General features: G+C 55.8%; 4 protein-coding genes across 5 annotated transcripts; 2 read left to right on the forward strand and 2 right to left on the reverse strand.

The window, feature by feature from the left end:
- Window positions 1–463: 463 nt before the first annotated feature.
- ATXN7L2 (ataxin 7 like 2) lies at window positions 464–17,398 on the forward strand. Of its 2 annotated transcripts, none has more exons than XM_054025393.1 (11): window positions 464–596; window positions 5,252–5,323; window positions 6,620–6,724; window positions 8,456–8,660; window positions 9,637–9,950; window positions 11,062–11,144; window positions 11,842–12,086; window positions 12,390–12,582; window positions 12,931–13,052; window positions 14,857–15,703; window positions 17,305–17,398. In XM_054025393.1, the coding sequence occupies exons 1-11, from the start codon at window positions 464–466 to the stop codon at window positions 17,317–17,319; spliced, it is 2,334 nt and encodes a 777-aa protein (XP_053881368.1). In that variant the 3' UTR covers window positions 17,320–17,398. The 2 variants fall into 2 exon arrangements, with proteins under 2 accessions (XP_053881368.1, XP_053881369.1); XM_054025394.1 differs by having other exon boundaries at window positions 5,255–5,323.
- Window positions 17,399–20,441: 3,043 nt separating this feature from the next.
- On the forward strand, window positions 20,442–27,305 carry LOC128835755 (probable transmembrane reductase CYB561D1). The gene is made up of 3 exons (XM_054025395.1): window positions 20,442–20,673; window positions 22,474–22,511; window positions 23,933–27,305. The coding sequence occupies exons 1-3, from the start codon at window positions 20,550–20,552 to the stop codon at window positions 24,434–24,436; spliced, it is 666 nt and encodes a 221-aa protein (XP_053881370.1). The 5' UTR covers window positions 20,442–20,549; the 3' UTR covers window positions 24,437–27,305.
- A 4,221-nt stretch (window positions 27,306–31,526) lies between these two features.
- LOC128835756 (mediator of RNA polymerase II transcription subunit 15-like) lies at window positions 31,527–32,810 on the reverse strand. The gene is made up of 2 exons (XM_054025396.1): window positions 32,649–32,810; window positions 31,527–32,097 (listed from the first exon to the last, which is right to left on the reverse strand). Exons 1-2 carry the CDS (start codon window positions 32,722–32,724, stop codon window positions 31,595–31,597), a joined length of 579 nt encoding a protein of 192 aa, XP_053881371.1. The 5' UTR covers window positions 32,725–32,810; the 3' UTR covers window positions 31,527–31,594.
- Window positions 32,811–47,916: 15,106 nt separating this feature from the next.
- On the reverse strand, window positions 47,917–55,025 carry AMIGO1 (adhesion molecule with Ig like domain 1). The gene has a single exon (XM_054027926.1). It carries the CDS (start codon window positions 54,438–54,440, stop codon window positions 52,932–52,934), a length of 1,509 nt encoding a protein of 502 aa, XP_053883901.1. The 5' UTR covers window positions 54,441–55,025; the 3' UTR covers window positions 47,917–52,931.
- Between the last annotated feature and the right edge of the window lie 13,518 nt (window positions 55,026–68,543).

A 68,543-nucleotide genomic window follows, 5' to 3' on the forward strand; every position in this document is an offset into this window, starting at 1 on the left:
CCAATATTCGGGGCTTTTCCTTATATACGTGCCTGTTTCCCACACCCCATGCCCTGATTTTTCACAGTTGCTATCTGGTCAACCTTAAACAGAAGCCTGGCGTCCGAGCTCCCAGTGCCCCTCCCCTCGAGGGCAGAGCTAGAACCCAGGCATCCAGGCTCCCAGTGCCCCTCCCCCCGAGGGCAGAGAGGGAACCCAGGCGTCCCGGCTCCCAGTGCCCCCCCCCACAGAGGGCATGGAGAGAACCCAGGCGTCCCGGCCCCGAAGCCAGCAACCCCCAGTCTCCGCGGGGTGGCGGCTGTGTGGTGCCCGCAGCTGCGCGCCTGCGCAGAGCCGCCCTCCCCCGTCGGGGCCGTGCCCCCCAGCCCCGGGCGCAGAGGACTACACTTCCCAGGATGCGCGGCGCGCCTGCGCGTGGGCCGCCCCGGGAGGGCGGCGGGGGGCGCGCGCTCCCGCGGCGGTGATGGCGGTGCGTGGACGCGCGGCGGCGGCGGCAGCAATGGCCGCTGTGGATCGGCGGCTGCCGAGCCTCGATGACTTCGCGGGGCAGAGCTGGAGCGCCTGGGTGGAGAGGGCAGGGCCGCCCGCCGAGCCAGGTGAGGGGCCGCGCGCGCCGACCGGCGCCGGGCCGGCGAGGCGGGGGGGCCAGGGCGGGGAGCGGGGCAGCCGCCGCCGCCGTACGGCTCCTCACCCCCGCCCGGCCGCCGGCCCCGAACAAAGGAGCCGCGGGGTCCTAGCGCCGCCTTCGCCTCCTGCGCCGCCGGGTCCTAGCGCCGCGGGATTCCCCCGCATCACCGATCCCCGGGATCCTGAGCACCCTGGATCTCTGAGCTCGCGGGATCCCCCGGATCCCTTATGGGATGCTGAGCACCCCGCAGTCCCCGGACCCCACTGGATCCCTTGTGGATCAACTACAGCCCCCAACACCACCAGGCCCTGCGATCCTGTGTGTGTGTCCAAAGCACCCTGTGATCCCTGACCCCACGGATCACCCATGATCCATGATGTGTGTTCTGAGCACGTATCATTTCCTGACCCCACTGGATCCCCTGCGATCATTAATCCCTTTTGTATGTGCTTAGCACGGTGTGTGAGATCTGTTATGTGCATGCTGTGATCCCCAACCCTGCCGGATCCCCTTTGATCCGTTATGTCCATCCTGGGCACCCCCTGATCCCAGATCTCACAGGATCCCTCAGGATCTCTGAATCTTGATCCACTAAATCCTGCTACGATCCTTGAGAGCCCTGATCCTTTCTCTGGATCCTGACCACATGGATTCCTGATCACACTGGATGCTCTCTGTGATCCCTACTTGCCTGACCTTCTCTGTAGCCCCTGAAAGCAGATTCACCCTGTGATCCCTAAAAACAATGAGGAGTCCAGTGGCACCTTAAAGACTAACAGATTTATTGGGGCATAAACTTTCGTGTGTAAAAAGCCCACTTTTTCAGATGCACGGAGATCCTTCTCACCATTTCCTGCCCAGCAGATCCCACCATGATACTTGTCCTCAGCTCCCTAGCCCCCCGATCCTCTGTGATGCCTGTCCTCCGATTGCCCAGCTGTCCCTTGCACCATAGAATATCAGGGTAGGAAGGGACCTCAGGAGGTCATCTAATAATATAATATAATAATAATATATGGAGCTATACCTATCTCATACAGCGGGAAGGGACCCCGAAAGGTCATTGAGTCCAGCCCCCTGCCTTCACTAGCAGGACCAAGTACTGATTTTGCCCCAGATCCCTAAATGGCCCCCTCAAAGACTGAACTCACAACGCTGGGTTTAGCAGGCCAAGGCTCAAACCACTGAGCTATTCTTCCCCCCCACCTATCACTTGTGACTCCACACCAACCTCAATTCCTCACAAACCCATGCCCTCATGGCTCCTTGCTCCTGATGTCTCCTCTCCCTGCCCTGTCACCCCCTGAACTTTTCATTTGAATCCCTGAATCTGGTCCTCCTCCATCTCATGCACCCTGATTTTTCCCTGACCCCCCACATTATCCCTGACATTTGAACCCCCAACATGGTATGCCCTGAAACTGATCTCCCAGCCCCACCCCAGAGTCTCTCATGGTCCTCTGAGCTGACCCTCCCGGGATCTTCTCCTCCACTGGATTCCCCAGCAGACCTGAACTTGATCATGTTCCCCTTGTACCAGGATCCTGACCTTTGCCCTCCCTGAACCTGGTCCCTGAGCCTTACCAAGCCTGATCTCCTCCTGCCATGCCCCCATCCTGCTCCCACCCCTACTCCCCTCAGCCTGGACCTCTGCACCCTCAACCCCTGCATCCTGCATCTGTTCCACTTGCTCCAGCTACTTCACCATCCCTCTTAGCCCTCTTTCCTCCCATGCTGCTCTTCACTTCCATGTTGCTCTCACCCCTCACTCCCGCCCTCTGCCCTCTTTCCCCAGGGGGATGGAGCTGATAGCTGTCTCTTGAGACTTTTGCCCTTGAAATCCCAGGAATCGTTCAGAAGCATCACCATTTTGGGGGGGGATCATTTGATTTCTCCAACACAGTCTGACGCTGGACTCTGGAAAGGCCCTGGAAGTGGGGGAGCGGAGGCCGGTGGAGCTGTCCCTGGTGACGCTTCTTACACTGTGGAGCGGTGTCCCTTCCCCCTCCATTATCTTTCCCTTGCACTAGATGTAGTTAGAGCATCGTGCTTCCTGATCTACTTAGGGCTCCGGCAGAGTTTGCATAATGACTCCTGTGTTTTCAGGGATTTATAGCTGGGCTGTGAAGCAAATTCCCTTTGCAGACAAGTTCATGCTGTCGGCTAAGTTCTTTGCTTGTAGATTGAAAATGGTACAGCAATGAGAGCTGGAGAAAGCCTTGTTAGTTTTTATCTAATCTCTCCTCCCGCTGGGTGCAGTGCAGGAATCTCCCTGCAGTGGGTTTGTCCTGGCTGGCCTGAACTTACTCACACTGTGGCGTTTAACATCCATGGAACTTTTTGCAAGTTGTTGCTTTATAAATAGATGCAGTTTCCCTTCTCCGAGGCTGTTCGTTGCTGGGAGCCTGTTGGCATTTCCCCCTGAGATTGGGCTATGGATTTGCTCTGGTTGGCTTTAATTTCTAGGATTATTTTCAAATCTATTTTTTAAAAAGCGTCGTCTGGGTTTAGTGCCAGAAAGAAATGACAGTGCCGGGAGAAGGGTGAATGCTTTACTGCCTCATTGATGCCTGCATCAAAACACAGCCCCATCCCGCGAACCGCTGGTTGGTGAGAGTCGGTCTGTGTTTTGAGGTCTGTCTACAGTGGGTGCGTCCTGCGCAGGCGAGTGCAGGCTGTGGTGTCCGGTTATCGGATGCAGAGGGAGCATGGTGGAGTGAAGAAAGCAGGATGTCAGGACTTCTGAACCTGGCTCTGCCGTTGTGTGATCGTGGGCAGATTAGCCTCTTCAGGCCCAGTTTCCCATGGGGCTTACTGAGGTTTCGTTGTGTGGGGATGCCTGGGTGAAACGAGCTAGAGAAGGGCACAGTGGTGGGGAGAGGATTGTGACTCCTGTTGTTTGTGTGTAGTACAGTAGCATGCAGAGGCCCAGAGATGGTCAGGACCCTGTGCGCTGGGGGCTGCCTGGACATACACTAAGAGGCAGTTCTTGCCCTGACGTGCGTACAGCCGACCTAGCCCAGCTAGACAAAGGATGGGAGAATGGAAGAACCGTCTGCCCCATCTAACAGGGGAGAACTGAGGCATGGAGCCATTAAGTGAGTCGCTCAGAATCACACAGGGAGTCTTTGGGGAACAGGGGAGTGACCCAGGTCTCCTGAGTCTCAGTCTGGTGCTTTAGCCACATGACCACCAGTTTTGGAGCTGCAACAACCAGGTGCATCAGCTCCAACATGAGCATCCGCAGTGGATTCTCTTTCTGCCCCTAAAGAATTTAAATTAGCCCCAGCTCCCTCCCCCACCAGAAATTCCCAGCCAGCCCTGTTGCAGGTGGCATTCAGACAGTACCATGGGGCTGATTCGAAGGGATGTTTGGAATCCTGGAGCTGGCGTGTTTGCCCCTTGCACCCCGTTGTGTGTGCTTGGCAGGGTGGGGGCCGTGCTGCTCAAGTGGCTGGTCTGTGGCACAACCCCAAGGTGTTCATGGGGACCGGAATGGGAGGAGGGAGTGGTGGGAAGCTATTCGTGCCCAGGAGACGTGTCCCCTCTTTCTGCTGTTCTACCTCTGATCCTCTCCGCCTTCCTTCCCAGCTGTTGGCCCCTATCCATTTACCTTTCCTTGTGGCTGCTGCCCATTCTTCCCGTCCCTCAGTGCACAGGGGTAGACCTGGGAGTGATAACATGGGTCAGGGTGGGTTCTCCATCACTGGCAATTTGGAAATCAAGACGGGATGGCTCTCTAAGAACTCTGCTGTAGGGGTGGTTTGGGGGCAGGTCTCTGGCCTGCACTATGCCGGGTGTCAGCCTGGATTTTCATATGCTCCCTTCTGACCTTGGAATCTATGAGCTCAAGGAAAGGAAAATGTCCCAACACGTGGAATCTGCTGGATCCCCCCTACCCTCTGCAGATCCACTTGGCTGGGGGATCATGTCCCAGGGGTGGTGGGGGCAGTCCAACAGCTCGGGACTCTTCGAGCAGGTCTGGGCTAAGCCCTGGAGAATGGTGCTGGGGACAAATTAGTGACTCTGATCTCCAGCAGCCCTGGCTGAGCACATTGGCTGCCGAGATGGTCAGCAGGGAAAGAGTGAGCCCTCCGGAAGAGTTCTACCAACCTGGAAAAAGTCGGAATAAGAGTGTCCCCAAAGGGAGCTCTTCTGGAATAGTACTGCCCTTGGAATAACTTCCCCATGTAGACAACCTTGAGTCCTGCAGGATCCACTAGGGCGAGCAGAGAGGTTGTCATGCTTCGCAGGAAAAGGAGCTGTGCTAAAGGCCTTTCACAGACCCAGACAAAGACCCCTTCTCTGCCCAGGGGCCGTATCCTGGTTCCACCCCCACCTGTCATGTGGCAAACAGTCCATTGATGGCGCTGTTTGCATGTCCTGCTTGATTCAGGGAGGCCAAGCGGGAGATTCCCTGAGACCGAGGCCCTGCACCTTGTTAACTGACTGATTCTTAGGGCTCCTCAGTCTGTTGGCAGCTTGGCGACCTGCCATCCTCCCACTTTGCAAACAATTAACACCCCCCCCCATCAGCCTGTAGGGAGCAGGCTCTTTCGGCTTCTGGGTTATGGGGTTTGGGGAAGGGTCCTGACTGTTGCTGATGGGGCTGATTGTCTCTAGCAGGGTCTGAGGTGGAGGAGAGCAGCAAGAACGGAAGCAAGAAAGTGGATGCGATGACACTCATTAAGGAAGGTAAGAGCTCGTCCGGCTTCTTCCAGCTCAGGGAGCTGCCTGGTTCAGTAGTGGGCATGATCTGTTCCTTTGGCCAAGGCTCTTGTTATCTGTGAGAGCCGGGGGTTGGGGGTGGTTAGCACAGGAGCTGTTGTGAATTTGGCATCAGCAGGTAACTTTGTGGCCCTGCTCATGGGTTGAGGCTGTCAGCATCACTTCCCTTCACCTGGGCCGTTCAGACCAGTCCAACGCTGTCCGGCCCTCTCAGAGGAGAGAGCTACTAAATAGCCAACGCAGCAGGATCCGCTCCTGCTCCTAGCTGCACAAACCACGTCCCCTTTGGGTACAAATGGGCTTCACTGCACAGAGCAAACGCAGGGCAGACTTGAGCCCAGGCTGTGCCTCTCTGGCCTCGCGCTCTGTGGAGCTCTGCAGAGCTGGCCTGGAGCCCAAGCACAGAACATGGCTGTTGGGGGCTATGCTCTTCTGGGACCCCCACATCCCTTGCAAGGTTGGTGTAGCTCCAGCATTCCTGGCCTGACTGTTCCCCAGCTTCACCTGGCAGCCCAGGGCCTTGATCTTGCTTGCTGCGAGGGAGGCTCCCGCAGACATTGAAAGCCGGCCCAGTGCTCTATAATCCCCCCTAGCCTCACACCAGGCAGCCCTGCAATCCAAGTGGATGAGCCCCAGAAACCCAGCATACCGTATAGCCCTAAGTTAGTTGCTTTGGCCCAGTTGATCTTGGGGCAGGGGCAACGTGAGGGCCACAGGCTGTCCCCCAGTTTAAGGCTTGAGATGCAGAGGTTTTGGAGCCCCTCGTGAGGCCCTTGTCTCTGGATCGTCTGTGCAGCGCACCCATAAACTGGACACCAAGGTGCCCGTAGCCCCAGCATCCGCACGGGTGGCAGCTGCCCCTCCTCCGTGCCAGCCTTGCTCTGAGGGGCCTTCTCCAGGGCTGAGTGGGGAGGTCAGGCTCCATGACCCATTTGACCTTTGGCTTCTGCTGAAACTGCCTGGAGGGGGTCCCACTCGTGGTGGCGGCAGCTGCTCTGTGTCCACTGAAATCTGAGACCCACCATGCTCATTTCACACAGGCCATGAACAGCCATTGGCTGGCAGCAGCGCTGAGCTGGGCTGGGTTTGAGCTGGAGCCCCTGTAGTCTCCCTTTAGGGAGGGGGGACGTGACTGTCCATTTGCATTGGGTACAAAAGGTGGATTTCCTTAGGCGTGTCTCTTGGCCTGGGCAGCCACAGCCCCACCAGGCCGCAGGGGGCCCTTCGTGGCCTCTCCCTTACTGCTGTCTCTTGCCCTGGCAGACATGTCTATCTTTGGGCACTGCCCAGCCCACGACGAGTTCTACCTGGTGGTGTGTAACCACTGTAGCCAAGTGGTCAAGCCTCAAGCCTTTCAGAAGCACTGCGGTAAGCCGATTGACTGTCTGGGGTGAGGTCAGCAGCCGGGCCCCTTCTGAGGCCAGCCGGGAATGGGGACCCTGGTTCTATTCTCCTCCCCCGCGTTCTCTAGGCACCGACCTCGGAGCGGCTCTGGAATGACGACTCCGCTGGTGTCCCGGCCACAGCCGCTGTGTTCTAGATTGAGCCTGGGGCGCAGGGGTCCAGAGGGAAGGCTCTGCCTCCTCCGTCTGCAGTGGGGAGAGAAATGCTGCAGAGGCAGCAGGGTGGGGCTGTGCAGGAAGCTGCAGGCCACCCAGGTCCCCCACTGGCTGCACTTGGTCTGGTTTTGCAACATTTATGCACCCTTCGTCCTGGCCCCGCAGCCCTAATGCTGCCTGGTGCGGAGGGGCAGCCCTGGGGGGTGAAGGTCTAGGAGAGGAGCCCCCCGCACTCCCTGTTGTGGGGCTGGGCCTGGCTCCCTGCTCTGGGCATCATGACTGGGTGTAGGGGGTTGCAACGCCACACAGGTTTGGCCTGGCCATCATGATGCGGGGTGGCCAGGCCACGCTTGAGTGAGTGGTATTGCGAACTGGTGCATGCCCATGAGAGAGGGGCAGCCGGGCCAAACCTGAGTGACGCTGTGACCCCCGTGCTAGGCTACAATGCCTGTGGCAAGCCAGACCCGGCCCCACGGGACAGGAGCTGCCGCTATGGGGAGAGAGTGGGGCGGGATTGCTCTCTGGAATGTGAGAAATGTATGTTTGCCTAGGGCCTGGTAACGCACTTAGATCCTTCCCATGACTCGCTGGTGGGTCAGGACCCATCATTTGGGAAACGCTTTCTTAGGGGACCTTCAAAAAGCATCCCTGAGTTATGAGCTGGCAGCTTGTTTCCCATCCCAGCCGTCGTCCTCTGCCCCCCCCCCCGCACCTGGCACAATCCCACCCTCTCCTCCACGGCAGGAGCTGCCTGCTGCTGGGAGGCCCCCAGCAATCAGCGGCAGGGCGAGAGAGCGTGGAGGAGCTACCTTCGGCATCCTGGAAAGGATGGGGGGGTGGGAAAGAGCAGCATCGGGAGCCATGTTCCTGGGGTGGGCAGAGCAAGGGATGCCTGGCTGCTCTGTCTGGCCTGGTTGGGTGGCTCCCAGGTTCTGGTGCTGGGCATGGTTCTCCGGGGGCCTGCAGGGAGGTGGAGTGGAGCAGCCTGTTCGGGACAGCTGCCACCGCACTGGGGCGTCGAAGGGTCTGATAGCTGTTGACACATGTTGGACCCGCTGGGGTCTATTGGGCCGGCTCCCAAACACAGGGTTTTGCAAGCAAAGGTGATGTACAAGGCAGATCAGGCTGCTAAAGTGAGGGGGTTGCCTGTTGGGCTGACCACAGGCCCGGGAGCCAGGACTCCTGGGTTCTTAGCCAGCACTGCTGTTCAATTCAGACAAGCTGGCTGGAGATGGGAAAAGCGGCATTGTCCAGGCTCCCAGGCCAGCTGGATGGTTCTGTTAAAATGATCAGCAGTGACATGACTGTTGCTGTTTCAGTTGTCATCATTAGCCTTCAGAGTGAACGACACGCTGAGATGAATGGGGCCGTTCCTGTGGGGCCGGCCTGGCTGCAGACTCAGGCAGCCCTTGGTGCCTTGGGGCATGTTTGCAGCCCCTTTCCCCCGGGGCGTTGGAGAGCAGTGAGGGCTGTCCCCCTCCTTTGATGGGCAGGGCCACTTGTGTGTGTGTCACTGACAGAGCTTCCCCCTCCCCTCCAGAAAGACGTCACGGACCTCTCAGCAAGCTCTACGCCCGGGCGCAGGTATCTGCCAACACCCAGAAGTGCCATGCGGTCAACGGGCAGCCCCCTGCCTGCGGGGGCCATGGCAGCGCCAAGGCCTCACGGGAGAAGTCGCAGAACTCCCGCAGCCGGGCCCAGCATCCGCCCGAGAGGCCAGACAAGGCACAGAAAGACAATCTCTGGTGAGTGGGACGGGGCAAAGGGGGAGCCTGCTCTCACATGGGGGGTGGGGTGGGCTCGACACAGAGGGGTTGAGGGGAGCCTGGCTCCACTCTCATGTGGGTGTGGGGTGAGCCTATGCTCTTCTGATGTGAGAGGGGTTGGGGGGCAGCCCCACTCCGGGGAGGGTGACCCTGCTCTCCTGTGTGGGGAGGAGGAAGGGGGGCGATGGAGAGAGACATGGGGGGAGGGGCAGTAGGGGACTGAGAGCCCCACTCTGATATGGGTGGAGGGGGTTAGGGGGAGCCCCACTGGACTCTGACGTGGGGGGAGGGGCCGCAGGGAAACCCCAGCTGGCTCTGACGTGGGGAGGGGGATGAAGGGGGATGTGCTGGGGAAGGGGGAGCCCCACCCCACTTTGTTGGGCTCGGGAGATGCGCTGCTTCGGCTGTGCGGCAGGGTCTCAATGGAGACCGCGCCTTTGCCCCTGGCTGCCTGGGCCTCAGTGGATGGAGGCATTTCCAGAGCAGGGTGTCGTCTCCCTCTGTGCGTGCCGGGGGTCGCTCGTCTGGACTGTGCTCGGGAGGGATGACAGTCCCAGCCCGATGATCCCCTCAGAGGAGAGGCACAAGGAAATGAGGGCCCTGCACTAGCTCAGCCAGCCCCGGCCCCTGCCAGTGCTTGCACCTCCCATTCAGCCCAGCCACCGTGGCCGGTTGGACTGGCGTCTGTGTGCGACACAGGGGTAGCCCGAGGTACGTAGCAGGCCGGAGCACACGCGACCACAAGGCTGGTGGGCAGCAGGACCAGTCCAGGGGCTCAGAAGGGTAGCCCAGAGTCCAGGTCTCACAAGCCCAGAGCACCTACCCCAGGATGTGGCTCGGGGGCTGGGACCTGGCCCAGACGGGCCTCAGTCACCCTCTGCTGCCGGGGAGGTTTGCAGCTGTCGCTAGCGCATTTCCTGGCTGAGCTCTCGGAGCCTGTCCCTTCTCCTTCCAGTTTGTTTATGCCGGTGGTGAACTTGGAGAAGATTTCCAGCCTTCCCAAGCCGGATGGACACGGCATCAAGGTGCCCCCGAAGGCTGCTGCTGCTGCTTCTGTCCCCGGGCAGCCACCTGCCAGCTCCAAAGAGCCCATGGGGAAGCTGTCCCTGGCAGTGTTGCCCAAAGAGCCGCTTGTGCCAGCCAAGGCAGGAGTCGACTCCGTTGTGCCCGCCGATGGTCTGGACAGGAAACCAGAGAGCACCTCTGCCTCAGGGGAGAAGGAGCCGGGCACCAGCAAACCGCCTCCCAAATCCCACAAGAAGATGGCGCGTGAGTCCTGCTGTTCCTCCTTCGCTGCCCGGTGGGGGTGATGCTGAATCAGGCCAAGGTGACAGCTGGATAGGGCGTTTGGGTGGTGGCGACTCAGCAGCCCTGTGCGATGACACAGCTCTGTGGCTCAGTGCTGGCTGACAGCCGTGATCTCTTAGCGGCTCAATTCAGCCTCTCTCCTTGAGCGGGGAGGTGTGTGTGGGGGTGGGCTCTTCTCTGCCCCATGGCGAGAGCAGGGATCCTGGCATCTCCTTTTCTCTCCTGCCACACACACACCAGCTGAGCCACTCCTTTCCCAGCCCAAGGAGCGCTCCCCTGATTGGAGCCCAGGAAAATTGAGAAGGCCACCAGCCAGATCCTGGGACTCATCTAGTACCTATATAGCCCTAAAGAGCTGCACGCAGCTAGGAGGCTGTCCGCTGGGTCCCATGAGAGAGAGCCTGGGCCAGTGCCTCAAACCTAGAACTGGGAGTCAGGCCATCTGTGTCCTAGTCCCCTGCCACCCACCCACTGTGCAGACTTGGGCAAGTCACTTAAATGCTCAGTGCCTCAGTTTCCCCATCTGGACAATGAGACTAACACTGGAGATTGTGAGGCCGAAGGAGCTGTTCGCAGTGTTCAGAGATCCCGTTGCACGTCTTTGCATCTCCTGCGCTCGCCCAACTCTGCTTTAGTTGTGGTTTGGGACGTTTCAATCCACCCTGGCAAGCCCATGAAAACCTTTCCATTCATGCCCCGTTCAGTAAGCCCCAAACCCCACCTTGCTTTGTAATAACAGATCCTAAGAACTGGGCCTCATTTCTCAGGGGGAAGGTTTTATATAGCACCTGCTGCAGTTGTATCTGAGCTCCGCCCCATGGCAAAGAGCATGAAAGTTGGTGATGACAGCACCCCATTAAATAGAGGCAAGAAGCAAGATTTTCCCTTTTGAAATGGCGAGAACCTCCTGGCACAAAAGCTTGTTCCAACAGTCAACCAAAGCTCCAGGCCAAACGCAGGGATCTTAGGAAGTTTGGCAAAGACTCTAAAGAGCAGGGCGAGCTCGGGATCCAGCCAGGCCCTGTCCATGCTTTCCCCTTGTGCATCTCAGCTCTGTCTTTCTGCCCTGCAGGGAAGGAGTGTGATTTGAACAGGCAGTGTGGAGTTGTGAATCCTGACACCAAAAAGATCTGCACCCGGCTGCTGACCTGCAAGGTACTGTCATGTGTGACCTGCAAGGTACTGTCATGTGTGAGATTGTTTCCTGGTAGAACAGTAGGAGGCAGGGTGAGTGCCTGTCCCCCTACAGCCCAGCTGGAGGTTGAAGGGCTCTGCAGGAGGCTCCAGACTGACATGCCCACTGGGGAAGAGAAGCGTTTGCTGTTGCATGGCTATAAAGTGCCACCTTGTGAAGGTCTAATCCAGTGGTTCTCAAACTATTTACCATTATGGGCCGCACGTGCAGCTCTCTGTTATGTGGGCCACATCCACACAATTTATATACTACCTGTATGGCCCTGAGAATGTCACATGGGCCGCAGCTGTGTGCTGATGGGGAAGCAAGCAGCCCACAGGTCAAGGGTTGAGAGCCACTTGTCTAGCCTGTTGGAGGAGAGGGGGTGGGAGATGTAGTGCTGACTGGCTCTAGGAGGCCCCCATGGACTAGAGACACCGCTTCATCTCACGGCTCAGTGGCATGCATGCAGACAGGGAAACGTGGAGTCTCGGGCCTCTGCTCCAAACACAGGCCTCTCCCCCGGGAGGCCCAGGAGAATCTCCACTAGCTGAATTAGTAAGAGGGTCTGTAGCTCCTGCGAGCTTCTAGGCACTAGGGGGGGTTCCTATGGTGGGTCTGATGGCATCCTATGGTGAGCCGGGGCTGTAATGCTCTCCCCTCCTGCCCTCGTCACAGATTCACTCCGTGCACCAGCGCCGTGAGGTGCAGGGCCGGGCGAAGGACTTTGATGTCTTGGTGGCAGAGCTGAAGGCCAGTTCCAGGAAGGGGGAGTCCCCCAAGGAGAAGAGCCCGGTGAGGAAGGAAGCGCTCCCCGACCGACTCTCCCAGGAAGCCTCCTTCGGGGCGCAGACCTCGTTGGTTCTACCCAGCACTTCCCCTTGCCGCGCAAAGCAGCCCCACTCCCACTGTGCACTTCCCAGGTAACGCAGCAGCAGTGAACCTCGGGTTTGCCTCCAGCAACCATCTGTGTGTGTCAATCCAGGCAGACTCACTCGCCCTAGCGTAGGAGGGGGTGCTGTGCAGGCGCCTCTCTGGGGCTGGCCTCTCCCACCTTCCCCGTGCAGGGATCCTAGCAGAACCAGGCCCCAGTGGGGACTGTCTGCCCTTTCCAGCAGTGCCTCTGGCACATAGATCCCCCCAGCCTAACCCCATCCCTCTGCAGCTTTAACCTGTAGGCCCCCAGAGACGACAGTTCTCACTCCTCTGCCTCTCATTGGGTTCAGGTCCAGGGTTTCCTCAGAGAGCGACCTGGAGGAGCCGTCCACGACCTGTGGCGACAGAGACCCCGGGCTCTACCCCTTCCCTGTGCCCAAGGGCAGTAGCCGGGTATCGAGTGACGAGAGCGAGGACGACATGGCCGAGGAATCCCACAGGCTGGACTGTCATTATGCAACACAGCCACCACGGCCTCAGGCGGTGAGTGCTTGGCATGAGGTGGGGTGAGTCTCTGCCCCTCTCTGTGCAGAGACCAGTGCCCCCTGGTGGCACTGGGGACAATGACCTGTCTAGTGATTCTCAGGCCAGTTTGTCAGCATCCTGCTCCGACAGAGGTGCTTGGATCTCAGAATCCAGCTGGCACCCGTGCAGAGTTGCCACATTTGGGGCGGGGAAGGAGATAGGGGATTGGGGATCCAGCCGACAGTCCGTCCTCTCTGCCATGCTATGGGCTGGGCTCCTGACCCACAGCAGGGTGCTGCTATGTGGTTTACAGGGGTCTCGGCCTCCCTGATGGCTCTCTCCCCTTCCTCTCTTAATCCCAACCAGTTCTGCACCTTCGGAAGCCGCTTGGTCAGCCCTGGGTGTTACGTGTTCAACCGACGGCTGGACCGGTTCTGCTCAGCCCTCAGCTCCATGTTGGAGAGACACCTCAGCTCACACATGTGGAAGTGAGTGTCCTGCTGGGGGAGGCAGCGCCTGGGCCAGGGTGGGGCGGGTGTATCTGCGCCTAGCCCAGGCGGTGGGGGTGGGGTGCCTGGGAATGTGGGAGGAAATCGTTCCCGGCTCACATGTTGAGATAAGAGACTGCCCGAGTGGCACCTGCCCCTGCTCAGCTCCTGTGGGGATTGCCTTCCCCTGTGGTGGGGACAGCTGAGCACTGGGCTAGACAGTTGGCAGTTCCCAGTCCAGCCACTCCCCTCCTCAGCCAGCTTCCAAAGGGTGGGGTGAGCATCAGCACCTCTGCCTCCCATCTTCGGCCTAGAACCGGGGTGGCATTGGGTGCGATTGACCTTCAGTCTTTTGGGAAGCCCATGCAGACGTGTGTGGGCAGAGAAAACGCATGGTAAGATCTCCAGCCGTTCATGGGGGAAGCTCACCCTACATGCATGAGGGGGTGTCGTGACCCCATTATTGTAACCGAGGCAGGCTGCAGAGGAAGCCTTGGGGGACCCCAGGAAGCACTGAGGAGGCAGTTTTCAGGAAGGGAGGTCAGCTGATGTGTCAATCACTTTTGTTCCTTTCAGCCTTGCTAAATTTAGAGGGTGGCTTCTATTTCAGTCTGTACGGTAATGCCTGCCCCTGCCCCCCTTCCCTTCTGCCTGCAGTGGGAGCGGCTGGTGGGGTCCCTCCATGCCCTTCAGAGCATCTGGGGGAGCGAGAGATGATGGCCATTGGGAGCGGAACCCCAAGTAGAGTGGTAGCATGTTAAGAGGTTACAGCAGGCACTGGGGAGCCAGGATACCTGCGTTCTATTTGTAGCTCAGTCACTGACTTACTGAGTAACCTGAGCCAGCCCGTTTACTGCTTTGTGCCTCAGTTTCCCCATCTGTATAACAGGGGTAACATCCCCAGTCTGTTGGGGGAGCCGAGGCTGGGCTAGCGTTCAGAATGTGCTTTGAGATCTCAGCGGCAGGGAATATTAAGAGCAGGATCCTTATAAAGTGCTTTGCCAGGAACGTAAATAATTCCTATTAACATTTATCGCGCTGGTTAACACCTCCCTGGCCTGTTCCTAACCCACACCCCCAAATCCCCACCACCTGCAGTGATGCTAAGTCCCGGCTTCCTCCAGCAGGGGGGGCTGGAGCACAGGGCTTGATGCATGGCCCTGATAGACAGGTGCATGAGAGAGACAGCCGGGGATCAGACGGGGAGGAAAGAGCCCAGGGAGGATGGGGGTCAGAGTAGGGAGGAGATGGTGGGGACTAGAGGAGGAGGCATCTTGGGATTGGAAGGGTGATGGGGCCAGGGGTGAGGTGGGACATGGCCTGGGATCAGATGGGGGAAGCGACAGCCTGGGGTTGGATGGGGAAAGGGCAGGTGGGTGGGGTGTGGGGGAGGCAGCCTGGGATCTGATGGGTGAAGGGGCTGGCAGTTGTTGGAGACAGCCCGGGATTGGATAGGAGAAGGGCAGGTGGATGGGGTGTGGGGGGAGAATGCCTCAGATTGGATGTGGGAGAGGCCAGAGATTGGATGGGGCAGGGCAGGGGGGTGGGGAGTGCTGGGAGACAGCCTGGGATCGGATGTGGGAGGGGGCTGGCAGGCGCTGCAGATCAGATGGGGGAAGGGCAGGAGGTGGGGATGCAGGACATGGTCTGGGAACAGATGGGGGAAGGGCAGGTGGGAGAGATGAGTGGGGGACAGCCGGGATCAGATGGGGGAGAGGCTGGGGGGTGGGATTTGTGGGTGTCGTTTAAATAAGCAGCAGCCTCTCCCCCTACCTTTCTGATTCCGCTTCATTGGCCTCACCAGGAAGATCCCTCCAGCTGCTGACCCCCAGCTGCACCCAGCCCCATCGCCCGCCGGCCCGGGCTCCTCCACATCCAGCACTTCCCAGATCGGCAGCTCCTCGCTGGCGTGCAGCCTTCCCCACGGCGCCCCCGGGAGGACCTCCTTGTCCTGTACAGCAACGGCTGCCAGGGAGAGCCGCGGCCACCTCAGCCTGAGCTACACGGTGGGCTCGCCCCACGCCGCGGCCGCCTGCAGCCAGTCAGACTGCACGGGAGGGAGCCAGTCCATCACCTCCCCGCTCCCGGCCAATACCCCCTCGCCATCCTTCAGCAAGTTGCCTTCCACCAAGGCCAGCAAGTCCTCCAAAGCCAAGGAGCCAGCGGGTGGCGGGGAGCCAGAGGCCTCGGCCCGAAAGCGCAAGCAGCCTCTGGGCGCCGCCACTGGCCCCCCATACAAACGGACCTGCCTCCTGGACCCGGGCAAGGGCAAGGTGGCCAGCTGCCAGGTCCCCCACCCGCCTGCAAAGACCAAACCCTCCCTGGGCTCCCCCTCTGCCGCCTCCCTCAACGGTGCCATCTCACCAGGCTCCAGAGTCAAGCGGGCCGGCCACCTGGACTGCAGGGCTCCCGGCCACCCTCAAGTCAAAGCCTCCCAACTGGAGAACCGGGGCTCCCCCCTGAACGGGCCGAAAGCACTGCAGGCCAACTGCCTCTCGGACGAGGAGGCCAAGAAGCGCAAGAACGCGGCCACCTACTGCAGGCCGGTGAAGGCCAAGCACCCCGCCGCTGCCTCCGACTCAGGCTGCGCTGTGCGGAGGAAGAAGGCCGTTGCCTCTCTGGGCTTCGAGGAGAAGCGGAACGCACTGAAGGTACGTGTTCCCCCCCCCCCCCCACCACCACCACCACTCCCCACCACTGTGCACCCCCACAGCGGGCTGATCTTCCTGCCCTGCCCATCAACAATGCAGTGGGCCTCTGGGTCTCCCCCTGCTGCTCTGTCGTCCCCACCACTCCATAGCAGTTCTTTTCCCAAAGTCCCCCTCCCCATCCTCGTGGCTGCGTCCTGGGGTCTGCAGCGCCTTCCCAGATGGACCCCGTGGTTCATGGGGCCCTTCTGAGCTCTGCGGGGCTGGACCAGGCTGCAGAGGTCTGAGCAGAGCGGACACAGAGAGTAGCTGCCACAGGATGAGAGCCCTTCCCTGGGGCACTGCCTGGCAAGCAGGCTCCTTGAAGCCCAGACAGCTGGCAGCTCATCCCCTGGCCACCAGACAGTACAGGTCCCCAGCATGAGACGGGTTAATAGGATTATGGTTACGTGCAAAGTGGTCTGTATTCCAAGCACTCTTCGGAGGTGTCACATCCCCAGCGGTTGGCGCTGTTGGGAGTTGGCTGGGGGGAGTGCCCACAGCTACTCCCTCCAAGCAGGGGCTCAGGCTGAGGACAGCCAGCAGGACATGCTTTTCCCAGTAGGAGGTGCTGTGGAACTGAGGCAGAGGCCTTGCCTTGCGGGAGCTCACAGCACTGCAGAGAATGGTCCTGGCTGTTGGGAAGGATTGTGGCCTCTCCTAACGGGAGGCATGTAGGTCATGACTGGTGTGGGACGGGTACATGACCAGTACCCCCGGTCTGTGGGGTGAGAACACGGCTGATCAGTTTCTGAACTCTGCCAAGAAACAGTTCTGTTCCCACCTCTGCCCCAGACTCGCTGGGTGAATTGCTTCCCCTCTCTGGGCCTCAGTTTCCCCGTCCATAAAATGGGGAGAATGATCTTGACCTGCTTCTCAGGGGTTGTGAGCTTTGATGTGCTGATCTGCTCTGAAAGGTGAAACATCCCCCCTGTACTCAGCCGACCTGCTTTCTGGCTGTGTGCATCACAGCTGCTGGCTTCTTGGTGTCATTATGTTTCTACTGCTTGTGACTCCCATTAGCCCTGCAGGGTAGAGTCTATTCCTGTTAGACCTGTGGGGCCAGCCCGGCCACCGGAAAGAGTCTGTTCCTTTTTGTGCATTAACAGAATCAGTCAGTGACCTCTGTGAAAACCCACTAGGGGTCACTTAACTTGGCCTGTCGAACCTTTATTACTGATGATGTGCAACAAAGATGCAGCTGGATTCTCAGGTCCCTGGGGAAGTTTGCCGGGGAGGGAATCACCATTTTATGGGAGGAGGCACATTCGCTGGGAAGTTGCTGATCTTAACAAGGGCCACACGATGGCATTTCCAGCAGCACAGGGCATGCTGCACTTCTCTGAAGGGCTCTGGCACTGAGAGCTCTTATTCAGCTATTCAGATGCAAACACAAGAGTGTGCTTTTATTATAAGTAGACGCCAATTAGACACAGCCCTTGGGCTCCTGACAAGTCGCCCTAGTCCCTGAGCCCCTGCGGCGGGGGAACATTGGCCCTCCGCGCTCGTCTGTTCTGCTCCTTTGTTCCGCTGTGCTGACCCCCTGTCCTCTTGTCTCCTTGCAGTCGAAAGCGCATTAACAAGCAAGTGCCTGTGCGATGCAGACGGAGCCATCGGTCCTGAGGACTGGGAGGCCCTGGGTCGGATTCAGAGGCCACTGCTTTTTATAACTTTATATTATTTTTTTTAAAAGAAAAAAAAAAACTCTATAAAAATACCTCAAGACTCTTTTCCTGTTCTGTTGCTGCTAAAAAAACCTGAACGAACAAAATCCCAAGGGGGAAAAAAAAATCCAGACGCAAACCCAATCCACACCTGGGAGGAGGTTTGAAGTGGATGGACTGGACCGAGGAGGCAGCCACACAGCCGGCCTGGGATATTTATAAGAATTATTATTGCTGTTTTTGTTTCTTTTTTAAAAAAAGAAAAATCAGTATTGAAAGGGTGGTTTGGCCTGTGGCGTTCAGCGTGGGGGGGGGGGTGGGAGGGGCAGGCGCCCCCTCCTGGCAGGGCCAGGAAGCGGATTTTCCAGCCAGCTACATGTGGGGGTAAGATCCCTCTGCAGGCCGTGCCCTGGTGTGCATGTCATCGCTCATTGCTGCTAGTGCCCTGACATATGCCTGGTGCATGGGTGGCTCCCCCTGCTGGCAGTGCCCTGACGTGTAGGCACTTCCCTTCTCCCAAAGCTGTGCTTGGTGACGCAAGCGTTTTCGCTGCTCCGGAACGGGGCTTATGTCAGGATCATGCAGTGTTCATGCCGGTCCTTTAGTGCAATGTCTTGGGCTAATTCATGAGGCCTCTGTTTTTCTGATTCCCTCTGGTGTTCATTATGCCTGGCCCGATTTCTATCTCAGTGCCCCGTTCCTGTTCTAACCCTGCTCAGCAACTGGCACCCAGTGAAGTGGTTGTGTGATAGACAGGAATACCCCACCCCGACGGGACAGCCCTGAACCGGCACCCATGTTCTTGTCTAACTCTCCTCCAGCTCATGTCTTCGTTTGTGAAGATTACTACCTTGCACTGTCCTTAGGACCAGAAGGGTGGCTTGAGCCAGTTGTGGTGTGGCTGAGAATCATATCTGCTGCTTGGCCAATGCTGTGCTGGTCCAACCCCCCAAGTCTATTATTATGAATTATTTGTTGTATTGGGCTAATGGCTCAAGGCCCCGATAGGCTGGGCATTGTACAAATCCATGGTTAGAGACAGTCCCTGCCCCAATCTCAACTAGACAAAGGGTGGGAAGAAAAACAGGCACATAGAGAGTAAAAGTGACTTGCCCAAGGTCATCCAGCAGCCAAGTGGCAAAGCTGGGAATAGGCCCAAGGCTCCTGACCCCCAGTCCAGGTCCTTTGTCCAGCTGCCTTTTTTTCCCCTCTTCCAAGAAAGCTGGTTAGTGTTGGATCTGTAACTCGATGATGAGATCCTGGGGAAAGGCTGCAGGGCTGGCATTCCAAGGAGAGCCCAGACAGGCGGTTTGGATAGAGACCCTCTTCAGCTTATAACTCTTCTTTAAACAGGCTGGGACTGGGTGCCTGGCAGTGGCGACTTAGTTGCCTCAGGCTAATGTTTGTACAGCACCTAGCACAATGGTCCATAACTAGGGCTCCTGGGCACTACAGTAATACACGTCTCTGTTTGGCCCAAGCCGCGCCTCCCAGTCTGTCCTGCTGTTTTTAGCCATGTTGTGTCCTGCTGTCTCCCAGCTACTGGAGCCTTCCCCCACTGCCTGCCCTGCCAGCCTTTCACTGACATGTTTAGCTACACACTGCAGTGTGGACGCAGCCTGCTTTTCACTGTAGTGTGTCGCTACACGTCCCCTAGACGCTGCCGACGCTGGTGTGCAGCGTAGACATAGCCTCAATCTGCTCTCCCCAGCCCCAGCTCACAGTTCTCGCTCTCGTTCCCTCTGCGTTCATATCAGGCAGCTTCCTCCTCCAAGCTGCCTGGACCCAGCCAGGGGGGGTCACTGAGAGCACAGGAGACTGGCTCCTGGCTCTCAGTTCGGGCACCCTGGCTGGGCCTTGGCATGACCCACAGCAACCCAGAACTGCACGTGCAGGGAAAGTGCTTGTGAGGCCCAGCCTGGAGTGGACCCAGTGCAGCCAGAATCTTTGGAGAACTGAGCTGCAAAAATCGAAGTCTCAGCTGAGCATGTGCAAACCGCAGTTTTTCAGATGCTCATAACTTGGCCAAATATGGGCAGATTTCTCCAGGGATGGCAAAAGGCACATTTCTAACACCCTGTCAAACTTCAAGTCCCTGTCCCAAAGCAGGGAGGTGCTAGAGCTTTCCAAAAAGAGGCTCAGAATTTTTTAACGTGGGAAAAACAAGGTATTTTTCACTAGCCTTCATCTCAGAAGCAGCTGAACTGTTTTGTCTGAAATCCTCCCTCATCCCCCACAAAAATCAGCTTGGAGCAGACACCCAGCATGGAAAATTTCAGCCCAATTGGTTAAAGTTTGGCAAAGTTATAAGCAACTGAAAATAGCCTTTTATAATGGGAAACGTCCAGCAACCTGAATGGTAGGCAGCGCTGCCAGCCCTGCGCATGAGAACAGCAGTCCTTCTGCTGTGGGAGTGAGGAAAGGCCTGTCTGGAGCAGGCTTGCAGGAAGCAGTCAGTTGATCCTTGCCCAAGAATGGGCAGGCAGGGCAGTGGTTTAGAAAAAGCCCTCAACATCCATTCCTCCAAGTGTCTGTGACCAGATCCCTCTTTGTGGAGTTTCCCCAGCCTCATTCTGCTAGCCATAGGGCAGCAGAGTGTGCCCACAGGACACGGGGCAGCCCAGGAGCCCTGGGTGATGTCCCTGTGTGGGAAGGCTGAATTCATACTGCTGGGGTGTGGGCGTGGGTCTTAAACACCTATGGAGCTGCCCCCTTTGGGGTCCTGGCCTATGTTGGCTGCCAGCCGGCACAGCAGGGAACCGGCCCCAGAGCGATGCCAGCCCAAAGGGGCGATGGGGCTTTGGCCTCCAGGCTGACTGCCCTCCTAGAAGATGGGCTGCGCCCCATGAACCCAAAGGGAGGTGGTCTAGGGTCAAGGCTCTTGGGAGAAAGAGTGGCTCCACCAGTAGGATTTCAGTTCTCCAGATCCTCCCTCCAGCCCCCCTGGATCCCTCTAGCTCCACCCCTCTGGCCCCTCCCTCTTCCCTCTGCCCCCTTTAACCCCGCCCTCTCCCATCCACTCCTCCCTCTCCCCCCCCTCTAGCTCCACCCCTCCCTCTCCCCTCCGGCCACGTCTCACGCCCTCGGCCCCTCCCCACCCCTCGCAGGCTGGTGTCGTTGGGGCGGGGGCCGCCCCCGGTCCTGCCATGCAGGCCGGGTCCCCTGAGTCCCGCGTCTCCCGCTGGCTGCGGCGTGGCACCGGGCTCCTGGCGCACCTGGTGGCGCTGGGCCTCACCCTCTTCCTACTGCTGCTCTCCCGACCCGGCACCAGTAAGTGGGGTGGGGGCTGAGGGGAGAAGGGTTAAGGGGCGGAGGCTGGGGTAGGGGAGGCATGGTTTGGGGAGGGACTTGAGGGGGGCAGGGACTTGAGGAGGTCAGTGGAGGGGCTGGCTGGAGAAAGGGTTAAGGGGGGTAGGGGAGGCTGGTCTGGGGAGGGGGCTGATGGGGGTTTGTGGAGGGGCAGGGATGGAGTGTGGAGCCAGGGGAGGGGAGGCATGAACTGGGCGGGAGGCTGGGTGGGCCCAGGTGAGTGTTGGGGTGAAGCTGGATGGGGGGCGATGGAGGGTGCAGGGGCCAGAGGAGGTGTGGTGGGAGAGGAAGTGATGGGGCTTTAGGGATGCAGTAGGCTGAGGGCGGGGAACGCAGGGCCAGAGTCAGGGGTTCCCTCTTAGTAATTACTGGTAAGTGGGCTACAGAGCAACTGAGCACCCTCTCCCAAGCCTCCACCCTGCTCCCTATAGTACAGTGCCCCCGTGTTGGGGCATTGGGGTCTGCACTGAGTCAGTTCCCAACCCCCTTCCGGACCCCTCTTCCACTGTGGAGAACATCCTCCCTGTCCTGGGTCTCTGAAATGGGGTGTCGTCCTTCCTGGGACTGGCCAGAGCCCTTCCTGTCCCAGCATTACCCATGTGCATGTCTCCTCTCGCCCCTGGGAGAGGGAGCCAGGGGCTGGAGAGCAGGAGCCAGCAGTTTTATTTCTTGCTCTCCACGGTGTTGTCAGTCGCTCCTTTTCACGAAGATGGGTGACACTGGCTTTTAAAGTGCGGAGGGACCTAGCGGAGAGTGGGAGGAGAAAGAGGAAGTGTGAAATTATGGACCACTTAGTTTTTCAGCATCTATGAAGTTTCCCAGCATGTCAGTTTCAGCATTCCCTGTGTTTGGGTCAACTCTCTGCTGTTAGAAAAGGGCCATGCAGGGCCGGCTCCAGGCACCAGCCCACCAAGCATGTGCTTGGGGCGGCGCCTGGAGGGGGGCGGCGCGGCGGGGCGGGGCGCTCCTGCCCGAGAGCGGGGCCGCGACTGGGCTCGCCGCCCTCCCCGCGGCGCTCCGGCCACCGGGGGTTCCCCGCCCTGCTCCCGGCACTCTGGCCGCCGGGGAGAGTGGAGAGCCCCAGCTGGGCTCTCCGCCCTCCTCCCGGCGCTCTGGCTGCCGGGGGCTCTCCGCCCTCCTCCCGGCGCTCTGGCCGCCGGGGAGAGCAGAGCCGTGGAGGGCTCGCCGCCCTCCCCTGCCGCGCTGGCGGGGGGGGGCGGCGGGTGGCTTTTTTGCCTAGGGTGGCAAAAAAGCCAGAGCCGGCCCTGGGTCCATGTGGGGGGGGGGGTGGGGAGGGCAGGAGAAGTTGAGTGTGAAATGGGATGTATCTGGGAAAAGCTGCAGTGCAAAGACTCTGGTCAATGTAACATTGTTTAAAAGGCTGCACTCATCTTGGCTTCCGCTCAGTTTGAACACGCAGTCGTTTTTAAGAACCACTGATTAATTCTGAGAAGGGATATTCTCTCCAAGGATAGAAATAAACATTGCCAAGGGTGGGGGTGGGGGTGGGGAGAAAGGGACTGAAATGCTGTATTCCACAGGCCTTCCCAAATCCATCAGGAAAACAGGATTCAGACCAGAGCACCAGATAGTTCAGTGCACCCTCCATGCTTGATTGTCCCCATCAGGCTCCACAGCCAGGGGAGAGGAAATGTAATGGTGATAAGAAGTGCTCCGGTACAGAATGGGTGAATGAAGCATCATTTCCTGTTTAGTGCTAAGTGTTGCCCCAACCCGAAGTGTTGACTCTTTCCTTTCCAGGTCTGTTTTCTTGGCACCCTGTCTTTATGTCTATAGCGGTAAGTTTATTTTTTTTTTCTGTTTATCTACTAGAAATGTCCCCGGGTTTATAGCTGCTTTGGTTTGCTTTTGGAGACGTTAGCAGGTAGCTCTGGCTTCCCTCCCCTGGGGTCCCACTCGTGCAGATGGAGCCACCCTTAGCAGCATGCACTCATTTGTCCTTGTCGGATTCAGCCCATGATCCATTGCAGCAAGTGCTATCTTCCTGAGTACTTGCGTGTCCTAGCTGGCTCCCATTCACTCCCGAGGTCTGGTTTCCAGTGTTTCAGTCGGTGGATGTGGTGGTTGGAGAGAAGCGCAGACTTTAGAGCATTTGATCTGGTGTCAACAATGAATTTATTCCCCACATCTTTAAAGTAGGTGCTCTCCTGATTGGCAAGATGCCCCCAAACAGTAGTTCTTAGCCCTGCGCAAATGGCTGATTCCAGATGTGGTTCAGTGTCAGTTTGGAGTGAAAGCTGCTGTGCCAATGGCTGAGAGCGAGGGTTCAGGGGTGAAGGGATCTCGTTTGGAGCAGAGTGGGAAGCTTGTGAACATCAGTAAGAGAAGTGTATCTGGGAATTCTGAATGTACAGTGGGAGGCAAGATCCTCTTACACTGCCAGGAGTTAAAGATGGTTTCCACTATATATGAAATAGATGAGAATTATTTATTTTGACTGGAAAATTGTAACTGGTGGCCAGTTTATCAAACACATTTACACTAGTTTAAAAGCATAGCTAAATGAAAACAACGAAAAGGCAAATTCTAACCCCCGAGAAAACCCTCTTCCCATGACAGGCCTTAGGGAATAGCTGGATCCTGCAACATGCCCTGAAGGTTTAAAAATAATAATAAAAAGTGGGACACGTATTCGAGCCTGGAATGCCCTGCTTCTGACCTTTATCTCCCCCCACCCCGCAGAATAGAAACATGGGGGCTGCAGGAGCGTATCCCACCTGAGCTCCACTGGAGTGGGAGGAAGGTCTCGAAAGTCCCCAGGAATATGCAATAGGGGGCTTTTTAGATTCAAAACAACCCCTGGAAAGAGGCTGGAGGTGGGTGTAGCGTCCGCATGTGACATGCTAACGCTGCGTCAGCGTCGACCTGCCCTGCAAAGCCCTGACGCTGATGATGGGAGCAGGAGTGTGCATGATTTGCTAGGATTGAACTAACTCACAGGGACAAGGCCAAGTTTCCCAGTCCCCCCTTATGTACGCTGAGCCCTCTCGTCACTGGTGGTGGCGATCTCATGACTCTACCCACGGTAGTGGCTCATGGCTGGAAGTGTGAACTTTTCCTTCTACCCCTAAAGGCCCCTTGTGCTCTTCTGTCTCTGGGCTAACGTGCTGTCCCACTCAGGGTCCTTGGCCAGTGTTCCTGCTGGGCAGGGTGGGGGGCAGCCGGGCCTTGTGTTGCTAATGGTCTCCTGTGTCCCCAGTTCTGCCTCTGCCTACCCGAAGCCATCCTGCTCTTCTCGCCCGAGAACTCGCCGTTCTGCCTTTGCTCCCGCCAGGTGAAAGTGTGGCTGCACTGGACCGCGCAGACGCTAGTGGTTGTGGCTGCCACGCTGGGCCTGGCCTTCATCATCTCCAGCAAGAATCGGAGCGAGCACCCGCACTTGGTTTCCTGGCATAGCCTCCTGGGAGTCCTGACTCTGGCTGCCACCTGCGGGCAGGCTCTGTGCGGGCTTAGCCTGCGCTTCCCCCAGCTGCTGAGGATCTCCTCTGTGGCACGGCTGAGGCTGTACCATGTCACATGTGGCCTGGTTGTGTGTCTGCTGGCCACCTTCACTGTAGTCCTCGGGATTTGCTCTGACTGGTTCCAAGCACAGATCAAAGGGGTAGCTTGGTATTTCTGCCTGGCACTGCCCTTCTACCCTACCCTGTTGATCATGAACCAGACCACGGGCGTTCACTTACCGAAGAAAAGGGTGCGTGTCTGAACTCCGGCCTCCCCTTCTCCTTGTGCCTCTTCCCACCCCAGGTCTGAGCTCCCACCTGCCCATCCCCCTCTCTTCTCCCCCCGACCGCCCCCCCCCGGTCTGAATTCCAGCCTGCCCACCCCCCCGGGTCTGAGCTCCTGCCTGCCCTTCTGCCTTCGTTCCACAGTGCACGGGTGCATTGTGGCTAGTCCCTTCACTCCCTGTACTAATGAGCATTTCCCCTTGTGTTTTGAGCAGAGCTGCCCTGTGGGCGTAGGTCCTGAGCTGGCGGATCACAGCTAAGATACACTTAATGTCTTTTTGTTCAGGTTTTGGACCCAGGGCTCGATTTCAAGCTCCTGGCTCACACTGGAGTCCCTGCCCCTTAGCACTGCAGCTCAGCTGGTCCTGCCCCTGGATGAGTTCCTTTGCTTTTGGGTGCAAAGCCCTGGCCCATCTTTGCAGGCAGAACTCCACTGGCCATCTCTGCTTGTTGTTCAACCCCTAGGGCTGCTGGGATTGTAAATGAGGCAGAAGAGCTCCTGGGTGCAATAGGTCCCAGGTTCTCTTCAAACTGGATTAATTATTGTTCCTAATGTTACTCTGGGCTTCCCGTTGCCCTCTCCCCCTGTGATGCCCCCCAGCCCTGTCCCATGCAGGACCTCACAGAGCCCCAGGCTTTTCCTAGGCAGGAGGGTTGGATTTTGTGATAGTTGGGCCCCCCCCCCCAAGGGCCCAGCAGGCTGAGGGAGCAGTTGGAAGGATATGGGGCCTTTTGCCTGGATTCTCGCCAATGTGGGGTGTGAAATGGGCCTGTGTGAAATGAGTTGGTGGTCTAGCTATGCCTGATGTATGCGGGTAAGCACCTAGATCCTATGGTGAGGGTAGCACCATAGACAGGTGGCATTGGGTGTGGAAACTTGCACTATTGCTGCCCAGGCTGTACCCATCCAGTGGGTAAGCAAAGGTCTTGGCTCTGCATGGTCTCTTTGACAAACACTGAGTTAACTTTAGCCAAGGATGGGGTGGGGGGATCCTGGGGAGGTGGTTGCTTGGCACCCTCCACGTCCTGTGAAGCCCCCTCAGAGAAGCGGCTGTTTCAAAGGCCAGTTGCAGCACTTGACTTCTGCTCTTGATTGTCCCCTGCTGCAGTGGCAGGTCTGTATCTGCGTGTCACTTTGGGGCAGAGGCCATGGGTTAGCTCAGCGGGTTATAATGGGAAAGAACCAAGTTTGCAGTGTCCCTGGGGTTTTCATGGGCTGGGGATGGCTTTGCAGGTGTAGCCCAGGGGTAGGTTTACTAGCTGTGGGGGCTTCGTAACTCGCAATGACTTGGGCTTTGGACCTGGGCTCCACTGAAAATTTAGGTCAGCATAGTTCCAGAGCTTGCGAGCGCCATGGCTGTGCTGACCGCACCCCCGATGTTGACACAGCTGGGGTGACAGAAGCAGTTTTTCATCAGGCTAGCTACCATCACTGGGGTAGGTGGTGTTCCTATGCCAATGGAAAAGCCCCTTCCGTCTGCAGGCTGCATTGACACTGCGGGTGTGTGCTGGCATTGCTGCGGTGATGGAGCTGTGTTGCTATAGTCCCCATAGTGTAGACGTAGCCTTAGTCAGCAGCAAAGCTCCTAGGTCCATGTTTGGGGTGGGAGCTGATGGACTCACACTGTTCCCATGTTTAACCATTTCAATGGCAGGACTTGCGGCTGGCGTCTGTCTCCAGTATCTCAGGGAAAGTGTCCCACTGGCTTGCATTGCATTTTCCTTTTGGGGGTGCTGCCTGTTCACCCTCTTCCCTTTCCTCCGCTGCTGTCTCACCGGCATCCAAGGAACCTGCACAGCTCTGGGGAGAGGCCCCTGTTTGGACGGAGTGCTTGGTTAAATCACACATTTAGCCCCTTCTTTCGTGAATAGTTGTTGGGGTGGGGCAGTTGTGGAGGGGGTGAAGGACCACAGCAGAGAACAGGAGCCTGAGGTGCTAACTAGCTGGCACTGCACCAACAGAATGTCCAATGTCATGCCCCCCACACCTCCCTGTATGCATCACCAGTGGAGTTTTCACTTGGGACCCTCAGCACCGCAGCCCTGGCTAAAGAGTAGCTCTGCTAGGCTGCTATCCTTCCTGAGGATCAGCTACTATGCTAGTGTGGGGACACATGCAATGAGCAGACTATCACTGCATGGGTGGGGGTGGCAGCAGGGGCAAGGCAGATGTGCTAGCGGGGTGGAGACCCATGGAAGGGCTGTGATACCCTTTGATGGCTCTTGCTGTGAACGTGCTGCTGAAACCCTTGTGCCGTCTTCTGCTCAGTCCCACTCGACTGGAAAATGAAAAAGCGTGCAGATTCTTTTGTGCACTCAGGGTTTGGTTGCCAGCTATCCTTCCCCTCCCCGAGGACTCACTCCTCTTTCTGAAACTCCACCTGCAGTGTCACTCTGGATTAACCTTGTGAAGCTGGCAGGAGCAATCCTTGCACTTCCCAAGCTCAGGACATTCCTCCTTTTAGCTGCTTTCTGAGTGGTTCTGGCTTGTTTAACCCAACTGAATCCCCTCTCTCTGTTGTGTTATGGGTCCAAAAAGCTGGGCCAAGTCCCTGCCCTGTGGGCTAAAGGCATTGGCTTTGCCTGCCGCTTGGCGGTGGGAATGTCTTCCATCTCAGGGAACTAATGAAGTACAATTCAACATTGAAGCCTCATCTGGAGTACTGTGTCCAGTTTTGGGCCCCACACTACAAGAAGGATGTGAAAAAATTGGAAAGAGTCCAGCGGAGGGCAACAAAAATGATTAGGGGGCTGGAACACATGACTTATAAGGAGAGGCTGAGGGAACTGGGGTTATTTAGTCTGCAGAAGAGAAGAATGAGGGGGAATTTGATAGCTGCTTTCAACTACCTGAAAGGGGGTTCCAAAGAGGATGGATCTAGACTGTTCTCAGTGGTACCAGATGACAGAACAAGGAGTAATGGTCTCAAGTTGTAGTGGGGGAGGTTTATGTTGGATATTAGGAAAAACTTTTTCACTAGGAGGGTGGTGAAGCACTGGAATGCTAGGGAACCTAGGGAAGTGGTGGAATCTCCTTCCGTAGAGGTTTTTAACGTTAGGCTTGACAACGCCCTGGCTGGGATGATTTAGTGGGGGTTGGTCCTGCTTTGAGCAGAGGGTTGGACTAGATGACCTCCTGAGGTCCCTTCCAACCCTGATATTCTATGATTCAATCCTGAATGCTGACAGCCACGTTCCTTTCTGGTTATATGGAGCCTTCCACATGCTGGGTGCTTCCCGGTGTGACATGGGACAGCCATGCCCACCCCACCCCGTGAACTCAGGCTTTGGGTGCTGGGGACGTGAAACGTGTATGTACAGCTGCACTCCAGCTGAGAGCCAGTGGAAGGAACTTGCCACTGCATGGGAGCTGGAGAACCCGACCCGGCTGTCTCCCTGCAGCATTGCCGACCAAACCAGTCAGAATCTGGACTGGGCTTTTCCTTAGTGCAAGGCCACGCACCAGGATTGTGCCCTACATGTCTGTAGCACCTCGCACAATGCGGCGCTTACCTCGGGGAGGGCCTCTGGGCACTATACAAATACCGAACTGTCCCTGCTTTGTGTTGGAATGGAAACCTGTATAAAGCTGCTGCTTTCTCAGGGTATGTCTACACTACGAAATTAGTTCGAATTTATAGAAGCCGGTTTTATTGAAATCGGTTGTATACAGCCGATTGTGTATGTCCACACAATAAAATGCTCTAGGTGCTCTAGTCGGCAGACCGCGTCCACAGTACGAGGCTAGCGTCGACTTCCGGAGCATTGCACTATGGGTAGCTATCCCACAGCTATCCCACAGTTCCCGCAGTCTCCGCCGCCCCTTGGAATTCTGGGTTGAGATCCCAATGCCCGGATGATGCAAAACAGTGTCGCGGGCGGTTCTGGGTACATGTCGTCAGGCCCCTCCCTCCCCCGTCACAGCAACGGCAGACAATAGATTCGCGCCTTTTTATCTGGGTTACCTGGGTTACCTGTGCAGACAACATGGAGCCCGCTCAGCACAGCTGAGCTCACCGTCACCATATATCCTCTTGGTGCCGGCAGACGTGGGACTGCATTGCTACACAGCAGCAGCTGCTAACTGCCTTTTGGCGGTAGACGGTGCAGTAGACTGGTAGCCTTCATCGGCGATCTGGGTGCTGGCAGCCGTGGGGCTTGCCTTTTGGCAGTAAATGGTGTATTATGACTGTTAGCCGGCCTATTACAAGTCGGGTCATCGCACATTAGCAGAGTCTTCCCTGAGCAGCAGCTCGTGCAATAGGCCTGAAGACCATCGTCATACACCGCCCCGTATTTGCTGCCAAGCACCCAGAAAGATGCCGAGGGCTATCAGTCACGCTGCACCGTCGTCTTAAGATGTAAAAAATAGATTTTCTCTGTATTCATTTGCTTCCCCCTCCGTCCGTCAAATCAACGGCCTGCTAAACCCAGGGTTTTCAGTTTAATCTTTGGGGGGGACCAGTCTGTGACAGTTGTTTGTGTCTCTCCCTGATGCACAGCCACCGTTCTTTATTTTAATTCCCTGTGCCTGTACGCCATGTCGTCACTCGGCCCCCCTCCCTCCTTCCCCTAGGCCGTCAGATACTACGTTTGCGCCACAGCTCGAGCCGCGAAGCGGTTCACGCCTTTTCTTTGAATTCTGGGTTGAGATCCCAATGCCCGGATGATGCAAAACAGTGTCGCGGGCGGTTCTGGGTACATGTCGTCAGGCCCCTCCCTCCCCCGTCACAGCAACGGCAGACAATAGATTCGCGCCTTTTTACCTGGGTTACCTGGGTTACCTGTGCAGACAACATGGAGCCCGCTCAGCACAGCTGAGCTCACCGTCACCATATGTCCTCTGGGTGCCGGCAGACGTGGGACTGCATTGCTACACAGCAGCAGCTGCTAACTGCCTTTTGGCAGTAGACGGTGTAGCATGAGTGATAGCCGTGGGGCTGGCAGCCGTAGGGCTGCATTGCACCAGCCCCTTCCAGGCGATGGTATATTATGACTGGTACCCGTCGTCGTCGTACTGGAGTGGCTGTCAATCATGGCCACCTGGGCAGACATGCTACTGTCTCGATGATGACGGTTACCAGTCATAATGTACTATTTTCTGCCAATTGCCCAATATTGTCTGCTAAGCACCCAGAAGAGGCCGAGGGCGATGCTGGGTGCTGGCGGACGTGGGGCTGGCAGACATGGGGCTGCATTGCTACACAGCAGCAGCCCCTTGCCTTTTGGCAGATGATGGTATATTATGATTGGTACCCATCATCATCATACTGGTATGGCTGTCACTCATGCTGCAGCGTCGGCTGCCACCTTAAGATGTAAAAAATAGATTTATTCTGTGTTCATTTGCTTCCCCTTCCTCCGTGAAATCAATGGCCTGCTAAGCCCAGGGTTTCCAGTTTAATCTTTGGGGGGACCATTCTGTGTGACAGTTGTTTGTGTTTCTCCCTGTTCCTGTACCTGTACGCCATGTCGTCACTTGGCCCTCCCTCCCTCCCTCCCTCCCTCCCGCCCTCCTTCTCCTGGTCCATCAGATACTACTTTCGCGCCTTTTTTCTGACCAGGCGCCATAGCTAGCACTGGGATCATGGAGCCCGCTCAGATCACCGCGGCAATTATGAGCACTATGAACACCACGCGCATTGTCCTGGAGTATATGCAGAGCCAGAACATGCCAAGGCGAAACCCGGACCAGGCGAGGAGGCGATTGCAGCACGGCGACGAGAGTGATGAGGAAATTGACATGGCCATAGACCTCTCACAAGGCACAGGCCCCAGCAATGTGGAAATCATGGTGTCACTGGGGCAGGTTGATACCGTGGAACGCCGATTCTGGGCCCGGGAAACAAGCACAGACTGGTGGGATCGCATCGTGCTGCAGGTATGGGACGATTCCCAGTGGCTGCGAAACTTTCGCATGCGTAAGGCCACTTTCATGGAACTTTGTGACTTGCTTTCCCCTGCCCTGAAGCGCCAGAATACCAAGATGAGAGCAGCCCTCACAGTTGAGAAGCGAGTGGCGATAGCCCTGTGGAAGCTTGCAACGCCAGACAGCTACCGGTCAGTCGGGAATCAATTTGGAGTGGGCAAATCTACGGTGGGGGCTGCTGTGATCCAATTTGCCAGGGCAATGAAAGACCTGGTGATAGCAAGGGTAGTGACTCTGGGCAACGTGCAGTCAATAGTGGATGGTTTTGCTGAAATGGGATTCCCAAACTGTGGCGGGGCCATAGACGGAACCCATATCCCTATCTTGTCACCGGAGCACCAAGCCACCGACTACGTAAACCGCAAGGGGTACTTTTCAATGCTGCTGCAAGCCCTGGTGGATCACAAGGGACGTTTCACCAACATCAACGTGGGATGGCCGGGAAAGGTACATGATGCTCGCGTCTTCAGGAACTCTGCTCTGTTTCGAAAGCTGGAGGAAGGGACTTTCTTCCCGGACCAGAAAGTGACCATTGGGGATGTTGAAATGCCTATCGTGATCCTTGGGGACCCAGCCTACCCCTTAATGCCATGGCTCATGAAGCCGTACACAGGCAGCCTGGACAGGAGTCAGGACCTGTTCAACTACAGGCTGAGCAAGTGCCGAATGGTGGTGGAATGTGCATTTGGACGTTTAAAAGCGCGCTGGCGCAGCTTACTGACTCGCTCAGACCTCAGCGAAAAGAATATCCCTGTTGTTATTGCTGCTTGCTGTGCGCTCCACAATATCTGTGAGAGTAAGGGGGAGACCTTTATGGCGGGGTGGGAGGTTGAGGCAACTCGCCTGGCCGCTGATTACGCGCAGCCAGACACCAGGGCGGTTAGAGGAGCACAGCAGGGCGCGGTGCGCATCAGAGAAGCTTTGAAAACGAGTTTTGTGACTGGCCAGGCTACTGTGTGAAACTTCTGTTTGTTTCTCCTTGATGAACCCTCCAACCCCCCCCCCCGACCCGGTTCACTCTACTTCCCTGTAAACCAACCACCCCACCCCACCCTCCCCTCCCCCTTGCAGAGGCAATAAAGTCATTGTTTTTTCACATTCATGCATTCTTTATTAGTTCCTTACAGAGGTAGGGGGATAATTGCCAAGGTAGCCTGGGATGGGTGGGGGAGGAGGGATGGAAAAGGACACACTGCATTTTAAAACTTTAACTCTTATTGAAGGCCAGCCTTCTGATGCTTTGGCGATCATCTGGGGTGGAGTGACTGGGTGGACGGAGGCCCCCCCACCGTGTTCTTGGGCGTCTGGGTGAGGAGGCTATGGAACTTGGGGAGGAGGGCTGTTGGTTACACAGGGGCTGTAGCGGCGGTCTCTGCTCCTGCTGCCTTTCCTGCAACTCAACCATACGCTCGAGCATATCACTTTGATGCTCCAGCAGACGGAGCATTGCCTCTTGCCGTCTGTCTGCAAGCTGACGCCACCTATCGTCTTCAGCCCGCCACTTGCTCTGTTCTTCCCGCGATTCAGCCCGCCACCTCTCCTCTCGTTCATATTGGGCTTTTCTCATCTCCGTCATTGACTGCCTCCACGCATTCTGCTGTGCTCTATCAGCCTGGGCGGACATCTGCAGCTCCGTGAACATCTCGTCCCTCGTCTTACGTTTTCTCTTTCTAATGTTCACGAGCCTCTGCGAAGGAGAAACATTTGCAGCTGGTGGAGGAGAAGGGAGAGGTGGTTATAAAAGACACATTTTAGGGAACAATGGGTACACTCTTTCATTACAAGGTCGCATATTTCGGCTTGCAGGCAGCCATCGTAGGCCACAGTGTTTTGGCTTTTTTAACCTTCTTAACATGCGGGAAAGGTTGCAAACAGCAGCGCATTTCCCATATCAAGGATGAATTGGGTTGTCCATTTAAAATGGGGTTTCAATGTAAAAGGAGGGGGCTGCGGTTTCCCGGTTAACATGCGGCACAAACACAAGTAAACCACCCCCCCCACACACACACACACGATTCTCTGGGATGATCACTTCACCCCTCCCCCCCACCGCGTGGTTAACAGCGGGGAACATTTCTGGTCAGAAGAGCAGGAACGGGCGCCTCTGAATGTCCCCCTTAATAAAATCACCCCATTTCAACCAGGAGAGCTTTCTGGAGATGTCCCTGGAGGATTTCCGCCCCATCCCCATACACGTTAACAGACTTGCTTGCTTGCTTTTTTTTTGTAATGTTTACAAATATTTACAAAGTTACACTCACCAGAGGTCTCCTGTGTGCCCTGAGGGTCTTGGGTGAGTTTGGGGGTTACTGGTTCCAGGTCCAGGGTCACAAACATATCCTGGCTGTTGGGGAAACCGGTTTCTCCGCTTCCTTGCTGCTGTGAGCTACCTACAGTACCTCCATCGTCATCTTCCTCGTTCCCCGAACCGTCTTCCCTGTGTGTTTCTCCAGTGAGAGAGTCATAGCACACGGTTGGGGTAGTGGTGGCTGCACCCCCTAGGATCGCATGCAGCTCCGCGTAGTAGCGGCAAGTTTGCGGCTCTGCCCCGGACCTTCCGTTTGCTTCTCTGGCTTTGTGGTAGGCTTGCCTTAGCTCCTTAATTTTCACGCGGCACTGCTGTGTGTCCCTGTTATGGCCTCGGTCCTTCATGGCCTTGGAGATCTTTTCTAATACTTTTCCATTTCTTTTACTGCTACGGAGTTCAGCTATCACTGCTTCATCTCCCCATATGGCGAGCAGATCTCGTACCTCCCGTTCGGTCCATGCTGGAGCTCTTTTGCGATCCTGGGAGGACTCCATGACGGTTACCTGTGCTGATGAGCTCTGCGTGGTCACCTGTGCTCTCCACGCTGGGCAAACAGGAAATGAAATTCAAACCTTCGCGGGTCTTTTCCTGTCTACCTGGTCAGTGCATCTGAGTTGAGAGCGCTGTCCAGAGCGGTCACAATGAAGCACTGTGGGATAGCTCCCGGAGGCCAATAACATCGAATTCCGTCCACACTACCCCAATTCCGACCCGCAAAGGCCGGTTTTATCGCTAATCCCCTCGTCGGAGGTGGTGTAAAGAAACCGGTTTAAAGGGCCCTTTAATTCGAAAGAAAGGGCCTCGTTGTGTGGACGTGTCCAGGCTTAATTCGGTTTAACGCTGCTAAAGTCGACCTAAACCCGTAGTGTAGACCAGGCCTCAGAGAGAACTTCTTAGGAGAGCTGCAGCCCAGGACCTTGTTCTCTGCCAAACAGTTTCCATCAGCAGCTGCTGTTCGCAGAGATGGGCCAGGTACGGTTGGGGTTTGTACAGTAGCCCATTGTCTGGCACACCATGCTGGCATGCAGCAAGCATCACCGTATCTGACTCCATAGACCTCATTATGGCACATCTTGTTATAGATCATAGCAGGAGTGGAAATAAACCAGAAGCACTGTAGCCTGAGGGAGAGCAGACAGATGAGCGGCTGCGTTGGACTGAAGGTTGCTAGGGCAGACGGATTGGGAGGGGTGCAGATGGAGCGAAGGCTCTCTGGGCCTCTCTGATCACATCCCACACCTGCTGGGTTTTGCTGTTCAAACTTTGATTCCAGCTTGCTGAGCAAGCCAGCATTCTGCCCTTGTGATTGCCAGCTTCGGGGGGAGGGGGTGACGCTGGGGATGGGTAAGAGAAAATAGTCCATCTAATTAGACGTGTCTAAAAGGCACACAGAGAAGTTCGTCAGCAGCATGGGGTGGGAGGGAGAGACAGAGCAGGATTTGGATTCTGTTTGAAACACAATAACTCCAGTGGAAGAGGGTCAAGGTAAACTAGGGCACAAATGGTTCATTTTCCATTATCTCAGTCTCCAGGTTACTTTAGATCATGCTGTGGCAGAGGGCTCTTCACCCTTCTATTGCTGTCATTGTCTGTCCTCTGCATTTCAAATAGCATTGTAACGGGTAAGAAGTGTTTGGCATCTATATGGCTGGTGCATTTGTGTGCGCTCTTAGCCTGTGTTGTATGTTGAAAACGCAGCCCTGCAGTAATTGGGGCCCAGTCATGGAATGTAATTCTTGTGTGTAACAATGAAACCTCAGTCAATCCCAACCATGCCCAATGTGTGCTCTGTTTGTGGTGTATGCAGATGGCATGTGGCATTGCTGGCAGGGTGGTACTGGAGTGCCATGACACTGCCTGTGAGGCACTGAGGGCTCGTGGTGCTGTGAGCTTGAAGCTCAGCCATTTGTGTGTGTTATCTGGGATGGGACATGTAGGATGAGACAAGATAGTGGCTGAAGCTGAAGCCGAGGCCTAAAAGTCAAATCTGGCTCCTTTCCCCATTCTGCTGTTGACACGTGACCATGGACAAACACGTCACCCCTCTGTGCCAGAGTTTCCCATCTGTAAAATGTGGGGAACACTTCCCTGACTCGCAAGGCTGATGGGGGCTAACTGAACTGCCTAAGCCCTGGGCGACCTGAACACTAGTGGGGGTGGGCTCGAGACAGGCAGAGTGTTGGCAGGAAGTGATCTGCCCTCATTCATTTCTCCAGGGCAGGAGTGCCCAGGCACCATGCAGCTGCTGCAGAGCCAGTGGGTCTGAGTGAAGAGTGAGCAGCACTGCACCTTGTATGGCACCTGGCATCAGAGGCTCTCAAGCATGTCACAGCCACTAATCACTTATTTCTCATACCCCCCCCCCCCCCCCCGGGTTATTTTTATTGCCATTTTACAGCAGGGCAAATTGAGATACAGAAAAGGAACAACACTTGCCCAAGATCCTACAGCTAACCCAGATCTCCTGATTTCAATCCTGCTGCTCAAATGACTGGGCCGGGCCTGAGATGGAAGGGAAGAGAAGGCCCAGCGGGTGGCACTGAGGATCTAGAATGGCCGTGTGGAGGTGTCTGCCCATGCCCCCTCTGATGGGCACCAGGATGGCAGGGAGAAGAGGAAAATCAGCTTCTGCCCCGCCCGTGAAGCGGGGGAAAGCTAGTGGGTCCCAGGGGATGGCTAAGACAACATGGTGACCAGATGGGCTGTTTCTAATACTTACATGGTCCCTATTGCTGGAGTGTGAGCACCTCACACTGCACAACTCCCTGTGAGGTGGGCAGTCCTGTTACTCCCATCGTTTCTTTGTGCTTTTGCACAGATAGGGACGTAAGTGACTTGCCCAAGTTTGCCCTGGCCGTCTGCAGCAGGGCAGGGAATTGAACCTGGGATCTCTTAAAATGTCAGGCTCTGCACTACCCTGGCCCCTCCGTCCTTGCATCACAGGGGCTTGATACATTATCACAGTCTCGTCCTTACGCCACAGCAAAGCCCTGTGCCTCCGGCACTTCGCCGGCCAGTGATCCGTGCTGGTGAGCTGGGGGTTCCGAAGGCGGCCCGGCCTGCACGCGCCTGGGATGGAGGCCCAGCTGCCCCGAGGAAGTGCGGCGTCGCTGTCAGCCGCACGGACCAGGGCCGGGGAGCTTGGTGTGATGTTTGCCCGCACGGGGGAGCTGTTTGCAAAGGCTTCCTGGAGGGAGAGCCGCCAGAGCTCGCCTGGGTATTTCGCGGCTCGGCCATTGCAAGCTCGTCAGTCTCGCCCCTGAAGCCTCCTGCTCCAGTTGCCGGGAGCGGCTGCTGGGTCTGGAACAGGGTGGGCGAAAGCTGATGTATTCCTGCGCGGCGGCAGCTCCGCTAAGATAGCTGGAGGGAAACCCAGGGCTGCAGTTCTGCCAAGCTCGCCTCTCCTTCCCCCACACCATGGGCCCCTTTCTCCCCCACCCGAGAGCACCAGCTCCGGCTCCTGACGCTCAGGGCTGGCACCCAAGGGCTCTGCCTGTGTCGCTGTCACGGGGCCGGGCCCATCAGGAGCTTGGAAGTTGGCCTTACAGATGTTGGGGGTGGGGTGGGGAAGTGATTAAATAATTCATAAAACAAAGTCAGCCAGAGGTCACCCTAACGGCAGCATCCAGCCAGCCAAGGAGGGAAGATGAGGATTAGCTGAGGGACCCATGTCCCCTCTCTCCAACTGTCGACCCTCCTGTACTGTCCGATCTGGTTTCCCAGGGCCTTGCTTGTGTGGCTGCTCTGGTTGTTGGGGGATGAAAATTGTGCCATGCTGGGACTAGCTATGTTTGACCTTAGGCCAGTGCCAGATTCCCCCCCACTAGACCCAGGGATTGGTAACAGATACAAAGGTCGACATACCCCCGGGGGTAGTGGGGAAGGACAAGATGGTATGATTGTGAAGTCCCGTATCTTGCAACAAGCCAAGGCTAGTAATGCTTCACTGGCCGGTATGTCTGCTTTAGGCCTAGAATGCATTGCCCAAGCACTGGTCCTGGATCACTCCTGAGAAAACATCCCTCCCTGGGGTGCAACTCAGCCTCTCTCCCTGCCCCCAGCACATTGGGATCAATTGATCTATGGGACTGATCTGGGCCATGGTACTGTAATGTCTGAGTAGTAACAATCATTACTATATTGACCCTTGCAGACCCCTGTGGGATGGGGAAGTTTTGTTATTCCCAGGGTCTCTCTCACCTCCTTCCCCTCCTCTCATAGTTAAATTGTCAAAGTCAGTCCTGCAGAGTCCCGGGTGTTAGTGCTGGCAGTTCCCCCGGCCGGGCAGCATGGGGTGGTGCCCCCCTTTGCCCCTCCCCCCCTCCCACAGTGTGCCTGCCGTTTGGCCGCTGAGCCCAGCAGACTGAGGTTTGGCCCCAAACGCCAGCTTTGACAGACATGCAGACAATGGAGTTTGGCAGGGCCTATCAGGCAAGTGAACAGCGCTGCTTGGCCTGCTCTTTTCAGCTCTCAGGGAAAGTGCTGCCCCTCGGGACCACGCAGCATTTGATCTCTGGCTCCCTCTTTCACTCAGCAGCCCGAGACATGGCCTGGCTCATCTCCTGCGGGGCGCTGGGATTTGCTCCTGTTGTTAGAAGGCTCCGAGTCGCTTTCATCCCCTGCATAGAGTATACAGGAGCACCGACCGCACTCCTACTCAAAACAGCGCCTCTGATCCCATCCTCCTTGCGACTTGAGTTCTGGGCCCAGGCCTCTAGTGGTGGAATCCCTCTGCTGTTCCATTGTAAGGAGCCCATTGCCCTCCAGCCCCTGCCCAGCCCCACGGAGTCTCCCTGGAGTCCAGAGAGGGGATGCCCCCCTTCACGCTGTTGCTGTGCCACTGAGTTAAGCCCTCTCTAGTGACTGCTCATGCAGAGGGTAACATGCTTGTTTCAACTCCCCCTTCTTCATGCAGCCTCCAGAGAGGTGATCTTGGGGGCTGTGAGGCAGTGATGGAAGCTCCTCTGTTTGACCCATTACAATGGGTGTTACAGCTGTGTCTCGTGGTCCCGACCGGGAACAGGGCCACCTTGTGCTAGATCCGTTACAAATGCATAGGAAGAGGAGGAATGGAGGCACTAAACAGAGCAGACGGAAGGGGAGAGAAAGGGATACACCATACAAGCAGGAGTTGGAGCCCTGGGATTCAGTGACTTGCCCAAGATCACCCAGGGTGTGGACCCAGCCCAACCCATCTAGTGCCTTAACAGCCAGACCCATGTCCTTTTATACCCCATCTGATCTTCACCCAGTGCTGTGAAATGGCCCTGTTTGCACTTTTCCTGGAACATGTCAGCTGGCCCCGCCTCCACTGCTAGCTGCCCTGCCAAGTGCCCTCTAGTGCTCCGGACTCCTCCAGAATACACCAGGCCTTTTAGTCAGTCTCCCCTGCACTGAGGGGTTTTGGGGGTTGTACGTCGCAGGCTCAGCCCATGATCCAGCCTTGCGCTGTTTCTCAGCCTGGCTGTTGGAACATCATCTAGCATGCCTGTCCCCATTTCTCCCAGGCAGAGCTTTGCTGGGGTCCAGCTGCCATCTCGGGTGTCTGTCTTGCCCTGAGGTTACCTGCCTCCCAGCCAGCGTCTGGACACGCAGCAGCTGGAGCAGCCCTGGGCACTGCTGCCTCCCATGGCAGCCACAAAGACTCTGCTCGCAGTCCCACATCATTCTGTAATTGGAGTGTTTGGGGGAGCCCGGGGTGCGGGAGTGAAAGGGAATGAGGTCAGGAGCAGCCTTTTCCCCAGGGTGGGCTGGAGCGAGTTCCCTTCTTTGGCCAGGGAGCCAGTTTTATTAGGAACCTGGTAGCAGAAATATGGACTAGTGCACGTGTGTGTGCCCAGGGGTCTCTGTGCAGGGGTACCTATGTGTGTGGCATAGGTGCATATGTGCAGGGGTGGTGGTGCACGAGTGTATATGTGCAGAGTCTTGTGAGTGGTGTATATATGCTGGAGTGTGAGGGAAAGTGTACGTGGAGGTGCCTCCATACAGATGGACCCAGGCAGGTGCACGTGATGTGGGAGAGAGGGTGCACAGCTGGATCTGTCAGGATTCTGAGCAGTCTGGCATGGTTTACATAAAATAGAGAGGACCCCCAGGCTGCCCTAAATTATGCCATGACCCAGGGTGATGGTGCCCCTGCCATGACCCATATCAGTCCCCAGACTACCCTGGAACCAGGAAGGCACTTTTGCCCTCCCAGCCCCATGGCTGCAAGAAGCAAAGGCTAGGACTGTAAGGCCCCTCATTCAGCCCACCACATTCCATGTTTCCAGTGGGGTCCCACAGGGATCAGTTCTTGGCCCTTCACTAGTCAACATTTTTATCAGTACCTGGAAGAAAACATAAAACCACCACTGGTAAAGTTTGCAGATGACACAAAGATTGGGGGCGTTGTAAATAATGAAGTGGACAGGGCACTGTGACAGAGCAACCTGGATCGCTTGGGAACAACCTAACAATGTGTTTTAATATGGCTAAATGTAAGTGTCTCCACCTGGGCACAAAGAACATAGGCCACACTTACAGGATGGGGGGCTCGATCCTGGGAAACGGTGACACTGAAAAAGATTTGGGGGTCATGGTTGATAATCAGCTGAACATGACACTGTGGCCAAAAGGGTTAATGTGATTGTGGGATGTAAAAATGGGGGAATTTTTAGTAGGGGAGGAGAGATTATTTTGGGAGAATAAAGAGGTTATTTTACCTCTGTATTTGGCACTGGTGTGACTGCTGCTGGAATCCCGTGTCCAGGTCTGGTGTCCCGAATTCAAGAAGAGAGGGGTCAGAGAAGAGCCATGGGAATGATGAAAGGATTAGAAAACCTGCCTTAGAGTGATAGACTCCAGGAGCACAATCTATTTAGCTTAACAAAGAGAAGGTAATAAATATTTTAAAAAGGCTTCTTCAGTCCAGCAGAGAAAGGTATGGCAGGATCCAATGGTTGGAAGTTAAAGCTAGAGAAATTCAGAGTGGGGATAGGTGTAAATTTTTAACAGGGAGGGTGATTAACCATTGGAACAACTGACCAAGGGTCATGGTGGATGCTCCATTACTGACCATTTGTAAATCAAGACAGGATGTTTTTCTCAAGCTCTGCTCTAGAAATGATTCTGGGGCAGTTCTCTGCCCTGTGTAATACAGCGGGTCAGACTAGATGATCCCAACGGTTGCTTCTGGCCTTGGAATCTATGAATCAGCTTTGATCACTCAGCGCAGACGCTGAATCTGGGCTGATCAGTTTCACCTCCGCATTCTTGCTGGGTGCTCATCCCCGGGGGGTGAGGGGGGATGTTTACATCGGTTTCTCCCCTAGAGCGAGCTGGTGCACAGATGTCTTTGTGTTGGGTTTTGCAAACCGTTCTCTTTTCTATTTATCTCCCTCCCCCACACCCCACATCTAAGTGTGGCACCTGCACCTAGCTGACAGCATCCTTTCAAGTTTCCCATCCAGGAGGAGCATTTGAAACCCCAGCAAGGATGAAGGTGGTGTTGCTGCCAGATGATGTTATGTCTGTGACAGCTCTGGCGTGCTGCGCACTTCAGGCTGGGAGCAGCGGCTGGTTGATGTACAGGCAGAACAGGAGCAGAAGTAGGTTGGGGGGGGAAGCTCCAGACAAGTTTCCTAGGAAACAAGACAATGGGCCAGGGACTTGGTCACCAAAGGGGAGAGTGGCATGGAGTGCTGGGAGGGGAATTCCTAACAGAGGAAACTTCCAGGGTTCTCCCTCCCTGCATCCCTTTCTCTCTCAGGCTGCAGCAGCTGGTGTCTGCTTCTCAGCTTGGGAGGGCGTCTGGATATTCTGAGAACAGAACTGCCCCAGGAGCTCCAGCACAGAGCCAGATGCCAGCTTGCAGGTCCAGCCAGATGATTAGAGTGTGTGGAGGGGATCTTTGGACAGGAGAAATGTGGTAGCTTCCGTAGGGGAAGCAGTAGCGAGAGGAGCCTGTGCTAGCTGCCGCGGTGCCATCGAGGTGGCCTGGCTTCTCTTCGCGTTATATCGTCACCGGGGGAAATTCTGCAGCCCCTGATGCTGGAGGACCTTTGGGGGTGGGGTTGCTGTATTCCAGAGCTCATGTGAGCAGAGGCTGCATGGGGGTTAAGGTCTGGTGCTGCAGGGAGCTCAAGCTGTTTGCACACCTGCTGCACTAGTGTTCAGAGCACAAGGCAGAGGATGGAAGGGAGGGGTGAGGTTGAGGAGCCATGGAACAGGCCTTCCCTTAGGCCTCGCTCTGCCGTAGGGCAGGCGCAGCTTGGCAGCCACACGTCTGCAGTTCATTAACGTGGGGCCAGGGTCTCTAGTAATCCCCATGTGGGGTGGGGTATCTTGCCTGGTGCTGATCCACTCAGCATCCCATCGCTGCCCCGAGCAGGCTCAGACCTCCAGCCGGAAGTGCCTTGTGAACGGGAGGCTTTGGGGGTGATGCGCTGCCGTGTAGTTAATCATGATTCTGAGGCAAACCACATCCTGTTTGGGGCAGCTCTGCCGGGTGCACGATTAGGCCAGAGAAGCATTGGGAGGAGGGTGCATTCAGCACAGGTCCTGAGCGATGTAACTTCTCCTGGGCTCAAATTCAGTGCAGTTAGGGCTCCTTGCTGGCATGGCAGCGCCTTGAGCCACTTCTGTGCTGGGGGGCAAAGTGGACGAGATGGCAAGGGCACAATCCAACTCTGCAGGAGTCAGCTTTGCAGGCAGGACAGGCTGGCTTTGACAGCCTGCTAACCAGAATAATTCTGTGTGCGTGCACATCTGCCCCCAGCCTCCGGCTGTCTCTGCCATGGCTTGGTCCTGCCTCATGGGTGGGTGCCTGCTACAACAGGTCAGCATCTCATGCCAGGCATTTGGGCTGCAACCCTACTAGCCTGCCCCTGCACGGTCACAGGCATCCTCTCGCTTGGCTCCTTCCCCACTGTATCTGGGCTCCCAAATCCACCCCACCCATACTGCCAAAGCCTTCTCCAGGCCTTTGCCACCTCCCGCTTGGACTACTGCAGCTTCCTCTTCTCCCTTCACATGCCCGTCCTGCCCTGCCACTCCCACCATATCACATCACCAGCCCTGGGCCTCACCTGTACCTTCTTCCATGTCAGCTCCAGCTCCTCACCCTAGCCTCCCAGGCTCTCCGTGGCATCCTCCCCTGCCCAGGTGCCTCCTTCAGCTTCTCCCTGCATGCCCTTCTCTGCCCCTGCTCCCCCTTGCACTCTGCAGTTGGTTTCCCACCTCCCACTTAAGCCTGGAACAGCTCCTCTTCTGATGTGTGCCTAGAGGCTTCAACTCCTCTGCACTCCTTCCTCTGGCCTTGCCTTCTGCTAACCTGCCCCGGGGCCACCTATCCCACGTGGGTGCCTGACCCCAGCAGGGTCACTGAATACACAGGCCACCATTTCTAAGCCGTGGGGCCCAAGCCAGGGGACCTGTCTCTCTGTGGTGCTGGGCACTCCCAGATCCAGCCAAAATCAGTGGGAGGCGGGGTTGCCTACCTTGAGGCCCCAGGTGTGGGGAAGGTTGCGATTTGAGGCAGAACCCGTGCAAAGCACAGTGGTCTGGGTCCATCTGAAAGCCAGAGGATGCCAGATATGGCGAGGTCCCCTGAAATGCTGGAGAAGGGAGAGCACTGAGCTACTGGGCTCCTTCTGGCTCTGTGTGTCTGCGTGCGCATGCGCTGGGGGGGTGGGGAGGGCAGCGATCCTAGTCCTGTGTGCCTGGCTCCGAAGTCATTCGTGGGGCCCAGGTAACATCATCGCAAGAGACTTTGCAGGTGCAGTGACTTTGTGACACCTCTGGCAGGGGGAAGCCCCATGCCTGTGGCTCATTTTAGCCCTAGGCCCTGCAGGAGGGCAGGCTGCTTAGCCAGGGCTGCTCCCTCTCCCCAGCTGCTGTTTCGGAAGCAATCATGACTGTGACAGAGAGAAAAAGAATCCACCCCTAAAACCCGGCACAGAAGAGTACCTATTGCCCCTTTCTGACCACAGGCCTTGGGGGAGGGAAGATGCTTTTTAGTTCCCAAGAGGAAGGGAAATGGGAACCTCTGCAGAGTCTACCGGGCCTGCAGGAGCAGCAGCAGCATAAAAACCCTTGCCCAGAGAGGATAAATTAGGCATTAATATCATTGCTAAAAGGTATTATCCCCTTCATATGGGGCTGGCGCAAAGCCCTTCTAATACCTGCCAGAGCTGAGTGGATTTCTGCAACAGGGATACAATGCTGCCTACCTATTCATCCACTCCACAGAGCAGCTCACACAGGGCCCTTAGCTCGCCAGGGTGCCCCGAGATCAGCACTGCTGCTGCCCAGGATTTGGTTGGCACTCTGGAGAGAGAGTCTCAGAACCTTCCCATGAGCAGTAGCAAGGAAAGGGAGGTCTGTGCTCCTCTAGAGCAGCTGTATCACTGTGCTGCACCCAAGCCACCGAGCAGCATTGGCCCTATGGGCCCCAGATCCTGCAGCTCCCATGCCACCAAGCTGCAATGCACCAGACCTGGAAATGGGTGCAAGGAGGGGTGCAAACCCAGCGTTGGTCTCCAAAGGTAGAACTGTTACCTGGCTTGAGTGCTGACTGTATTAGCAGGCAGGGCACAGACAGTGATTCCAGCAGCCATGGGATGGGAATGCTGCTCATTGGAGAGCTCCATCTTTGGGGCATTGCCTTTGTCATTCTGTTTGTGCCCCCGCAGGCTCCTGGGTGCTATAATGGCTATAATAGTGTTCGGCTGCCAGGGCCAGGAGGAAGGAGCCCAATGTGTCTAGTATGCGTCTCTCAGCAACGTCTCTCTCTTTGCTTGAAGGGTCTCTGGAGAAGCCTGATAATGTATTAACTCCAGGGGCTTGGTGAAAGGGATGCTAACTGTGGAGCTGCCCAAGGGAGAGCTGCTTTCATAGCACAGGCTCTGCTTTAACACAGGAGGGAGTGGCAGATAGCAGATGTTGTGTAATGATTAGAGCAGAAGGACTGGGGATTAGGAACCCTGGGTTCTACTCCCAGCCCTGGAAGGAGAATGGGGCCAAGAGATTGGGAGTGAGGTCTACTGGGTTTTATTCCTGGCTTTTCCACCGCCGCTCTGTGAGAAATTGGCCATTTCATGTCCAGGTCCCTTAATGCTCCTGTCTATTAAATAGGGATAATACGACTTCCCTCTCCTGCCCGAGAGCTGTGAGGAGCAATCGTGGCTAGCCAAGTCAGAGGCTAGAGATGTGAAAAATGTGATTGCATATGGGCTGGATGATTTGGAAGATTCCTGGGACTCCTCTCTGAGCCACAGCCAGACAGGGGGCTCATTTTTAAATCTGGAAGCCTGTGTACCACAGCGGTGGGCAAGACTAGCTCAGGGCACTCAGGTGGATGTGGCTGATGCGCTGCCTTTCTCCAAGGTCAGCTCCACCTTTCTCCAAGGCTCACCTGGGGAGGGGGAGGGGATGTGAGGGGTTCCTCCTTAGTAAATTACAGGGAATTGGCAGGGGCTGAACTTGCTCTTTTCAGAGGGTGAACGTGCCCAGGTGTGACGGTCCCCCATGTGGGTGTGCATTCTCTTCCCAGCCCCCCACTGCTGGCTTTCCCCTGCAGCTGCTGTTCCTGCCAGTTCCAAGCAGCTCTAGGGTGACCATATTTCCCCAAGGGAAAATAGGGCACCATGTGGAGCTGTCCCGAGCCCTCTCCGCATGCAGGGTTGGCCTGAGTTGCTCACCCAAGTCCCGCCCCCCCCCCAAAGGGCTGGCAGAGTTTTTCGTCCGAGCCCTGCCTCCCCCACTGCACAGAGCTGGCATTGCCACTAACTCCCCACCCCCTGCATGTTCCTCTGCATCCCACTTTTTTTGGCAAAACTGGGCATTTGTCCTGTTTGCTCTTACCAACTGATCAACTTGGTAAGAACAAATGAGATAAATGCCCATTTTGGCAAAAAAGTCGTGACGGCCAGGACAGGGTTTAAAAAGCAGCTGGCACCGTCTGTTCTTCTCTGGGAAGCATCATTTTTATGACTGAGCTGGTGGAGAGACCCACCCTGTCCCCTAACAGATCAGGGTTCACACCTAGAGTGGGCAGCCTCACAGTCACGTGCACACACAGAGACTGAGGGCCAGGGGTCAGCGCTGGACACCTCACTACTAGAAAACCGTCAGCACATAGGGGAAAAATTCAGAGAAGAGCCAAAGAAATGAGTAGAGGGCTGGAGGGGTTTTCTCACTGTGAGAATGGAAGGAGCTAAACAGATCTAGCTTGGCTAAGAGCTTGATTTGCCATCAGTTCCCATTAGCTTCCACTGGAGTTGTGAGCACGCTGCATCTCTGCAAATCAGGCCCTGGGGGAGACATGATAGCATGCTGCAGGTATTTGCATGGGCTAAACATCAAGGAAGCAGAGGCACATGGGGGAATTGCTAGGAGGGCCTGGAGGAAATGAAGAAAGCAGAGTATTACAAGAAATCTCTTAATGGTGGATAGCCATTAGGCTGTGGAATAGCCTCCCAAAGTGGCAGGGATGGAAGCCAGGTCTCAGAGCTCCCCTCGTGCACAGACCCACAAACAAATGCTGGTGTCCAGTGCAGTGGTCACTGAGGTCACATCCAGGGGAACAAGCTGGCCCAGCACTACCGGAATGGCCACAGAGCCATCATTAGCTGCGGTGTACAGAGGGGTCTGGCAGAGAGCATGTGTCCCAGCAGGCTGCAGTGTTTTCTCCATACACAGTGCTCCCGTCAGTCGGCACCAGTGACTCCATCGCCTTTGACATTTCTTGGCATTAATGACTAGAAAAGATTTTACCTTCCAGCACCATACGCTGTCTCCTGAGCCGCTGGCGTCTCCCAGCCACGAGCACGAGCCGCCCTTTGAATGGGCCGAGCTGCTGTCAGCTCAGATCAATCACTCCTGTCAGCGCAGTGGGAAAGGGGAACATTTACCCTGACGGGCCTATTGGCACCTTTGTGATGAATGCACAGCCCTCTCAGAAACGTGCAGACAGAAGCAGCGGGGTCCTTCCATGCATCACACTCCCAGCCCCCACCCAGTCATGTCTAGCCCTCCGGCAGGCATAGCTCTCAGTCTGTATGATGCAGTCATCAGTTTTGCTGCATTAGCCTTTCGCTTTTAAAGGTTCAAGTTAAATTCTGCAAGCCTACGGCCAAATTCTGCTTTGGCTTCCATCTAGGCCAGCCCTTATGCACCAGATCTTCTGGGCCAGCAGAGCTGCACTTTGTACAGGGGTGTGTGTGTGTATAAGGTACCTTTACACACGGTAGGACAGGAAGGTGGGATTGCAGAACCACCGTGCTTGTTCTGTGCCTCTCTCTTGGGCATCTGCCAGTAGCCAACGAGGCTGGGGTGTGCATGGCTTGGGGTGTGTGAGGTGTTTGCAGGGTTGATGTTTGTGCAGTGTGCATGTGGTGAGTGTTTGGGACCTGTGTGTGGTGTGTGTGTGTCAGCCGACCCTGCTCCTTACTCTGGTGAGACCATGTTTGAAGAGAGGCAAGTACCACAATAAATCCTGTGGCCTGAAGCCTCAGAGAGCCGAGTGCTCACTATTGACCCCTGTTGGTGAGTAGTAGTAGAGCAGTCCCAAATGACCCACACACTCCAGCTGGGCAGGGGCGCTGTGGGGGAGGGAGCTTTCTGTCAGCCTCTAGTGGAGAGCAGCGGGAATGGACTGAATGGGCCCAGCCTTGCTGGCATTTTAGTTATGTGGCAATTTGGGGTGTTTTGGTGGAAATCCAGGTACGTTGTGAGTTTGAGGGCAATAGAATGCAACTGACACTGCTGGGAGATGTGAGGACAAGAGAGCAGCAGCAAGCGTGCCTGGAGTCACCCTGCCCAGGACTGCAGTATGGGCAGAGAGCTAAAGGGAGAGAGACAGTGGGGCAGTGTGCAGAGTGCCTGTCTCGGGGGAGGACTGCATCGAGGGCTGGAGACATGGATTCTTTTCTAGAGAGCTGAGCTGAGATGCGAGACAGCAGCTGGTGCAATGCTGAGGTGGCTCTGGCTGTACAGAAAGCAGCAGCCTCCCTGCCCAAATCACCCCATCCAGGTCAGGAGACAGCGCCCCCAGAGCAGCCCAGGCTGCATCAGCCTGCTAGCATCCTTGGACTTCTCCAGGGCAGCTAATGGTGAGCAGGGAGCTGGGGAAACACATCAGCCAGTCACAGCGGCCAGAGGAGTAAGGGTGAGACTCTTGTTAAAGGGTGGGGGAGGCTTACCTGCTAGAGTTTGTTAATTGCTGGTTTTCCCAAGTTCAGCCAGTTGTCCCCTACTCCCCACCCCCATAAAGTTCTATTTGTTTTAGACCCCTGGACTCAGCGCTTGCAGGCAGGGAAGCATTGCCCATCAAGGACTCCCAGGGGGGTATAGACAGTCTCCCAGGTTTCTGGGTGGGGGCTGAAGTCAGTGCTATTTAAGTCTTTAAAAGGAACCCCTAGAAAATAGAACCCGGTCCTTTTTGCTCCAGACAGCACCTGGCAGAAGGGTTAAAACTGCTAAACGGTTTGCTCCCCTTCCCAGTGAATCCTTTCAGCCCACGGGCCTTTGGCACCAGGTCAGACCTTTAATGGTTGGTTACCCTGTGTCACTGACACCAGGGGTCTATCATGGAGTTTGTATCCTCCACACCAGCCCCCAGCAGTGCCAGATCACCAAATGCCATGTTAGACCGCCACATCTACACCTAGCCATGCTGTCACTGAATGACTGTTGTGACTGCTTCCCACTGGGGCTGGGTCACATTCCCCCTCAATAACCCCACAGCACTGTCCTCTGGCGGCTTCCCAGCATGGCTTACTCACCGCAGCTTACCCTGCCCGAGATGGCCAACGCTCCCAACATTGATGGCCAACTTGGACATTGATCTCTCCCATTGTTCATTCCCCACTGGGAACACGTGGGTGCTGCGGAAACCCTAGTGCCTGCCAAGGTGAGCTAGAGAGCCACCTACAGCAGCGCATGCCTGTACCAGCTGGAGTCCTGCTGCTGCTGGCCTTCCTCCCTCCCAGCCGCAGCCTTGTCTACAGTGGGATGCCCCAAAGCAGCCCTGCTGGGAACCATGACCTGACCTGGGGCACCTAACCCCAGGCCCTGTTCCATCAAGGCGCCACCTTTATTCTAGAGCTGCCCTGATGGCTGAAGTCCCCACCATAGCCCTGTCTAGGTGAGCATGTCCGTTGTCTCAGGCCTCTCTCCACCTCCTGGAAACATCCTGTCATTACTCACCAGGCCAGTGAAAAACCAGACGAGCCTGCGAATGCAGAACCTTAAAACATGTTTATTTTCGCCTATGTCTATGCGTCAGAGCACAGCCTACCAGAGAGAGCTGCAGCCCGTGTGCACTGCGGGCCTGGCGGCTCTGGCTGAAATGGAGAACAGAATGCACATCCCGTGCAGGGCAGAATAACATTCATGGGGCCTGCAAGCCCACAGAGTGGGGCAGGAGTGGCCAGGCTCTGCCTGGAGCTGTCTGGCCCTAGCCTGGTGGGAGCAGAGCAGCCACCTCTGACCTAGCCTGGAGGCTCCCCAGACACAGCGGTTAACTGGGACACCTCCCTCTGCGCACTCACAGACATAGACACACAGACACACACTTCCCCCCCCCACCCCGTGGAACCAGAGCTTCTCCTGCCCCCTCTCTGCTCTCCCTTAACCCTCCTGGGGGCTCCTGTCCACTGCCAGGGACCCCTTTAGGGTACAGGCTCTCTGTTCAGCATGCTGGGCCCCCGCCCTGCCCTGTGGGTTTCCCTCTCCAGCTTCCTTCCTCTGAGCGGTGACCCAGCATCACCACTCCGTTCCTGGCTGCCCCCAAGCCCCTGTTCCTGGTATCAAGCGGTGTATTGAGGCAGAGCTGCGAGGATGCTTGGGGGAGGGGTGCCCCTCCATCAATACCCTCACAGGGTGGACCCCTGGACATGGGGAAGGGGTGTCCTGCCTCTCTAGCATCAGCTGTCGGGCACTAGCAGAGAGAGGCATCCAGATCAGGGGCCTGATCCTTCATGGTGTTGGGCGATGGAGTTGAAGGTGCTCAGCACCTTCTAGAATCTGCCCATTGATTAGTAAGTGCAAGGGTGGCCAGTCTTGCATGCCGTGATCTCAGTCCTGTCTTTTTGGGGGCTATATCTCCTGGGATGTGGCAGGGATGGGGGGAGGAGAGCTCTCCCATGCTCTTGGTGGGCTTCATTTGCCTGTTTCCAGTAGGATCCTGTCAGCCTTCCCTGTGTGGCAGACACAGGCCGGGGGGTTGCCCAGACCTGTTCCCCAGGCCCCTCTTTCTGTGCAGGTAGTTGTGCGGCCAGTGGGTGAATCTTCCAGCCACTTGTTTATTTACAATGGGAAAGAGAGTGGGGGGCTTCCCCTTCTGCCTGCGCAGGACTAAAGGGAGGAAAGGCCTTAGGAACGATTGATGATGCACAGTGTCATCCGGTGCCATGAAAGCAGGCAAGGCTCTAGCTGCTCACCAAGGGGCTACTGAGGTTGGAGCTCAGGCTATGGGGACACAATCTTCTGGTCAGATGCAACAGACACTGGCTGGCTTGGGGGTGGGGAATAGGCTCTTGGGCCTTTTCCCTCTCTGGGGCACTGGCTCTGATCTGGTGGACTGGCCAGCTCAGGGGGAGGGGAATAGGATACAGGGCACTGGAGATCTGACTGCCCAGAGCAGTCCTTTCTTCCCTTCTGCATCCTTCTGCATGGCCCTGTCAAGGCACACAGCCATGGTGAGGAGCTCAGAGCAGGCTGCACCATCAAGCATCTAGGGTTTGCCTATCGGGCCCTGCTGGGGCTCACCAATGGCTCCCTAATGCACATTCTAGTAAGGCAACATCCCCCCGCATCCCCTCGCAAGGCCACAGCACACAGCCTGTGGGACAGCCCAGCACACAAGCTGGCGCACGGAACCCAGGGCTCCCGCTCTCTGCTTCTGCCCCTGCCTTTCTGTTCCCGGGAGCAGCACCACAGGGAGCTTTTCAGTTCTCTAACCCTGCTGTCCCTGGCGTCTCCCAACTGGGCAGTGGCACAGCCCCTACATGGGGGTCTCTCCATGGGGCTGAGTTGTGTCCTGGCCCATGGGTAGGGCTCTCAGCAAGTCAGGGGGCAGTGCAAGACACGAGCCCAGCCAGCAGCCTCACTCGCCCTGCAGCCCTGAACTGCTCTCTCGGGCAGTCTGGCTCTTGAAGGGGCTGCTGGAGAGCTAGGCATAGCTCTTCCTGGCAGCTCTGGCCATAGGTCTGGACAGTGGGCTGTGCTCCCCGGGCCTTAGGGGATCTCATCCCCTTTGCTTCCTGTCACATGCAGAGGCGCCCACAGCTTCTGGCAGGCAAGCTGGGAGGGGAGCAGCAGTGTTTGGAGGCTGGGTCTTTGAATGGGGTGTGTGTGTGTGTGTGTGTGAGTGAGAATGTGCACACACACGTACACCCCCATGCATACTTGTGTGTGCTCTCAAGCACACACATGCATCCATACACACACAGGTATGCAACACCCCCATGCACACTTGTGCACTCATCCACACGGAGACATGCACACACCCCTAGCAAGGTACCCATGTGCTCAGTCTCACTCCCCATCTCTGACCTCTCCCAGACACGAGCCGGCAGAGTCACTCGGCCCCCTTCGAGCTCCACGCTCACAATAGCCCCATGCACACAGCACAGCTGCTCGGCCCTGTGTGCCAAGCCACACACCAGCCCACAGGTCCGCCCGCTGAGCACGTGAACTGGGCTGGATGCCCTTGCACAGATGCGATTGTACGGGGGGAGAGGGGGGAGGGGGAAAGCTGTGTGCGACAGCGTACGCGTGTCACTCCAGGGAGGGCCAGGCAGACATGGGAACCAGTGTGTGGAGGGCACTGACCTCCCCTGAGTCAGGTCTCCCTGTTCCCTCCCCCCGTTCCTGCAGCTGCCTCAGCCTGCCCGGGGCGCTCCCTGCCTAGCACCCAGGTGGCTGTGGTATTCGGGGAGCTCACAATGAGGCTGCAAGATAGCAGGGCTTTTGGGGGGGATGCGGAGGGGAAGTGACTGCACGGGTGGGGGGGGGAGGGGCAGCTAGGCAGCCTTGTGGTTCCACAGGTGCCAGGATTGAATCTCAGTCGCACAAAACCAGCCCATCAGGGCCAAATCGCCCCTTCCTCCTCCCCCCTCCCCTCCCGGCACAATCCCTTTCACACATACCCTCCCCTTGCTCTGCCCCCTCCCCCCGAGCTCCCTGCTGTGTGGCTTGCAGGCTGGTCTCACCTGGATCGCATGCTTCTCTTGGAGGACTCATGCTTCACAATAACATGCCAGGAAAAGCATTTAGATGAGTCCCAGAGCTGAGCCCCGTTCTCGGGCTGATGAGTGTGATGGAGGAGATGGTGCCTCGTGCTCCTTCTGCTTGTGCCAGCCATCACCTTGGGCCCCTCGCAGGCTCGGACAACCCCCAGGGCGATGCCAGCTGGGGCAGTGAAGAAGATATCTAGGGCTCCAGGGAGAGTCCACTGCAATGTACCATGGAGCTCGCCACTCTTTGCTGATGATGCTATTCATGGCCAGAGAGATCAGTGCAGGCTTCCCTCTACCCCAATCTCTCTGGGCTGCTCTTGCCCACCTTTGTTCACCCCCTGCTCCCTGAAGCTAAGAGAGCCACTAGTAGAACGGACGGCTTGAGAACCAGCTGTAGGCTGGGTGGGATCCCCACAAGGTAACATCCAGACAGCCATGGGCATCTGATTAGCTCCCCCTACCTTCATGTCCAGCAGCACCCTCCCTCTGGGACCCCCCCTCGTCTGAGGGAAAGGGGGAATGCTATCTCCTCTACGGATAGCGCCTGCTTAACGCAGAGTCCTCTAGCTGTACCTGGTGCACAGACCAAACCCTACCTCCAGCTGGCCTGTGCTGGGTGAGTTTGTTGCTAGCAGGCTCAGAGCTGGGATGTCCATGTCAAGACCACATCTCTGTCCCCCTCATATGGGGGCAGGCAAAGGGACCACTGCAAGGGGACAGTCTGCTCTTCTGCCCCCACTGGGGAGGGCCCAGACTCTCCCAGGTGACAGGAAAAGGGAAAAGGAAATATAGGATGGAATCAATTTGTAGCTGGGCAGAGAGAAAAGCCACCTGGATCATGGGGGTGGGGGAGGCTTAAGGGGGGGGGGGATGTAGAAGGAGCAGGAGCATATTTTGGGGGCCCCACCCCCCATGTCTGCTCGGAAGTGCTGCTATGTCTGATCACAGTTCCCAACCCCCCTTCCCTGCAGGGATCCTGTGCTCTGCCTGCTGCCTTCAGCAGACCCCATTACCAGCTCCCCTTCCTAACATCCCTGGAGCACGCAGCCCCTTGGCTCGCTGGGACAGCCCACACGAGCGCCGTACAGAACGGGTAGAGGCGCAGTGCCTCCCTGGCAGCCACGGCACAGCCTGCCAAGGGGTTGCTGATGTTCTGCAATGCGAATAGCTGTCCCGGAAACCCAGCTTGTGCCTTGATGTATCATTGTAATTAGGAATGGGAATCTGATCATTAGGCTGTCAGCCAGAGAGCTCACTGGGGGACCAGCTGGTGTTGATCATGCCCCACTGTGTCCTAAGTTCCCGCTTTCATCCTGATGGAGCTGAAAATCTTTGGGTTGCCTTAGTTCTAAAAGGGGGTATCTAGCAAGAGGCTGTTTGGTAGCAGAAGAGAGACCCCCTGCTCCCACACGCTGGTCCCCAACGGATGTCAAGGCTTTCAGTGGCCAAGCTATAAAGCAGAAGGTGACCTTCAAATGGCGGATACAGGCCAAGGTTGTGGTGCTGGGACACCTCAGAGATGAGCATGGTTTCGTGCCAAGGTAGTCAGAAACAGACCTGGGATGTCCCTTGAACAGTAAGGAAGGATTGCCCCAGCATTGCAGCATGGGCTCTTTCAGCAGCAACCCCCTGCCCCACCTTCTCAGCTCTGCGGGGCACTGGCGCCATATCCCTGCTGCATGTTTCATTTCTTGGTGGGACTCTGCAAAGCTCTGGCTGGAGTTCCTCGTCAAGGGCTGGGGGCGGCTGCAGGGAGTGGACTGCCGGGCTCTGCTTGCCGCTTGGGCTCTGCTGATGGGAGGACAATGTTCATTGGGGTGCTGGCAAGATCAGTGCTGCACAGCGGGAGGCAGCGCCTGGCAGCAGCGTTGTGCCATGTGCATGGAGACCCATCACCCCACTGCTGGGCCCAGCCCCTGCCCCGCTGGCCAGCTGCACTCTAGGGGAGGGTCACTACCTGTCCTTGTCCACTCGCTCTCCAACATTCCCACCTCTCCGCGTCTTCCGTACACCTACACTACGATGGGCGTGTCCGAGAAGACAGAGCTGACAGAGTCCGGGTCTGACATTTTCCTGGGGGCCTTCTGGGCCCTTCTGGCCGCCTGCTCTGGCGTGCTGTTGGGTTTGACCTTACCGTTCTGGCCTTGCATGGGGCCGGAAGCCGCGAGGTGTCTGAGGCTTCCCTTGCGAACGGCCACCTCGGGGTTGTGGTTGGGCGTGGTGCTGAGCATGGAGGAGTTGATGCTGTCCTCTGGTTGGGCGGCCAGCTTCTCGTTGCCACGGCAGCAGCAGCGGCACGGTGTCAGGTACAGGTAGATGAGCACCAGAATGACGCTGAGGATGCAGCCCACCAGTGTGGTGTAGGCAGTGTTCAGCGTGTCGTGAGTTCCGTGCTGGGTGAAGTTGTGGACCATCACGTCCACATAGAGGGTCTCATTGAAGGCCTGGCTGACTGCATAGCAGGTGTACGTGCCCATGTCCTCCACCCGGATGAGGCGGATCTGCAGGCTGCCATTGCCCAGCACTGTCATGGTGCTGTTGGCGGTCTCCTCCGGGAAGCGCCTGTTGTTTGGGGTCACCCACTCCCTGGTGGTCGCCCCCCGGACCTTGGTGTCGCAATCGATGGTCACCGTGTCCCCCAGGTAGGCCTCCAGCATCTGCTCCTTGAACTCGCTGCAGTTGAGGGAGTCCTGGCTGTTGAGGGTGAAGATGCTGACACTGCGCTTGGCCAGGGGCAGGCTGCACACCAGCTCCTCCCGGAAGTCCACCACCGAGCTGAGCTGGCGTGCGTGCCAGTGCGTGAAGAGCTCGTACAGCCCGCAGTCACAGCTCAGCGGGTTGCTGTGGAGGTAGAGGCCGTTTTTCATCCAGGCAGGGAGGCCTTTCAGGGCCGCGACTGGCAGGCCCTTGATTTTGTTGGCAGAAAGGTCCAGCAGGGCTAGGTCGGGCAGCTTGGCCCGGTCCTTCACCAGCTCCATGGGGAAGCGGGAGATTTGGTTCTGGCTCAGGTAGAGTTTCTGCAGCCTGGCCATGTCATCGAAAGCGCTGCGGTCCATCTGGGCAATCTGGTTGTTGTAGAGCAGCAGCACCTCCAGCTCCTGCAGCTGGCTGAAGAGGAACTCCTCCAGCGCCTTGATGCTGTTGGAGGAGAGGTCCAGGTACCGCAGGTGCGGGACGTGGCAGAAGGCCTCGGTGGAGATGAATCCCAGGGCGTTGTGGTTGAGCAGCAGGGAGTGGAGGTGGGGGAGGCGGGCGGGGGTCCAGTCCGCCCGCAGGCGGGTCAGGTTGTTGTGGCTGAGGTCCAGGATGGCTGTGAAGCGAGGCAGCTTAGTGGGGATGATTCCGAGGCCCAGCTTGGAGCAGCTGATGATGTTGCTAGCACACACGCATTTTGGGGGGCAGTTCAGGACCGACCCCCCTTCCCGGGCAAGGTCACAACCCAGCAGCAAGAGGACCAGGAGCCAGACTCTCCCGCAGCTCAGCCCCAGGCGTTGACCAGGCGCTAAGTACCAAAGCCACATGGTAACGCTCAGCGAGGCAGGGCCAGGTGCCAGGCGCAGAGAGCCGCAGGGCCGGGAACCATTGGTGCAGCGGCGATGCTGGTGCTGGCTCGGAGGCTGCTAGGATTTGGTGCAGCGAGCGAGGAAAGCTTGGCACGCTGCTGGAATATTAATCACCCGAGTCATGCTCGCATCCACCTGCTCTTTGCCATGGGCTGCCCGGCTGCAGCGCGCCCGGAATCACCGCTGCGGTTGGGGGATCGGGCCGGGCGGGAGCTAAGCCTGGCCCTGCGGAGTCCGTCTCTTCCCGCCTCGCTGCTCTGCGCCGAGCCCCGGGCCGGGCAGGCGGCGCCACCGCTCCCTCTACTAGCAGGACGGGTGTTGGCCGGGCCGCGGGTCCCCCAAGTCCGGGGAGAGGCCCCCGCGGTGCTCAGCCCATCCTCGCGTCTCCCGGGACCGGGGCCGAGCGAGCCCCCCGCGCCGCCCTGCGAGGGCAGCCCCCGGCCTGCTCCTCGGACGGCGCCGCGCAGCGGGGGAAGGAGCCTGGGGCGCAGCGAGCGCGGGGAGCGCCGGCCCCGGATGCTGGGGGGAGGCTGTCACCGCGCGGGGGGCTGGCTGGCCGGGGGGCCGGACCAGCGCTGCCCGTCCCGAGCCGCGCTCATCGCCACCCGCCGCAGCCGGGAGCGGGGCCGGGCTCCTCGCGCAGCGGCCGGCCGGGAAGCCCTGGGAGGGAGCGAGCCAGGGAAGCCCCGACGCTGCAGCAACCCTGGCTCGGACCCGGCTGGAGGGGGGCTGGGGGCTGCTCCTGGATGCTCCGCGCCCGCCTGGCTTCGCAAAGGTTCCGGTTCTCGGATCCTCCTCCGCCTTGACGGGCACAGGCGCCTTATTAGCATTATTATGATTGTATTATTCGGGGGGGCGGTGCGAACCAGTCACCAGCCGCTCCCGGCGCACCGCGGCCAGGCATTGGCTGGGGCTGCGCCGCACTAGCCCAATGAATCGTCGCTGGCTTTTAACCTGTGACGTGCTGGCTGCCAGCAGGGACATCCAACCCCGCTGCTGCAGGAGCAATGGGCGGCGGGGGGGAAATAGGGCCAGGCCCGGGCTGTGATCTCCTTGCGGGACGGAGGCTGCTCAGCACGCTGCTGAATCAGGCCCCTCTATAGTTTATAATTAGAAGAGTATTCAAAAGGGAAATCACAGTGCAAACTCTGGGCTGGCTCCTGGACATGCAGTGCTTACAGCCCCGGAGGGTGGGTGGCCTCCTGTGTTGGAGGGAAATAAGGGAAAACCACACGAAAAATAAGGGACAACACCATGTCCCTTCGCAGAGCATGAATTTTTCTCTCACTTGTACATATCTACTGCCCTCGAGACAGTACACATTGCCATTGTCACCAGCGTCAACCTAATGTACTTACCAGTCTGAATACATTTCATGCATCTTAAAAATAAGAGATGCGTGGTCACCCAACTGCCAGCGACAGGCCGCATTGTGCCCAGGGATAAGCATTCACAATGCCAGATACTATTGATTGAGCCAGATCTTATTCTTTAGTCTAACGCGCTGGCAGATTCACAGCACCTTCCCGTCTAGATTAGACATGGCACAATAGCACATGGAGAGCAGGAGAACAAGGGGAAGATGGTGGGAAAGGGTGGGGAGGGGGTGGGCACCAGGTAAGGAGATGGGTCAGAGGGGTGTGTGCATGCGTCTAGATGGGATTGTAATCGAGCTAATGGAGAATTCCCCACTGGAGAAAAAATTGCAACAGAAAATGGCTTTTCGGATTAAAAACATTTTCACAAAAATGTCCATTTTGGAAAAAAAGATAATTTTTATCCAAAACCTGAAATATTTCTATTTTAAACCAAAATATTTTAGTTTTTTTAAAAAGTCAGAAAAATATCAAATAATTTTATTGACTAAAACAAATATATTTTTGGTTTGGTTGAAATTTCTCCTGGGAAAAACAATCCAGCCCTAGTTCTGAAACTTTTGTTTGCTTATGTAGCTTTAAGTGCAAACGGGGGGAGGGGGAGGTTCCTGGTAGCAGGGCTCCATTATGCTGGTACTAGAAGGCTGGCCCAGACTGAGGGGTAGGCATTATAGGGTTTATTCCCATTGTAGATCCCACATGGGCAGTAGGACCCCAATGCCCGGGAACAGCACCAATTTTTCAGGGCCGGGTTCACATCACCCTCTTCCCCCTGCAGTGTCTGTGCATCCAAAATGGACATAGTCCCCTCCCCCCCCCCCCCCCCCGCATATTTTACCCTCTTTTGAAGCATCAGTTATTGCAATAGGCAAGATACTGGATGAGGCCAGTCTGCATATGGAGGAGACTAGATGGACCATTGGTCTGACTCCTTACAGCAGGAGGCAGGATAGTGGCATAGCTAGCCCAGTGCTGTGTGCAGACCCAGAGAGCTCAAAAAGCCTGTAAACATTTGGGTTCTTACAAGTCCCAACCCTTAGAATACTTTGAGGTTTGCCTTTGTGTTATCTCCGGTGCCTTTGTGGTGGTCTCCTGCCCCTTGGGGCCTCGTGTAGCCCAGTGTGTGTGCTCTGCAGTTTGCTCTGCAGGCTGGAGGGGAGACAGACATGCAATATTCACTTCTTTTCTACTACCCAAAGGCAAGCCATGGAAGCAGCCAACTTTTCATCTTAGTTGTGGTTTCCAAAGTTACTTTTAACTGAGACATCAAGGAAATTGCTAAAGGTCATAAATTATTAGTGCCTTTAAATTTTCATGTCACTTATGGGACTGGATCTTTCCCAACACAGATGCCCACAAACACAGCATTAATCCTCTCTCCCTCTCAGCAGAGAGCTCGGGAAGAATGGCTACAAATCATGGGTGAGTCAATGGAGACATGTTGGGCTAAACTCTCTCAGGGACAGCAGTGGAAACCCCTTTGACTTTGATGAGCAGTTGAGGGCACAATCTGACCCATTGAATCCAGATAGAATTGGATGGAGCAGAATGATATAAATATCTGTGCAAGGCTCAGGGGTGGCTGAACAGGGTCAGAGAAAACAAGAACCAGCCCGAATCTTCAGCCAAGGCCAAGTCTTTCTTTGACATTCTGAAAAGTCTGGTCTGGTCTTCTTGGGTGGATGCAAATTCGCATGTGAAACTGGGCTGGCTATCTAGTCCAGTATCCTGCCTCCTGCCATACTGGATCATAAATCCAATGTTTGTAGTTCATTCTGTGACACTCTGTACCTCGGGGGAACGCCCAGCACTCCCATGTTCATCCTTGTAAAATGATTATGTGGTATCCAATGCAAAGTTTGTCATGTGTCTTTGGAAGGCTCATGATCATTGTTGTTATAGTGATGCTATAGTAATTGTTGCAGTAACGTTATAGGTTATAATTTCATGTATATAGTTATGAGGCTGAAAATGTATCCTCATGGCTTAAAATAAACCCAGGCAAAAACTCTCCAAAAGCAGAGAGGCAGTTCACACCTCATCAGGATAGGTATGGGACAAACCCAGCCCAGCCTCACAGGAACAAAGGACGTTGGCCTAGGCAGCAACAAAAGAATCTGTTAGACTCTCGAGTGAGTCACCGCCCTTCCTTTGGTCAGTTTGGGACTGCAATGAGGTAATGCTTACCTGACTCTGAAGTGGGGGGGCAAAGCCAAGAGGGAAGAAAGGACATGATAAAAGGGAGAGATGTTTGCCATGCTCTTCCTCTCTCTTCCACCTACATCTACAGACATCACCACCACCAAGCGACTGAATCGCTGATCAAAGTGGAGAGCCTGGCTGAAAAGCAACCAGCCAGCCTGTGGTGAGAAGCATCCAAGTTTGTAAAGACACTGAAAGTGTTAAGATCAGCTTAGAATGCGTTTTGTTTTTATTTTATTTGACCAAATCTGACTTGTTATGCTTTGGCTTATAATCACTTAAAATCTATCTTTATAGTTAATAAATCTGTTTGTTTATTCTACCGGAAGCAGTGCGTTTGGTTTGAAGCGTGTCAGAGATGCCATTTGGGATAACAAGCCTGGTACATATCAATTTCTTTATTAAATTGACGAACTCATATAAGCTTGCAGTGTTCAGCGGGCATAACTGGACACTGCAAGATGGAGGTTCCTAGGGTTGTGTCTGGGACCGGAGATATTGGCTAGTGTCATTCGGCTGCACAATCCAAGGAGCAGCTTAAATGCCAGAGGCTGTGTGTGAACAGCCCAGGAGTGGGGGTTCTCACAGCAGAGCAGGGTAAGGCTGGCTCCCAGAGTCAAGGATTGGAGTGACCTAGCAAATCACCAGTCCGGATAACACCAGAGGGGAACGTCACACATGCCCCCTCTGCAGGTCAGAGAGTGACTGAGGTTTGTGCATGCTTGGAGAAGGAACCAGGGCTGCCCAGAGGATTCAGGGGGCCTGGGGCAAAGCAATTTCGGGGCCCCCTTCCATAAAAAAAAGTTGCAATACTATAGAATATTATATTCTCGTGGGGGCCACTGTGGGGCCTGGGGCAAATTGCCCCACTTGGCCCCCTCCCCCGGCAGCCCTGGAAGGGACATTGCAGGGAATTGTGACAATTATTATTTATCATTTGTATTACCAGAGTACCTTGAAGCACAGACACGGAGGAAGAGACGGTCCCTGCCCCGAAGAGTTTACGTCAACTATCCCATTTCACAGGTGCATGGGAGTGTGTGTGGGGGGAGAATGCTTTGTCCAAGGTGACATGTGGAGCATGTGGCAGAAACTAAATAGAACGCAGGACTCCTGACTCTCTTTCTGCTCTCTAAGCATCACAGGTGCTTCAGTAGTATTATTACCATTACACAGATGGGGAAACAGATACAGATTTAGGAAGTGACCTACCGAAGGTCACAGAGAGTTAGAATTGGGAATAGACCACGCGTTTCCTGACTCTTAATCCTGAGCACTAACCAGTGGCCCATGCTCCCTCTCACCCAGCTGGGAATTCACATGCACTCCAACTTGGCTCTATCTGAATCTCTGTCTATGTCTATGCTACATGGGTTCCCTTCACTATGTCATTCATCAGCTTTCTTTTCTCTCTTTGAAACCAATGCAAAAATGACAATAACAGTGATTATTTTGTAAATTATTTTAATGCGCAAAAGCCAGGAATTGCAAAGTTACTGGACCAAATTCTACTGTCACTTACCCTAGTGTAAAGCTAGAGTAACACCTTTGACATCCGAGTAAATGAATGAATGTGAGATTGTCACAGCAACGGTAACTCTGCCACACTGTGCAATAGATAAATGGGTGGATGTGGGGGGAGAGGGAGAGGGATGGATGGATGGATGGATCTTGAGACACAGGAAAGGGCTGGTGTTCAGAAGGCAGGTGCTCAGCACTGTCTGAAAACCAGGCCCCTTAAGGCATCTCAAGTTGGGCATCCAAAAATTGATGCCCCCCAAATCACTAGTTACTTGGACAATCTTGGCTGAGATATCCCAATTGGGGGGAGGGGTGTGCTGAGAGATGCCTGGTGTGACCATGAGCCTCTAATACCTTAACTTCTGTGCATTTAAATGCTAACTCCGAACGTCACTGTACCCTGGTCCCTTGGGGAGGGGGCAGAGCCAGGGTGGGAAGAGGTGTAACAAGGGCGGGGGCGGAATGGGGCACAGCCTTGGGGTGGAGTGGGGGTGGAGCACCCCCAGAGAAAAGGAAAAGTTGGTGCCTATGGAGGGTCATGACGATCTATATAATAATTATCCTTGCCCTAGTGACCCCTGGGCTCCCAAAGATGTGATAAGGAGGCATTGGCATGTATCTGTGGCAGGCTTCTTCCCAGAATGGCAGTCTACGCAAATTTTTGATGTCCTTGGAAGACTTTAGCTCCAGAATGTCTGATTAAGGAATTAAAAGAGACCGAATCATGCAGGGCTGACAGCAAGAGATGGCAATTGGCTGACCCAGGACTGGCTAAAGCTGTTAAGTAGATAAATGCAAGTGTGTGCTGCCCAGTGCGGTGATGGTGCATGCAGTGAAATAATCCTCTTAAATGAGCACCAACTGATGGATAATTGAAGTGGATACCCTGCTAAAGAGCATGGAGAGTTGAACCACATTAAAAATAATTGCTGAAGCCTGGCTTGTGTGTGCTCCCAGTTCAGCCTTGCAATCCTCCTGGCTCTAATGACTGGAAGGTCGCACCAGCACTTGCAGTAGCAGGCAGTGTGCTAACAAGCAAACCAGGGGCAGCTGCGGACGTGTGCCATGAACAGAGAGCCCTCACCCTGACCCTGGGGCTCAAACTGAATCAGGCTCTGCCCCTGCCCCATCTTCCAAGCCACACTTCTCCTAAGGTGGAACCAAGAGGTCTAGTTCTGATCTCACTAACACCAACTGTACACTGGTGTCACCCAGTGGGTGACCCTCATTTACACCAGGGGATGAGAGGAGAAGACCACCCAGTGGAATTGCAGGGGGCCTTGTATCATGAGGGGCCTGGCACATGACTGGGGACTGTGAAATAGCACAAGGATGGCCCAATGAGTAGGGTACTAGACTGGTACATGGTGGATGTGAGTTCAAGTTACAACTCTGCCATAGGCTTACTGTGTTACCTTGGACAATACTCTTAGCTTCTCTTGCCTCAGTTTCCATCTGTACAATGAGACTAACAGCCCAGCCCTGCCCCACAGGGGTATGTGAGGATATATATATTCAGGACTGTGAAATGCTCAGACACTGTAAGTGTCACAGTGGGGTTCTGGGCAGACAGACCTAGTAGCCAGAGGCCGTGGTCGTGAGACAGGAGTCAGCTGGGTCAGGGTACCAGGAGGTCAGAAATAGGAGACAAACTGGAGGTGAGAACAACAAATCAGATGCCAGGAAATTGGGCATGGGGCACACACTCCAGAACAGTGTGGACAGCTTCCTGTTCCTGCTGTTGGCTTAAGTAGGGCTAGTAGGCCAATCATCTGCTCTGGGACTCCACCAATAGGACTGCAGGGGCGGAGCCTCAAACAGGAGCTGGGCTTCAGGTGTTCCAGGTATGCAGGCTATCAGATGGAGGGTTGGAGCACGGCTGCTCCTATAAACCCTGCAGACCCAGGTTTGCGACTGGTGGGTCACATAGGTACAGACTCCATGGGTGCTCCAGGGCTGGAGCACCCATGTCAAAAAAATAGTGGGTGCTCAACACCCACCAGACACAGCTGTTTGGTGCCGCCACCAATCAGCTGTTTGGTGGCTTGGGGGAGGATGGAGAGCAACGAATGGTGGGCAGGCAGGGGCCTTGGGGAGGGGGCAGAGCAGGGGCAGGAAGAAGTGGGGTCTTGGGGAGGGGTGGAGGGGGGGCAGGGCTTTGGGATGGAGTGGGGATGGAGAACCCTCAGGGAAAAGGGAAAGTTTGTGCCTATGGTGAGTCACCTAATAGAGAGAGGAGTTACTCCTGATTTACAGCAGGATCAATACAAGAAGAATCAGGCCAGTAGAGTTCCTCCTGAGAGAGGAGCTGCTTTTGACTCAGTGTATCAGCCTGCCCTCTGGATACTGGTACCTCAGTATGGAGTGCCTTAGGACTCAGTGTGCCTAGTGAAGAAACTGTATCGTGGTATGCTGAGCGGAGTCAGCGTCCACAGCTTCCAGACTGGTTTTCAGTAGAATCAGGAGTACGCCGGGGTGCATTTTCTCACCTTCATTATTGAATGTTCTAATAGACTAACCAGTGAGAAAGCTGATGGAGGCCAAAGTAGGTGGTGTGAAATATAAAGATTCATCAAATTTAGAGGATCTCAAACATGCGGATGATTTTGCCTCACTGGGAGAGCCACTGACAAACTACAGCTAATGCTGGATGAGCTGTGAAAAACTGTAGAATCTCTGTAACTTAAGATCAATGGTGATAAAATGCAAGCTATGCACGCCTGCTGTAAAATGGGACAGAACAACCTGCCAGCACTGCATGCAGATATCAAAGGCATTGAATGGTGAATAGTTTTATCTGTTTGGCTAGTTGGTGGACAGCAGGAGGTTTGTCGGATCAGTCTTGCATCAGTAGCATTTCAGTGTTTTCAAAGGCCTTTGTTTGGGTGGCAGGATGTCTGTGTGACAAAAGACACACATGTGCAATACAGTAACGATGAAAACAGTTCTATGGAGCAGAACCAAAAATAGCCAAAGAAGGAAACTAAACAGCTTTCAGTGTCAAAAGTTACAGCATATTCTTAACATCCATTGGTTTGCTTTTGTCATGAACTAGAAAATACATGGACGATCCCGGCAAGTTGCAGTCTTGCATCAGTTGAAAGCAAGATGATTGCAGTGTTGGAGTTATGTCCAGTGTGCTGAGGAAGGTATGCCTTTACAGAAAGCTTATAGAGCGGAGGTTGAAGAAAGTAGATCATGAGGCCAACCACAAATGAAGTTGGAAGATGCAGTTTTGAGGGATTTAAGCACTTGTCCCATACTAACTCTTGCTGCAGCACAAAGACCTGCAAGGGACCATTCAAGATGGATGTCCATTTGACATGCCACCATGGCTACATTGTAGCCATGTGAAACTGCTGTTGCTGAAAGGATATCTGAATGAATTTTGTTATGTGCACCGATATGGAGGTGATGTGTGACACATCAGCTCCATATTGGTGCACATAACAAAGTTCATATGGTGGGGATGGGGCTGAGGGGTTCGGAGGGTGGGAGGGGGCTCGGGATGAGGCAGAGGGTTGGGGTACAGGGGGGTGAGGGGTCAGGCTGGGGGTGCAGGCTCTGGGGTGGGGCTGGAGATGAGGGGTTTGGGGTGCAGGCTGCCCCGGGGCTATGGCAGGGAGAGAGGACTCCCCCCAGCTCTCTCTCCCCACAGCAGCACCTGAGCTGGGGGAGGGGAGGGGTGCCTCTCCAATTGCCATGGCAGGTCTGGGCTGGGGCTGGGTTGGGGCTGGGGGAGGGGCACCTCTTCCCCGGCCATGGCAGGTCTGGGCCAGGCTGGGTTGGGTCCAGGGCAGGAGGAGAGGAATCTCTCCCCATGCAGCCCTGTGTGCCTGTGCGGCGCTAAATATGCTGCTGTGTGGCCATGCGGCTGCGCCGCTTCAAGGGAACTTAGGTCAGGACTGACACAGAGGAGGGAGGAAGCACCTCACTGGCTCCAGCCAAGAAGCAGCAGGAATCCTGGACCGCGGGAGCAGGAGGTGCCGAGACCCAGCCAGGTGCCCAGACACCGGCAGATGCCTCAGGGAGATCGCCGTCACCAGGAGCAGCACTGCCCGAGGAGCCCGGGGACTCCAAAGATGCCCAGACTTCAACTATAGGAGTCATGGTAAGAAGTAGCTCAGGGAGGGACTAGCCAGAATCCCAGCAGCAGTCGGTGTGTTTCAGGCGGATTCCCCACCGACTTAGTGGCAAACCCATTCCCTATCCCTGGGCTGGGACCCGATAGAGCAGGAAGGGTCTGGGTCCTCCTACCCTGGCCATCCCTCTTTGGCAGGTGGACTCTCCTATGGGTTGCCCCCTCCTATGGACTCTGGCCATTGGTCCGCGTTTCCCTGCAGCCAAGGGGAGTCCTATTAACTCCAAACATCCGGCCACGCAGCCTTGAGGCTAAGGGCAGCCATATTGATTCAATCACAGGGCTACCATGCCCGGACCACCCCCTGCAAGAATGATGGGGTGGTACTTGCCCCGCGACAAGTCACTTACACCAAAAATCACACATCAGACTGATCCCAGACCCAAGAGACCAGTCACTTACTCCAGATCAGTTGGTGGTACTCTAGATCTTACACCAAAAACAATGCTGGCAGTCAATTGTATAGTAAACTAACTAAAGGTTTATTAGCTAAGAAAAGGAAATGAGTTACTGAGAGGTTAAAGTAGGTAAAATATATGCACAGATGAATCACAGTTTGTAATTCCAAATGGTGGCAGTGATGTAATAAACTGCCAATTTCCCCAAAGTCTTTTTTGGGTACCCAGATTGTCGCTGGGGATCTCCGCTTTGCCTCTGATGCACTTCCCTGTGAGAGTCCAAACAGGCCAGAGATGAAAGATCTTTCCTTGAATCCATATTTATAGCTTTTTCTCACAGAAAACAAGCCGACTGTGTCTTTACTTACGTGGACTCTTCTTCTGATGATGGAGAGTGAGGAATGCACTTGGAGTCTTTGACCTCTGATCAGGGATGAGAGTAACTTAAAGGACTTACCGGTATGCCGGAGTCCTGAGCTGGGTGTGGGGCCTCAACTGGAAGGGGTATTGCCTCAAGTGGAAGAGGCAGGGCCTTTAAATCCGGCAGCACCCTGGGCCCTTTAAATCACCCCTGAAGTCCCACTACCGCTACTCCAAGGCTCTGGCAGCAGGGCTCGGGCAGCAATTTAAAAGGCCCGGGGCTCTGGACACTGCTGGGAGCCCCAAGCCCTTTAAATCGCTGGCCTGGGGAAGCCGGTCCAGTACGGCGCACCAGCTCTTGCCAGTATGCCGGACCGGACCGGACCAACTTACTTTCACCTCTGCCTCCGATCATCACACACAATAACCACTGGCTTTGAAATTAGCACTTTTCTGTTAAAATCCCTCACTGGCATTCCACATGGCTTCCCTGAGGGGTTAGTTAGTTATTGGCGTACACATAATGGAAATGTTTGCCATTACTTTATAACAGGTTAAGTAAAAACAATGCCAGTAACATCCCATAAGCTTTCATGAAGTTAACACCCCAAATACACTCTGATACATTTAACAATCACTTTGATTTATACACAAGTGAATTGAACTGAAAACACTCTGGCATGATGTGATCTGCCAATGTCACACTGCCAATGAAATGCAGGCCGGATACAGGGAAATGCCGCTAAAAACAGCCCCTCTCTCCTTGTACTGCCCTCCCTTGGCTACAGTGTCAGGTGTTAAATTCTGGCCAGTGGAAGCGGGTACAGGGATAAATGCACCAGGCAGTGACAGCAGCAGCTGCTGCTGGAGGGCTACCTGGGCAACGGACTGAAGGGAATGTCTAAGGAGCCCTGGGGGCATGATGGAACCGTAGGAAGGCAGGGGTTGTGGGCAAAAGAGGGAGAGAATTGTGCCCTTTGCTGTGTGTGGGGAAAGTGGAGAGGGAGGGAAGGAAAGACCCCGGGAGGGAAGGAAGGACCCCCCCCCCCCGACATATATATGCACACAGCCTCACACCACATACATATGCACACAAAATACATACCTGCACCACAAATATACACCCCCCATTACACACACCCACACCCACTATATATGTATACACTACTCCTGAGGGCATTCTGTGCCAAAAAATAAAAAATTCTGCGCACAATATTTTAAAATTCTGCAAGTTTTAGTTGTCTATAAATAAATGCAGAGGCTTCAGCATGGCAGTGGGGAGCACAGGCCATTGGCTGCACAAAGGTGGAAGATCACCCTGCAGCCTCTCCTGCCCCAGGACACAGACTCAGCGGTGAGACTGCACCCAACCCTGACAAAGCACAAGGCCTGGGCCTACCCCAGAAACACCCTGGAGCCCTGCCCCTGTGTGCCAGGCGCACCAGGTGTAGGGCAGGTAGGCTCAACCAGGCAGAATCCAAGTGTGGAGGGGCTCAGTGTGAAGGGGATTCAGGTGTGGGGTGAGAGGATTCTGTGTGGGACAATCTGGGTGCAGGCAGCTCAGTGTTGGGGGATCTGGATGCACAGAGGTTTGTTGGGGAGGTTCCAGGTGCAGGGGCAATTGGACTCTGCAGGGGCTTCCAGGTGAAGCTGGTTGGGCTCAGTGGAAGGGTCTGGCTGCTAGAGAGTGGGGCTTGGTGGAGTGGGGGCCAAGGTGCAGCTAGTTGGGGATCAGTGGCATGGGGATCTGGATGTGGGGGCTCAGGGTGGCGCAGGGGGTGGGGCATCAGGGTGAGGATTTGAGTGCAGGGAGCTCAGTAAGTGTTGGTTTGGGTGCGGGGTGGAGGTCTGGAGGCAAGTGTTGAGGTTCAGTGGGGTGGGGTTCAGATAAGGAGGGCTAGGGGAGTTCTGGGTGTGGGTTGGCAGGGATGTCTGGGTATGGGAGGTCTGGATGCATGGGGGTTGGGCAGATGAGGGATCAGCTCCCTGTACAGTGACCCCTCCCCCTGTAGTTGAGGAGTGATAGAGACAGGAAGCAGGGGAGGATGCTGAGCTCCCTGCAGCTGGGGGAGGTTTCTGGGGATGGGTATGACACAGTCCCAGCCACTCCTTGCAGGGGAAAAGGAAGTCCCGTCCTCTCCTGCTTCCACCCCAGCTGGGACTAGCAGCTGATCCCAGCTTAGGGTAGGAGCCGCTGGCTGGAGCGTCCCCAGCCCCATGGTGATTTACCTCTCTGTCAGCTGCCCCAGGTGCCTGAAATGATGTACCTGCGCAGCTAGGGAGTGGGACTGCTCTTGCAGCTTCCCTTTGCTTCCTTGTCAGAAAGCAATTTTTCTGCGAGGAAGCAAAGAAATCTGCAGTGGACATGAATTCTGCACACGTGCAGTGGCACAGAATTCCCCCAGGAGTAATTACACATAAATACTGATACACCTCACACATCTATGCAGCCACAATATACTCACAGACATGCACACAGCTACACCATATGTACAGACAGGCAATACACCTATACAGATTATATATATATATACACACACACACACACACATATATATGCCTGCATAACGCTTACATCCATCCATCATACACACAGAACATACACTCACAGATATAAACAGTAAACACACCCACTACATAAATGACACGCACACAGAGTGCATTTATTATTATTACAGTAGTGTCTAGGACAGAGGTTCTCAACCTTTTTCTTTCTGAGGCCCCCCCGCAACATGCTACAAAAATTCCACAGCCCGTCTGTGCCACAACAACTGTTTTTCTGCATCTAAAAGCCAGGGTCACTGTTAGGGGATAGCAAGTAGAACAATTGCCTGGGCCCCACGCCACAGGGGGCACCGCAGAGCTAAGTTGCTCAGGCTTTGGCTTCAGCCCCAGGCGGTGGGGCTTCAGCTTTCTGCCCTGGGCCCCAGCAAGTCTAATGGTGGCCCTGCTTGACGGACCTCCTGAAACCTATTTGTGGCCCCACTGGTCTAGGAGCCCCACTCATGTCCCAGTATCCATTGTGTCAGGCGCGGTACAAACACAGAACAAAAAGACGGTCCCTGCCTCCGGGAGCGCACAACCTAAGTATCAGATAAGAGACAACAGCTGGACACAGGCAAACCAAAAGGGGCGTACAAGAAAACAGTGAGACAGGATTGGCCAGCATGACAGGCTGTGTTTTCAGCACACCAGATGCCTAGGTGTGGTCAAGTTGTTTTGAAGCCCTCACAGCAAAAGAGAGTGTGCGTAGGGACATGAAGGAGAAGAATGAAGGAGTTTTGTGGGTGCTTACAGGGAGCTCCACCCCAGTGGGAGGGGCAGCCTGGGGGGAAGCACAAAGCAAGGCTGGCTCCAGGCACCAGCGAACAAAGCAGGTGCTTGGAGTGGCCAATGGGAAGGGGCAGCATGTCCGGGTCTTCGGCGGCAATTTGGCGGTGGGTCCCTCAGTCCCTCTCGGACCGAAGGACCCGTCGCGGAATTGCCGCCAACGAATGAAGCGGCGCAGTTGAGCTGCCGCAGAAGTGCCGCTGATCACGGCTTTTTTTATTTTATTTTTCCTTGGGGCAGCAAAAAAGCCTGAGCCTGAGCCGATCCTGGCACAAAGGGGCTTGTTAGAAAATTTAACAAGTGAGGGGTGGAGACTGGCCACATATATAGGCACATACACAGGCAGACCCATTAGTACAAATACACACTAACACTCACCTACACAGACATGTATGGTGCACAAGACATACTATCCATCTGTCTGTCTGTCTCTCTATCTATCCATCCCCATACACTGCATCTCTCTCCCCACACACACCATTATCTATCTAATCTATCTATCTATCTATCTATCTATCCCCATACACCACATTCATCTCTCTCTCTCTCTCTCTCTCATGTGGTGACTCCTTTCCCCACCCCCACAGCTGAACTATGGGCACCCATCAGCCTTCATGGGTTGTGAACGTCTCGCCCTGAACCCACCCCAAGGAGGGGCTAGTTGATTGTCCTGCCCTGGGTCCCTTGTGCTCTGGACAATGTAGAGCCTGGCCTGGTCCTCCAGCCATCCCAG

Source organism: Malaclemys terrapin, chromosome 4 (assembly GCF_027887155.1).
Source record: "Malaclemys terrapin pileata isolate rMalTer1 chromosome 4, rMalTer1.hap1, whole genome shotgun sequence".
Lineage (NCBI taxonomy): Eukaryota > Metazoa > Chordata > Testudines > Emydidae > Malaclemys > Malaclemys terrapin.

Coding starts and splice junctions, on each gene's coding strand:
- LOC128835756 (XM_054025396.1), bottom strand. CDS start 32,724: ATGTTTGTGACCCTGGACCTGGAACCAGTAACCCCCAAACTCACCCAA. Junction 32,098..32,648: donor GGGCACACAGGAGACCTCTG/GTGAGTGTAACT, acceptor CTCCTCCACCAG/CTGCAAATGTTTCTCCTTCG.
- LOC128835755 (XM_054025395.1), top strand. CDS start 20,550: ATGCAGGCCGGGTCCCCTGAGTCCCGCGTCTCCCGCTGGCTGCGGCGT. Junction 20,674..22,473: donor GCTCTCCCGACCCGGCACCA/GTAAGTGGGGTG, acceptor TTTCCTTTCCAG/GTCTGTTTTCTTGGCACCCT. Junction 22,512..23,932: donor CTGTCTTTATGTCTATAGCG/GTAAGTTTATTT, acceptor CTGTGTCCCCAG/TTCTGCCTCTGCCTACCCGA.
- ATXN7L2 (XM_054025393.1), top strand. CDS start 464: ATGGCGGTGCGTGGACGCGCGGCGGCGGCGGCAGCAATGGCCGCTGTG. Junction 5,324..6,619: donor GATGACACTCATTAAGGAAG/GTAAGAGCTCGT, acceptor TTGCCCTGGCAG/ACATGTCTATCTTTGGGCAC. Junction 9,951..11,061: donor ATCCCACAAGAAGATGGCGC/GTGAGTCCTGCT, acceptor TCTGCCCTGCAG/GGAAGGAGTGTGATTTGAAC.
- AMIGO1 (XM_054027926.1), bottom strand. CDS start 54,440: ATGTGGCTTTGGTACTTAGCGCCTGGTCAACGCCTGGGGCTGAGCTGC.